The 72,089-nt window shown below is 37.7% G+C and overlaps 1 long non-coding RNA gene across 1 annotated transcript; it reads right to left on the bottom strand.

Moving 5' to 3' along the window:
* Positions 1-23,746: 23,746 nt before the first annotated feature.
* Positions 23,747-64,487, bottom strand: LOC114478352 (uncharacterized). Its single transcript, XR_003675841.1, has 3 exons — positions 64,285-64,487; positions 64,086-64,201; positions 23,747-25,348 (listed from the first exon to the last, which is right to left on the bottom strand). It is a non-coding gene; the product is annotated as an uncharacterized LOC114478352 (long non-coding RNA).
* Positions 64,488-72,089: the final 7,602 nt, after the last annotated feature.

Raw genomic sequence — 72,089 nt, 5'->3', positions numbered from 1 at the left:
CATGTCTCTTCTAACCCTCTGTGACCCAATTACCCCCGGGTTTCCAAGTGTCTGCCAAAGTTTTGCACAACTATCAGAATTCAATGGGATTTCTGCACATTGGGAATCTTCTACAATAAACCAGGTTGTCGGTATCCATTTTGCTTATGGTTGCAGGACTGAGGGAACGTTCTGATGAGGATGAGTCAAGGTCAGCACCTCAGTGCAAACAATGACAGATGCGGTAGCACTATAAAAATGCTCCATGGCATTCAGCTTCAACTGTCAGCAACATCAGAGGGCATCAGGGGAGCCCGCTGCAGAAATGAGGAGGGAAACGAGCAGAGGAGTAGTGGAGTTTGTAAGAGTGTCTATTTCGCTGCCAAAGAATTTGCCTGGGAGCTCGAATTGACAGATTAGCCCGGTGCTCGGATGAGGCAGTGCATTGGTGAAACAAGAGCTACTTTTATGAGGTACGTAACACAAGCCTGGGGTAGCCACGGCAAGGCCAGGTAAGCGATCTCTTGATGAAAGTGAGGGCAGTGCTCCACCTTTCATGTTTCCATAGGTTTTATTTGGAGCATGCACAGACGGGACTGCAGACAGAAATGACAGACAATTAAGATTGCACAAAGGCAAGGGAAATTCAGTATCAGGCTACATGACCCCTGCTTGCCGGCAGTATTTCAATGCATATGGCTGCCTTTTGTGAAGAAATTCTTAGGGAAAACCTGCGTGTGTGTCAGCAGAGAGACTGAGAGAAAGAAACAGGGTCGGAGGGGAGCAAAGAAGGCCTGAAGCTCAAGCGATGGGTAAAACATGCAGTTATATATACCTGGCAGATTCCAGTTCCTAAACCCACCTTCATGCATCAAAGAGCCAAAGCAATAGACGGGTGTGGGGATTAATGTGGAAATAAACCTTGGGCTTTCTACATATCAAAGACCCGATAAGCTTATGAAGTTTAATTCATATGTTTTATTCCGGTGAAAAACGTCCATTTATGATGATGGCTGGGCTGTCCCAGTGGAATGATAGCGTACCGATAACAATCCATGCGCCAACACTTCAAGTGAATTCATTTCTAAGGAGAAAGAAATGGGTCTGAGAAATATAAATTAACCTCAGCTCGCTGAGAGCGAAAAAGGGGAGGGGGATTCTCTCACGAAGGCCCACTGACAGGGATTTCTTCATCCAATAACTAAGACATCTAGTTGGAGCCAATAAGGAATGATGGTGCAGACAGGGGGTCTGTGACTCCATACAGAAAAAGGACATTTTTTTTTTTTTTTTTTGGTGGTGAGCGATGTCTAAATCTGGGAATGGATTTTTATATTTCGAGCCTAATATCAAGGGCAAGTAGGTGAGCTTTCCTGGTTTTCATTCTCCAGACTCCTAATCCTGATCTCCCTGCACATGTGGATGAAGGAATGAAGTCAGATGTTACTGAAAAGGAAAAAAAAAAAAAACCAAGGAACTTGAAACATGTGTTTAGTTAAGACATCATTGTAAAAGCAAGGGCTCTTGTCCATGCACTATCCCAGTTCACAAGTTCTTTTGTATCAATTATCATTTTTTAATTTATTTTTTATTTTTATTTCAATAATCGTTGTCAGTGTTTACAGTGATATGTAATACAAGAGAAAGCATGTTATGCTATGCCTTAGGAATATACACAACCACTTATTAGTTAATAAAAAAGTGGGGGGTTTGCGACTTAGTGTTTGTCTTTTCACTAATGCTACATTTTTTTTCTTGTAAAACAATATTCAATTAAAGCCAACTGAACATACTAACAAAATACGGCTGGAGCTGACCATGGGATTAGTTACATTTGAGGATTATCACTGGGTATTGGCTTTGTTTTCGGAAGCCTGAGAATACGAAACAACTTCATCATGTTTGAACACTGAGGTTAAGCAAGTTCTGAGACAATACAAATATGGACTATACAGATGTTTAATATCAGGTACAAAGAGGCCACCGCAGCTGATGATAACATGTTTCCTTTTGAGAATACAAACAACTACAAAACATTCTTCTGCAGTCACTTTTTAACTGCCTGTCGTCTATAAAACTCCTTCATGGTAGAGTTTTATCCAGGAGGTTTTACAGGATTCTTCCTTTTAATGAAGCCATGGAAAAGCTTATTTTCCCATCTGTGGCTGTTCTCGTTCCCATTCAGCTAATCAAATTACACGGCATCTTTAATCTTGCCTTATGAGCCAGTTTATTAACTTAAATTCTTCACACCCTGCAGCAATGAGTGGGTGAGATTGAAATGGGATCTAGATGCAGTGCAGAAGAATTGTTGAGTTTTATCGGGATAGGTACCGAGCATAGTGACGACACGTCTGATGACTTTCTCAACCCGACTTTAATCAGTTGATATTTTCTTTCAAATGTAGGAGCAAACACATTTAAAAAATGATGACAATCCACAAATCATTGGATTTGTTTTAATAGCTTTGTGACCTAAAAAAAAAAAAAAATGTTTTGCATGTTTTATTACAACAAGCACACAGGGACTGCTCCTGTCCTTTAAAGGTGCAGTCTGTAACTCTTATAAAAGTGACTTTTTGTCATCTTTGCTAAAGCAGTCACTATGTAAGGACAGCTTTACATCAAACTAGTAGTTTGTGTGAAAAAAACAGGCTCATTGATTCCCCCCTGCTGCTCCTGCAGCCTTTGGCAGTTTGCCAGAATGCACAGCGACCGAGCAAAAAGAACCACTCAGGGCCAGGATTGTGTTTGATGGGCTGCCTGACAGCTGTTCCTCACAAGCTCCGCCCCTTTCCCGGAGCTAGAGCGTCGTCTTTTTTACAGTGTATGGTCTGGAGTTGTAGAAGATGGAATTGGTGACTTTTCTGCTTGAAAGGTAATTAATGCTGCTTGATTTACATTATGTTTGATTTGTAATTGTTACACTAGGACTCTGTAGTGCATGTGTTCATGTGCACGCAGCAGCCTCCGTGTGGGCTGCTGTAAGTGAAACTGTGTTGTTGCTGCTGCTGAGGTGTGTGCTCATAGAGTGAGATAAGTGCTGCAGTAATATGCTTTTAACAGACCATGTTATATTGCTGTGATGTTGCTGTTGGACTAATGTTAGCTTGTTAGCTCCTCTGAGGGAGGGACTTTGGAAAGTTTGGAGGCAGGGCAAGAGAGCAGCAGGGAGGGAGGGGGAAAGAGGGATCTAAGAGTTGCGGACTGCACCTTTAAGGTCTCGTTATTATTGAAGGCAACTCCTCTGCCAATTTGTAAATCACAAGCACAGTTACATCATATATCACACAACCTCACTCAGACTGCTTGTCTGTCGACCGATCAGTCAGCGAGGCAGGAAGCCAACTAGAGAAAAAACAACGAATCGTACAGTAAAGGAAGTTACTTTAAAGGCCAGTTATATGTCTGTTCAGTTTGCCAGGCTGCAGGACACAAAGTAAACCAAACAAAGCTAGAGCCGGGCCTATCACTACCTCCGTCAGACAGCCGCCTGCCTGCCAGCCAGGACACCCTTGTGATCCGTACACTATGAAAACGATGTGACACTTGGTTTGAGTACGATTTATTGCACACATGCTTAGCTGTTCGGCTAATACACTCTGCCATGTACGGAAGTAGTGGCTTTCAGTGATGTCATACCACTGCCCTTTTACTATTATCATCTTTCCAATTCCATTCCAGAGAAAGTTTACAAATATCTTGAGTGGTGAAGCTGTTTTGGGGATTATAGCTAAAGAGCATGGCATCTGAACCCCTCTCGTGAAAGCCAAACTCAATCTCTCTTTAACACAACTCTTAAGCTCAGTGAACAGGTTGACGCTCCGTGCAGCCAAAAAAGTGTATCATATCATATTCCCTGTTGTTGTGGAGCATCAGAATATTTTATACTTGACAAAACATTGTAATTGTATTTCACTAAGGTGAACCTAAAACACTTCCATCTTCCAGATATATGGAGTAAATGGCCTATTCTGGTAATATGTATTAGCACCAGGGTTGGGGTCAGTTACATTTCTCAGTTACAATTACATTTTCAATTACCCATGTTCAATTACAATTCAATTATGATTACAGTGACCAGCATTTTTTCCATTTACAATTAAATTACAATTATTTTTTATCCTCAGCAAGTCCATTACAACTAATCACAATTACTAAGCCTGAAATAAATAACCTAATAAAACTTAACCTTCCTCTTATGTTAGCGGTCTGTTAGCATCTCTTATGGTAACGGGTCTAAAATCAGCTGTAAAATACACTAAAAACAAATATCTATCATCTGTCTTTCCTATCTATTGGTTATCTTGTTAGGCAATGAGAATATTGGTATTCATATTTTTGGTGTGGGCATCTGAGTCTTTTTTGTGTCAGTATACGCCTATATTAATTTTGTTTTTAAATGTGGGTAAACTTGATATGAAACATATTTTAATAATTCACAACTACATATGTGTAGAACCGTACATAAAAGTGTAAATATGATTTCCTAGTTTTGCGTTACATTATAATTGATAATTTTTATATATGGCAATTACAATTACAAAGTAAATTATTTAAACTGAATTGCAATTTAATTATGATTACAACAGCAACAGATTAAAAAAAAAATACAATTATAATTGTAATTACGCCACAATTACGCCACAATTGTAAATAATTACCAATTACACAATTACATTGGGAGTCATTTATAATTTATAATTGACTCCCACCCTTTGAGACGTTCTTGCCTCAAAGCAAGAACGTCCTTGGATCAAACCCCATTGTTGGACACTTGGGTCCTTTCTATGTGGAGTTTGCATGTTCTCCCCATGCTTGAATGGGTTTTCTCTCTATACTCTTATTTCCTCCCACCCTCCAAAAACATGTATGTTATGTGTTTTGAATGTCTATGTTGCCAATAAGAGTGAATGTGAGTGGTTATCAATCTATTTGTTTATACTTGCACATAATTGTGTCCCACGACCCTAAAAACGAAAAGTGAATAAATTAATGAGTGAATGAACAATCAGATATTATTTACGGTAATGCCCATTATGTTGATTGCAATCTATTAGATTGTGTTTGTTTTTCTGTCAGTCCTTTATTTCACTGCGCCTTAAGTTATGTGCCTTGATGCATTCTGCAAGTGTCTATTGCAGTCAAACAAACAGCAGAACAGTTATCCAGTTAATGTGTCAATCAATAATGCGTCAGCACTAAGAGCTGATGCTTTTATAGTAAACAAGAAGAGCCAACTTTCCGCTCATTCCCACTGCAGAGCTCGCTCACACAGGAGTCCAGGATATATGGCTGTGAAAGATTCTACAAAAAAAAAAAAAGAATAAAACAAAAATACGTAAAAGTAGGGAATGGAATAAAAACTACACTGTAAGGATCACCACCGGGCAACAAAGTTCCATGCCTGTCATCACCTACAAAAGGACTGTATGCTATCTTTTTTTAAATTTGATAATTATTAGGGATACATAAAGAAATGCATCATTGATGCATCCTAATCTGAGTAATAAACCAAATTGTTTAAAATACGTACCATTTATTTAAGGTAGTGGCTATCCGCACGGTTGCCGTATCAATATACAGACTTTCTATCAGTACACAGCACCCCTATTTGGCCAGTTTAGGTCATGTGCTAGGTCAGTCATTGGCCAGTTTAGGTCACATGACTAAGACTAAACCTTACCATAAACCCAATCCTAACCCTAACTCTAAAAAATGTTACGATATTGGGTAAGAACCTAACGCTAACTCTAACCCGCTACGTACGTGTACTTCAGTAACCATACCAATAGCACCGGGGGTTGCCCGTACGGCAACCGTACAAATAGACACTTTCTTTATTTAAAGAATATCAATAGTAATGAGCGTACGCGATTAGATTTTCTGACAGTCACCACAAAAATAGCCCCAGCACTGACCTTGCTATTGTGCTGCACAGCAATTTTTCAGCATGTCCAATAATCCATCCAAGTTTTGAAGACCCTTTTATTGCTCATGAATATTATTAAATGTTATTCTGTGTTTGAACAAGAAACTGGACAAAATGACTTTCAAACTCTTGCTTTATTCTTCATTGTGTTGGCGGACGTTTATTCTTCTGGCCTGGAGGTTTACTGTATCACACAGGTGGTGACAAGTGCCTTGTTATTGCAGTGGAAACAGACATTTACATGTTAGTGTAGAAATGTTCAACACAGTTTTAAAAGATGTCGGGATTTTCTTCCTCAATGTAATGTATGCTGTAACTGACACTTCCTATAGTGCTGTTTTATGTGAAAAGTAACTTTGTTTTTTCATGACAGAGGAGTATAATTCAGGATAGGCTGTCTCCTAAATACATGCAAAATTCATTATGATTCTACAAAGATGTTAAAACTATTTTTTATTGAAAACTACAGTATGTGTTGTGCAGTGACGCGCCATGAGCACTAGAGTTGGGTAGGCAGGGCGTAGCAAATCGAGACCACCAATCTCGACACCAATGACAGTTTCATATGTTTTGGCTGGCAAGTGTTAATCTAACAAAATCAACATTGTAAAACACCCTTAAAGAAACAAACAAATATTCAATATAGCCTCCATACTCTCCCAACAAGATATATCTTGTGACATGGCAGTGCATCCATTGTTCGGGTTGGAAACACAGAAACACGGACAAAATGACTGCAACGACAATTCAGAACAGCCTCAATGAAAGCCAATCCTTCCTTTTGTACCATTCACTGTGAAAAGTACGAAACATTTTTCTGACCTTACCTTTGCTGAAGGTCTGGTAGCTCAGGTGTTGGTCTCCCATCTTTTAAAAGCTGTCTTTTTTCCTCAAAAAAAAGTGTCTTCATCGTCGCTAGCGCTGTCATCCTGCCTGTAGTGTTATCCCGCCCACTAGCTAGTGAACGTAGCAGCAGCGGCCACGTTGTATCAATTCACTGAGGCACTCTGAACGAGTGTATAGCATTTAGCATAGCACAGATACGTCCAAAATCAGCAAAGAGAGCTGCCTTTTTATGTAAATGGTCTTTATATTGGGGAACTGATTGCACATGCGCAAACACATAAAAAACGCTATAGAAACAGAGGCAGAACAACAATGTGCTTTTGGGAGAGGGTGTGGCCTCCTCCTGGCTTACAGCAGAGTGAGACTGTGCAGCGTTTCTGCCGTACCAGGAAATAGGAAATGTCTAGTAATTTGGGCTATGAAAAGCACAAAATACTGACACTTTCAAACTTATAGGTACTGTAGGCTATCGGAAATTGAAAAATAAACAATGTATGATTATATTATAATTAAAACAAATAATCAAAATATCAATTCACCCTTGGGTGGGCACTGCCTACCTTGCCTACCCTGACTGCACATCACTGGTGTTGTGGTTATGAAATAGAATGTAGCTCACTCATCTAGTCTTTCACACATAGAAACTGATAAACCCAGCTCTGAACAAAACAGTTGTAAAGCAGGTCTATGTCATATAGTTGAGAAACAGACTGTGAACACATGTTTGGACAGTCTGCGTTGAAGAATTTGTCCCGCATGGAAATTCAAGCAATATATATATTGCCTTTCCACTATACGGATGGATTTCATTTCAAATGCTAAATCCCTTTCATTTTGTTATTTGCATATCCCTTCTTCCCTTGATCTATGATCGCTGCATGCTTTGGTCTGAATAATATCAGTGTCCTGTGGGGACTTGGTATTTTTGAAAGTGTCAGATGGTTGAAGAAAACTATAAAACTATGGAAGGGAGGAGAGGAAAGCAGCTGCGTTTGTTTCCTAAACTGAACTGGGACCATAAAACTCATCTGTGGGAATCACATTTCAAGAAATACATTTCCCAATCGCAAACGATCGGATCATAACAGGCTTGCCTTGGGTGTTAGCACAGCTATCCAACTAATCTATTTGATCATAGATGAATAGACAGATAGATAATGTAATAAGATTAAATGTGAATATATAACATTATGTTTGATCTACTCAATAACTTACAGGACTTTATGAATAAAATAAAACACTAGAGATTCCTAAAAAACAAATCCTTAAATCAAATCTAATTCTATGGCAAAACCAACTATCAATCAGTCAGTGATTCTGTGTCCAAAAGAATATCGTCACTCCTGTGTTTATCCAACATTTGTTTCCTGCGGTGTCATTTGAGAGCAGCTTGGAAAGAGTATCACTCCGCTGTTGATATGACAAATATAGAGTTGAATCTTGAGAACGTAGCACAAAGGTCAGCCAGAAATCACCCGATAAGGCTTCCTGACCATCAAAGTGCTCTCGCAAAGGCTTGAATTATGGCGACACTTCACAAAAAGCTGATGCTTATGAGAGTGAAGATTTCTTTTATGGCGCGAACTGAATAAATAAGAAAGAAAGAAAGAAAGAAAGAAAGAAAGAAAGAAAGAAAGAAAGAAAGAAAGAAAGAAAGAAAGAAAGAAAGAAAGAAAGAAAGAAAGAAAGAAAGAGGACATGGAAAAGCAAAGCTAGTAAATACTGTAAATGTATATTCAGGTATGAAACCACACAGGTAATAATCCTCTGAATGTAGAACAATGCAGACTCCCGTCTCATTTGTTCTTCATACAATATGTTTGTACAAATGTTGAGCTGGTCACCTGCCCCAGAGGATTAGAATGTTAACCAGTTTACATTCTGCCCACAGCTTTTGAAATGATTCAATTTTCTTAATCTTGTTTAGCTTTAGTAAGTCGCTTTGAGGCAGTACGGCATCCTTTTTCAATTGTGCATCCTTTGAGTGCATTTGCATATCTAAATTTTGCACTGAAATGCAGGACAGGCTCAGCTTTGCAGCCCTAAAAAAAAAAAAAAAAAGGAAAACTGAGAAGCATTGCTGGGTCTGGCTGGAGGCTGAGTAAATGTTTGATAGGTAGAGATAACCTCCTCTTTTTCTATCTAACTCCAGTTTCTGATGTTCCCTTTAACTGATGGTAATAGAATAAACAATCTCTCTCTTTAATCACATCCTCTTAAATGAATAACAGCAGCAACTCTCTGACACGTGTAATATACAGTCCTAATATGCCGCTGGCGTTATATTTAGTCAACTTTTTTTCTTGCTTGCTTCATTTTCCAGTTATTCATGGTTATTTCACAGGTTCAGTCGTCACACAACAGCTGAACTCGTCAACGTTGAAAAGAAAGAAGGCAACCTCATTGGTTTCCTCTTCCAGAGCCAATGCTTGCTGCAATTACCTGCAAGAATATTGTGCACTGATCTGTAAAATAATCGTGAAGTGCTGAGAGGTTTTCCATTCCAAGTGGTCCCCAATGAATTGAGTGTTAAGTCCTCATGGCACGATAATACATGAGATTTAGGCAGCAGAGAATGAGGAGGCTTAGAGTAAGAGTTACTCTTCCCGTCTAAGCAGTTGTCTGGTTTGCTAAGGTAATATACAGTACTGCAGTGGTTCCCAAAGAGAGGTACGTGTACCCCTGCGGGTACAGGAGCACATTGCAGCGGGTACTCGGAAAGATTTAACAATGAATTTAAAAATAATCAGGAAATGTTCCTAGTTCCTTTTTAGGCTTTTTTTTTTTTTTTTTTTACAAATTAATTACAAACTTACAGTACTGTTGCTCAATAAAATACAATATTTTCTTTTAATTCATTGAAATAGGATTATATTACGCTGTAGAGGCCAGTTTTATCACACTTCTGACAATAGGAGACAATAGTTAGCTATGTTTTACAAACAAGACTAGATTTACTCAGTATTGAAATAATCACATAAAAATAGTAGTTTAGCTAATTTCCACTTTAAATTCCACCCATTGTTTTGAATTTGTAGATTAAACCTTAGGGAACCAATGTTTGAGCCAAAGTTAGGATGTTAGGAGAGCCCGCTGTTCACATATGAAAACACATACAAAATTATGGAGAGGGTACTAATGATATGAAGAGGGGGTCCACATGATTTGACAAAAATATAAGGGGATACACAAGACAAAAAAGATTGGGAACCACTGGTGTAGTGTAAACAGTAGCAATATATGGAAGATGAGGTTAATGTTAACATGGTAACATTTTTGGGCTAAACTTGTTTTACAAGTGACTTTAAATCAAAAAATCACTTGAAAAGTAGAAGATATTGCAATGGTATGTTGTGCTGGAATATTAACCTGGGATTTTCTTTAGACAGATAAAATCAAAAGTGGTACTTCAATACATTTTTTTTTTTTTACAGATAGATAGTCGCAGGTCTATCAAAATTCTAAGATTTCACTTGTTCGCTCAGCACAAACAAGTTTTTATCAGTCCAATTGTAGTGTTTCCTCTTCTGAAACAGATGCACACAGCAGAATATGAATATTGTTTCAGAGGCTTTAAAAAGATGACACAGAGAAAAAAAGATAAATCTTTCTAATCCCAAAAGACCATCTTGATCGCAAAGCTTGAATGCTTGCTGTGGGTTGAGTAAGAAGAAAAAAAAATATTAAAAAGGGACAAATATCGCTTTTCCATTCGCTGCTAGATGTATGTGATAGAGCGAAATGTCAGCAAAAATACTAAAGCGGCATGTCAGCAGAGCCAGCTGACAGACGGGAGGGAAGAGGTAAAAATGTTCTATCATGTCCGACAAGGTGTTCTTTTTGAGATTTAAAGATCACTGCACAACTTTAAACATGTTTGTCACTTTTTACTCTGACGCAGGGAACTATCATGGGCTTCACAAGAACTTTATCTGCTCAGGCTCAAGGTGTGGGTGGGAGAGGGGGGAGTCTATTCCCATTTATCTTAGCCAGGTTCCCTTCAAAGGCAACAAATAAATTACAGTGTACATTTGATACAAATTGATTTCTTAACTCAAATAACAATGTTGTCCCCCCGGTCAGGGCCATGTGTCACTCAGTCGCTAGACTGAGTGAAAGCCTCAATCTGTCTCTGTGATAGAAATAGGGCTGACACATCTCCACCAAGGAATGCTAATCACGCGGGCCTGGCCTGGCCCTTTGTGGGCAGGCCATGATAAGGAAAATCAGTTTCTCTTCCTGTCAGACAGTGGGGCCTGCGCCCTGATCGCTGTCTGGAAGGAAACAAGCCATGGGCCTGGAAGTTACTGTCCTAGTTGTTTTGTTGTGGTGTAGCTACATGACGGAGGATAGAGCTAGAGAGTGAGTAAGGTTTAAGGTGGGATGTAGCAAAGACGGAAGGAGAACGATATAGAAAGGGGAGCAGTGGATGAGCTGATGAGGAAAAGAAACTGAAAGAAGAGATTTTAACCAATCCCAAAAAAAAAAAAAAAAGACAGAAAGAGTGGGAACAATCAAGACAGAAGGCTTGGTTTTAAAGACCCGGTGGCAGCTGTAGCATCAGAAATGAAGCTGAAGTGAACCCCGCTGAATATCTTGAGCCGATCTTATCAACGACTGGGAGGAATGAGATATTGGCAGGAGCTGTTGAGTGCTCTCACAGCTGAGCAGGTTAATAGGGTTGGAAGGCAGGCCACAGGCTAATTGGATTTGCCGTGGCTTGATAAACAGTGGCAAGCCTTTCTTGCCAGCCAAACATACAGGTTGACTTCACTCCCCCTCCCAACCACTCTTCTATGGACCATTTTCTCATCCAAACCTCCTTCAAACCACAACAAGAGGAGGGGAGAGCAGCAGAATGAAAGCTATTTTCTTCTCCTTATTCCCAACTGGCCAACCATGGTGGGTCTTCTGTGTATCAACGTGTGTATGTGTACCGATGTGAAAAGGAAAAAAAAAAAGAAAGAGACGGAGAGAGAAAGAGAGTTGGCCATCTACTGATTTTAATCAAATAGCATTTAACCTGTCTGACCTCCAAGAGTCATCACACATGACCAGATCAAGCTGCCTTGTACTTCCTCCTTGCTTGACATTAGAGCAGTGTGTGTGAACAGGGCGTCTGTGCAGAGGTTTTACAACACCTTTCCTTTCAGTGAAGTAAAGCTTTTCTTGCGTCATCTTTTTACCTTCAAATACCAGCTGCTTTTTTAAATCACCCGTCACAAGGAAGCAAGAGGCTTTTGACAAATTTCAAACTACATGTTTGCTTTTTCAATCTCAATCAACAACACTAATATTTTTAGATTACATGAACATTTCTGATGAATTAAAAAAAAAAAAAATGTAATAAGGAATTCATTTGCGATCCAGCATACATTTACTTTGAGTTGATTCTTTCTCAATACCTTTCTATTTGCTAGAGAATTAAAGAAAAACCCTACAAATGATCTTATCAAATCATTTATGTCCACAACCCACTCCCAGCAGGGAGCTCTGCATCAAATACTACACTTCCCACTCTCAACAGTTAAAAGTCATCCAATCAGCAATACAAAATCTATACCTGATCTCTGATTGAGCAAATAATGCATGTTACGTCTAATCAACTGTGTTCCCACACTGGTTTTAATCCTCTTCACGTAGGTGGCTGATGTTTGATTGGGATTGTCAGTGTAGGTTTTTGACTGTGTGTTTTGTACATTAGTGGGAAGCGGGTCCTTTGTGGTAGAGCTGTTTGTACTTGAAATGTGAGGGCAAGGAAAAAAAATGTATCCATCAAAATCTATTTACAAGCAGGGGACTTTAAGGAGAAAGCGACTCACTTTTTTCTTCTTTTTTTTTTTTTTAAAGGAATAGCAACCACTGTAAAACACCCTGGGGTGTCACACTGTCCTCATTTATATAAAAAGCCCAGACCGGTGGATAACTCCTCTGCAAGCTTGGGTGTAGCCAGATTGGCTTAGTTAGTGAAGCACCCCACACATTAAAACCCAAAGAAAAAGATGTTTGGAAACAGAGGGGGAGAAAAAGGGGACTTTGGTTGCCTCTGGATTTGCATTTGCAAATAGAAAAAAAAAAAAACATCAAGGCCTTAGATAGTTTTAAAAGGAAAGTGAATTCATGTGGAAAAGGATGTTGCTGAACTTAGTAAGTTCCCAAATTTGTTGATAAGACCCAGTATAGTTAAAACTAGTCAAAAGAATGATAATGGACAGACAGGCTACTATCTATTTATATAGAATTTTATTTGTGTTAGGGTTGTGACAACAAAGGAACAAGGTTGATGTGCCCATATAGAGATAGAACAGGAAAAATGCTATCAGCACCCGAAGGGAGGATATACATGAAATGGCCAGTCTTTACAATTCAGTAAAAACGAGTTGAAAGAAAATGTATGCTTGGTTTAAGATGAAACTAAAGGAAGCTGAAAAATGGTTAAATCAAAGAAAAATATCCTGTGTGTACTTTTATCTTAGTCGTTGGGGTGATGGCCAGGTTGAAGGAAGAGCACGTTTGGCAGGACCAGTCTCACAGACTGAATTCATCAGCCCTTAAACTTCCACTTGCCCATAAAGAATTTATGAATCCTCGGATAGCAATCAGGTCGTCCATTTCCTAAAGAAAAGAGGAATGATATCTGTTTAATAGCCTCAAGGGAAGGGCCATCTACTATATGCAGATACACCGAGCTCAGATAGTTCGCAGACTGCATACCACATATACATTAACATACACTATCTCTGTTCTTTTTGGTCTGTATAAGTATATTATGGAAGCATGTAAAGGTACAGTAATATCAAAGCTCCTGGGGACGATAACTAACAATTTTAACAACACAAATAAAGACATAGTGTAGGCCTCATAGATCAATAAATCAAAATGGAGAATTTACTCACAAATAAAAGTTGAAGGATGAAATTGCCACTTGCAAGATTGTTATTGATGCCATCACAAACAATGGGTTCGTTGGCAAACAGAAATGTGACCTGAACTTCTGAAAAGTTTGGCGTATTTGCATGGTGGGATTGGGAATCCTGTAGAATAATGCAAAAACTAAGAAAAGTTTCTTCAAGAAGTGTTTTTACTGCATTCCGACCATGATTTCTGGTGTTTCTTCTTGTTCGTTTAGGGTAGTCCCCGTCATATGACGTCACTCTGCGACACAATACATTTAGGCCATATTCCAGTGTTTCAGTGGAAGCCACAATATCAAGATCCACTGTTGTTTTTGCACAACTTTTAAATTTTAAAAACTCCAGAAATGTCTCTTAGGTGTTTATGCCAGGCACACTGGCATCACTAGCGAATGAGAAGAAACTTTGGATGAAATACAGGTAAAGTTTAAAAAAGGTTAGTTATCATCTTAAAGTATATCTATAATTTAAAAATTTACATTCTCATTTGATGGGTAACAAATATATACTGCTGTTGCTGCTACTACTATGACTAGTAGCATTGCACAATTTTAGTGTATTAGTTATCTTGTTCCTTTAATAAATTAATTTACATAGACTGGACAGAAATGTTTCAACACTAAACATTACAAAAATTAAATCTCAATAGCTAAGCTACAGCTACATTCATATCTTGAAAACTGCTTATGTCACTCATCTCATGCTCCATTTTCAAAAGAGCTAGATTAAAGAAATAACATTTTCATTTGTATGTATAAATACAGTTCAGGTAATCACATTACCATTTTGCTGTTAATTGTTATAGTATGTACATTATGGCATCAAAGAGCTTTTTTTAAAATTCATGTGTTAAATATAGGCCTTGAATAGTATCGGTATCAGTTTTTCTGACAATGTATTGTGTACATTTTTTCCCACCATACTTGCATTTGTAGTCTTATGTTTTCTGTTTTTAAATCGTGATTTAAGATGGAAGGTTTTTGTTAAATTGAACCTTGTGAACTGAAACTGAAACACTAGATGTAGTACAATATTATCTTGTTGAAAATGCGCATGTTTTTCTTGCAAAAAATTAAATCAATTGATCATGTTGCATAACGCTCCTCAAGAAAAGGTATGGAAAACCTTTTTAGATGAAAAAGAGAGGGCATACTTTTTCCACTAATTGTTTTCAATTCATTTCAACTTTATGTATATAATGCAAATAATGAGACCTGGTTGGAGGTTTGGGTCGATCAAAAATTGAAAATTAAGTGTTGCTAAAAGCTAATATTGACCATCGCTACTTTATACTGTTATTTAAACTCTCTAATATTCATAGAACTGCAATAGAAGTGCTAATATTCATAGCACAGTGCTAACCCAACCCCAAATATTGCAGAGTACTCTTATGGTGATGGTTATGCTTTAACTTTAATAAACTATTATAAACCAATACCAAATATCAAAATTTGATAATATAATTCCCTTTTTTTCCTAGAAATAAGCTTTTATTTTAACTTTCTTGTTAATTTGCTCCACCACCATAGGCCATGTGAGTGGCAAATAAAGACTGTCTTAAATCATTTTTTTGAGATATGAACTCCTCCAGGTTTATGATCTGACTCTGTTATAAGTGGCTAAAGCACAAGTGCTTTATCTGGTGTTCACCGTGTTTTTACAGCTGACCATTCCCTATTCCCTTCTTTTTCCCTGACTATCGTCTTTCAGGCTGTGCTCAGATTCCATTCCTTACACATCAGAATAGAGACATTCATCTTAAGGATGACATCTGTGGTGAATTTCTCAATAACCCAATAGTCATTCAGTACAGGAGGGGCAGGGTAGGGGGGGTTTTGAAAGTAGGGAATGGGGATTATGACACATAAAATGCTGAAACCAAGCAAGGTGGGTGTGGGGCGGTTGCGCATAAAGTTCAAATTTGGTAATTTAAGTTAATGTGGTTTGTGGGCCTCCAGAGGCAAGACTAATCCGTGGCTTGATGCGTTCAAGCCCAGATATGTTATAAATTTACCAAGACCATAGGTTTTATACAATATCATTACCTTGCAGTTAAAACAAGAAATTGTGGGAGAGGCGCATGTTTGTTTTCTTTCTTCTTATGAGTTTCAGCCAAAAGCAACAGAACATCTTGGGTTCTAGGAGCACATGTGATTCACTAAAATGCTTGTGTTGGTCTTATTGCCATGGTTACAGAGTGGATTGAATGTCTGTAGACTCTGTGATTACATACATCATATTTTTTAGTTGTTGTGAATCAAACGCTGCCAAGTTGTATAAACAAACAACATAATTTGTGCATAGGTCCTAATACTGTAAACGGCTGCACGCTCACACACTGTCAGACATTAGTGCTTTATGAGAACTATCTTCTGCCCTCACACCTATGCGTGATTTGTATCTGCCATGATCCATACGGTGTGGGTGATGGGGTTTCGAGAGGCCCATCAGTCAGTTAATCTAAAAGAAAATAGTAGCAGCAGATATCTCCCTCTCTTCAAGACAAACTAAAGAGAGGGAGAGCGAGGGTGGGTGGAGGGGATTCAAAGCAAAGCAAAATCAGCTCTTCTCAGAGATGGAGAGGGTGGTTTAGAAGGAGGTGGGGGATTAAGGCGCTCTTTCACTGTGGAGCCAGCTCTTATAAGGTACATCATTTTACTGCAGCTTCACACTTTCATTGATAAATCATCATCTGCTTCCCACTAAAGCTTTGGCTGTTATGCCTGCGTATTCTGTCTCAAACAAGATTAATACTTACCCAGTTGGTGTGTAAGAAAACACAGTGACAGTAAGCTGACAGTACCTTCTGTATGTTAGGCTTACTCTCAATTCAATATCTTGTCTAATGTTTAACCCTGTGGAGATCACAGCCTAATGCATCTTAGTTCTTGATAGCCTCTCATAAAATCCACTTGTAAACATGTAACAACAGTACTTATATATAGATTAGAGTCATCTAATTGGCATAACTAAGAGAATAATGTTGACAAAGAAATAAAAATAAGAGTTATGTGAAGCAGAGCAAAAATGTTTGTGTTCTTTGTTAAATGTTGAATATAAAATAAAGTACATGTCTGTCTCTCTCTCGCTCTCATATATATATATATATATATTGTATTTAGATATAGATCGGGCAATGACAGGTGATATGGTCACACACATATATATACAGTATTTATATTTATTTTTTGCATTATTTGAAAAAAGGCACTTGTTGAGTGCTTGTATTTATTTAGTGTCTATTAATGAGAAAGGTAACTTAAATGTTATTATTTATGTTGGGCATATAAGCATTTTTGCTTCTGCCTGTTTCAGTCTAATGTACAGATACAGTCGGGCAAAAAGTACTTAGTTAGCCACCAATTGTGCAAGTTCTCCCACTTAAAAAGATGAGAGAGGCCTGCAATTTTCATCACAAGTATACCTCAACTATGAGAGACAAAACGATGAAAAAAAAATCCAGAAAAATCACATTGTAGGATTTTTAATAAATTTATTTTCAAATTATGGTGGAAAATATGTATTTGGTCATTAACAAAAGTTCATCTCAATACTTTTTAATGTACCCTTTGTTGGCAATGACAGAAGTCAAATGTTTTCTGTAAGTCTTCACACACTGTTGCTGGTATTTTGGCTCATTCCTAGATGCAGATCTCCTCTAGAGCAGTGATGTTTAGGGCTGTTGCTGGGCAACACGGACTTTCAACTCCCTCCAAAGATTTCCTGTGGGGTTGAGATCTGGAGTCTGGCTAGGCCACTTCAGGACCTTGAAATGCTTCTTACGAAGCCACTTCTTTCTTGCCCGGGCGGTGTGTTTGGGATCATTGTTGTGCCGAAAGACCCAGCCACGGTTCATCTTCAATGCCCATGCTGATGGAAGGAGGTTTTCACTCAAAATCTCACAATACATGGCCTGTTACGTGCATGTAAACTTTGCACTGTTGTAATTCTCCTCTTTTGTTTTAGCAGGCTATCAGTTGGCTGCTGCTGTGCTCACCTGGCCTCATTAGCAGCCCTGCAGAGTATGTAAGGGCTCAATGAGCAGTCTGGAGAGAGCTGTGCTACGTGGTGGCCTTGACTTTTGTTTTGGTCTCGGTGTGGTGGTAAGGTGTAGGGTTAGGTAAGACGAGGTACCGCTTACATTTTACACACCTAGGAATTTGTATGTCTAGAAACACTAGGTAAGTGGTTAATGCCACCCCATGTACGTTTTGGCCTCTTCTTTAGTTAGTTAGTCAGGATTTTGGTTTGTTCCTTTTCATATTGCAGCAGTAGAGTTTGATAGGGCCTGGTTTGTTTTGTTTGTTTCATTTTTTTGGCACAAACCTCCCAGCCCTCACCTTCCCCACTCGGGAAGTGTTCGTCCTGGTGTTTAGACGAATAAATTGTTGAAAACTGAAATGTCTTTGTGCTATTTGACCGTCTGTTGCTGTCCGGGTGCCTTTTGAGCACTCGGAGCGTAGCAGCCCCCAATCATTCTTTCCTTTACACGGATCAGTCGTCCTGGTCCCTTTGCAGGAGAATCAGCCCCAAAGCATTATGTTACCACCCCCATGCTTTACAGTAGATATGGTGTTCTTTCTCCTCCAAACACGACAAGTTGAGTTTTTACCAAAAAATCCTATTTTGGTTTCATCTGACCATATGACGTTCGCCCAATCCTTTTCTTGATCATCCAAATGCTCTCTAGCAAACTTCAGATGGGCCCAGACATGTACTGGCTTAAACAGGGGGACACGTCTGGCACTGCAGGATTTGAGTCCCTTGCGGCGTAGTGTGTTACTGCTGGTAGCCTTTGTTACTTGAGCCCCGGCTCTCTGCAGGTCATTTACTAGGTCCCCCCATGTGATTCTGGGATTTTTGCTCACCGTTATTTTGATCATTTTGACCCCACGGGGTGAGATCTTGCATGGAGCCTCAGATCGAGAGAGATTATCAGTGGTCTTGTATGTCTTCTGTTTTCTAATAATTGCTCCCACAGTTGATTTCTTCACACCAAGCTGCTTACCTCTTGCAGATTCAGTCTTCCCAGCCAGGTGCAGGTCTACAATTTTGTTTCTGGTGTCCTTTGACAGCTCTTTGGTCTTGGCCATAGTGGAGTTTGGAGTGTGACTGTTTGAGGTTGTGGACAGGTGTGTTTTATACTGATAACAGGTTCAAACAGGTGCCATTAATACAGGTAATGAGTGGAGGACAGAGGAGCCTCTTAAAGAAGAAGTTACTGGTCTGTGAGAGCCAGAAATTTTGTTTGTAGGTGACCAAATACTTATTTTACCAAGGGATGTACCAATTATTCAGTAAAAATACCACAATGTGGTTTTCTGGATTTTTTTTTTCTCATTTTGTCTCTCATAGTTGAAGTATACCTATGGTTACAGGCCTCTTTCATCTTTTTAAGTTGGAGTACTTGCATAGTTGGTGGCTGACTAAATACTTTTTTGCCCCACTTTGTATATTTTTGAATTGTGATATTTTTTAAGACTGAAACAAACAAATAAACTGAACTGAACTGAAGTAGAATATTTTAATTCTCCATGCACACAACATTTACTGGATTGACTTGGACCAGTATAGGATTTTCTCAGGTGAAAAGTTTTAAACTCTCCAAATTTAACAGCTGAGAGAACATAGAAGGTCTCTGGTCCTGACTCAGATTATCTCCCAAATTCTTCCCAAAGAATGCATTTATTTTTAACAAGTGCTAAACCCCTCCCAAAGCTGACAGGTTTTATGTTAGAAGTTATGTCTGAATATAAGCATTCATGTCAAGTCAGTGTCTCAGATTCAGATTAGGGCTGCTGCGAACATGTTTGCCCAGTCAGTTCACTGCCTGGAGACTCTCCCCAGGCTAAATTCATACTCTGAGTGCATGGATTCCTTTAGAAGCAAGCTACAGAAATGATTAGCACAGCTCAACTGAAGGCACAGTGGGGGCTATTGGACAGCTCGGAAAGTCTCATTGGAAACAGTACACCTTGTGTCTGTGTTAATTGATCACAGACCGCATTATCCTGGCTGTTTAAGGCTTAATTTGCCCTTTGAATCAACACCTTTTGTCTTCTGATGCAGTCATTTGTTAAATGAGGGGATAGAAAAACTACATAGTTAGTCTCCGTTAAATCTGTGCTCACTTTTATCTATTTGTCTGCATGTGGAATTAGTTTATTTTTAAAGGAATACATGTTTGTTTTTCCTGAGAGTTTCATTCATTAAACCATATTATTATTATTATTATTATTATTATTATTATTATTATTATTATTATTATTATTATTATTATTATTATTATTATTATTATTATTATTATTATTATTTTAAGCAAAGGTTACTTATTAATTACTTATTGATGAAAACTGCATCAATACTATACAGGTCCATAAAAAGAAATAGCTAAAAAGGGAATTATAATCTTTTATTATTCTTACTAAAACTGTATTCACCATCAATCCGTCAACAACTGTGCATGGGATCTGTACAGCAGGTTTCATCCAAAACATAATTATATATCAGTGGAACTAAAGTAATATTTTTTCTGGAACATTGATGAGTTTAAAATATATTTGGTATACATTTAAATGTGAATCAGAAACTTGGATGATACAAAAGGCATTTAGTATGAAAAAAATCGTGACAATTACACCAACCACTAAAGTTGAACCAGGTGACAGACCTGTCACAAAATTGATTTATTATGTTTTTTCTATATTATTATTTTAATGATTCAGAGCACATTACGTGGTCTCACTGAGAAACAATTACTGAGGTAAAAACCACAACTGAAATATTTTTTTCACTTTCTAACTGTGAAACACCTTTAGTGTTAAATAATAAAGTGGCTAAAATAAACCAGTTTGAAAAATTCTTGTGGCGCAAGCAGCTCATATTTTCCAGTAAATATATCAAAACTCTTCTTATCTCCTGACATGTATCTCTTTTTCACTTAATTTCCATTTCCTCGGTGCATTTTCCTTATAATGGAGAAGAGGGCCTTCTAAATGAATCACATGTTATTACCTACATTTGTGTTTCTCCTAACACTTGGTAAGCCTTTGACAAGTTGTGAAATGTTGCAGGAAAAAACTGACTCATAGTCAGATTCTACGTAAAAGACATGGTTGGCCTACTCCTGTCGACAGCTCGCCATGTATTTGCTTTGAGATAAGAATGTTATCAACACAGCAGTGTCTGTGCAATGAGGGTGATTAGAAGACATATAGTACAAACACTTCAATTTGGACTTCAGAAACCTTACCTCTATCCATTTGTCTGAGCACAAATCTATCATAGAAGGGGATCAGCTAAGGGAAATGTGTATTTCATTTCACTTGCTGTCCCCATTCTTAATAGGTAGCCATCCAGAGAGAATGAAATGATTGATTTTTGTCATCCTGAATAAGGATAAATGAATGGAAGCTAAATCTTCCATGAGGAGGAGTTGGAAGAGGAGTCAGGGATGAGCTCGTGCGTGTGCGTGCGTGTGCGTGTGCGCGTGTGTGTGTGTGTGTGTGTGTGTGTGTGTGTGTGTGTGTGTGTGTGTGTGTGTGTGTGTGTGTGTGTGTGTGTGTGTGTGTGTTGGAGGGTGAGTTAAAGCTGTCTTTGCACGTCTGGCTAGACAAAAACTCAGCAAACCTGTGCGGCTGAAACAGAAAAAAACAAAAACAAGAAAGTGTATGTGTTTGGCTGAGGATTATAGTCTGTGTGTGCGTGTGCGTTTTCACTTACACTTCGCTTCTATGGTTACCTAATGAAATATTGATGGGAGATGTGGGAAGTGCGGGGGCTGGGTTGGCTGGTGGGGGGGTTGGTGGTGTCGGAACTGTAACTGCTGCTTCCTGTGGCTTGGGACATCTCTGTCACTCTGGATATCAGCAGGACAGCCCTGGCCTAATTTGATCTGACTTTGAATGAGTCAATCACAGGAGGTATAAAAAGAATAGAGAAGTGCACGATGCACTGCACCGAGTCATAGGGAGAGGATAGAGACAAGTTTGACAGAGAGAGAAAGACAGTAAAAAGCAGAGGTGAAAGTAACAGATTGCAAGTAAAGAAGGAAAGTAAATTGTTACATCTCTACACCCAACCGTTACTGAGTAAATCATTCATTTTTTGTTTTAAAATCATAAACGGACATTCTGAAACAACAAAAAAAACAACACATTCTCTCACTCCCAACTCATCACATATCGACGTTTGGGAGGGAACCTTTGGCGTCACTATGACGCTAAAGGTCGGCCTTCGGAAACAATTGTTTTTATGATGTTTCTAGTGAGAAATCTACCCATAACTTATGGGTAGGGTTAGGTTAGGTTAGGTTAGGGTTATGGCTCTTAGTCTTATTTTGAAAAGTTGCGGAGAATAAAAGCTTACGGACCCTTAGCATCACATAGTGATGCCGAAGGGGTACCCTTGGCGTCGATATGTGACGAGATGGGAGTGAGTCTGGGTTGCAAAATATGAAATGATCAGACAACAATCAAATGCATCACGTCATAGCTGAACCAATCAGATTAAACATAATGCAATGGTTGTGGTTTCTACCTGTTGTTACCCATTAGGCACATTTGGTATGGCACAGTTTTAGAGTTCATAAATATAGCTATGCTTAGAGCCTGAGAATATCTTTTATTTTGAATTGAATTAATTGGTATTACTGTATTTTCAAAAGAATTGTACATTTTGACAAACCTTTTATTTTATACAGATGCCTTTGTGGGAAATAAATTAAGTTCCAGTTGTGCAAGATTTGGTTTCTTCCTTTTTAAGTTTATACATGAGATGTTTACTGTATGCAAGAGAACCGTGGCAATATTTATTACCAAATATAAACGTGAAGGGTGAAAGTTACTATTACCTTTTACTTTGAGTACTGTTTAATTGAGCCACATTTTACTTGTACTTGAGTATTTTATGTATTACTTACTTGTACTTGTACTTGAGTACAATTTCAATCAAGTAACAGTACTTCTACTTGAGTAGCATATATCAGTACTCTTTACACCTCTGTTAAAAAGCAGTGGGTGCACAGTGTAGCTGTTCAACGCTCTTGAAGCCAAAATACGGCGCTTATGGGCACTTCAATCTTGCAAATTTGACGCCATTTGGAGCCAGACTCTGCGCAGTAGGGTCCGGCGGGAGGAGCCCGACCTGGTAGCACGTCCCGCCCATTTAGCGTACTGCCCTGATGACTTACGCAGCCCAGCTACGCCAAGAACATAAGTACTTTTCCTACTTTTCTACCAACGGCTTGTTCAGATCATAGAGGTTTGTACAAAACCACGATATATTTCAACTCAACTATCTAGTTAAATGGCGTCTCGGCTTTTGTTCACGATGTAACTGCTATTCACAAAAAGAGCTACGCAAGAGCCGTGGCTGTCAAATATGATGTAAAATCACATTTTTCAACCTCAAATAACTTATTTAAAACAAAACTTCACAGAAAAATCAGCACTTGAACACAATATAGGCTGATAATAACTGATGATCACAGCAGAGTTTAGGTTTTAAAAAAAATAATGTGACGAATATTTTAACTTTACAGTTTGACCCACATCCCATCCGTTATCATTGAGGAGGCGGGGTTTATGACCTATACTGCAGCCAGTCAGCAGGGGGAGCTCTAAAATTAAAAGCTTCACTCCACCGGGGAGGTTGTTCCGTCCATTCTTTTTACAGTCTATGGTAAAATTTTTCAGATGCATCCCGATTGACAATGTCAAACACGTCTTGAAATTTATTTCATGATTATACGTAGCAAACTATGTGCTGTGTGACAGTAAAGCACGGCTTTGTTTTTTTTTTGTTGTTTTTTTTTGTCTGCAGCTACTGCTTTGTAATTGTTTGCCTCTGACTTTATTGAGTTTGTATTTCTCACTGCAAATCCTGTATCAGAGGTGAAAAATATTCACTTTGTTTGCTTTATATTTCCTAGTCAGCTTTGCTTTTAAACGCAAGACGTTTGAAGCAGCACATTCTATTGAAATCTTTTTGCACATAGTCTACAGAGGTATACTGTATGACAGGAAAAATAGAGGCATGGCAATTTTATTTTTATTCAGCCTTTGTAAATGGTCAAGTATTTTTTTTATTTTTTTGAAGGCAAGCCATGAGCATCAAAACTTTTTTTTTTTTCAACTACACCTGCTGGTTATACATTTGTTTTGAAGGAACTTGTATTGAACTGAGTCAGTTTGAATATAGCAAAACAACGTTGGAACTGATTGAGTATATTGGGATGCACAAATACAATTATGTACAAAGCGTAGTGAAACATCATCACTTCATTCAAATATTAGTGAAAGGCATGATGCTAAATGCCAAACTAAAGGATACCCACGGCTGCAAAAAAGGACTTACAAAAGTCTACTGTTAGCGTTCATATTAGTGGGAGGCGCGTGACATGTCACATGCCAACTTGAAGAAAATGAAGTCTATGGGGAACAGGAGTATTTTTACAGTATATCACCTACTTTCTTTATTTTTTTACGTGTTGCGAAAAAAGAATCCACCCAAAAAGGTGCGCACACAGATGTTCAATTGACTATTTCTTTCTCAAGAGCTTTTTGTTGAAACAGCCTCTTATAAAGCCTCAAGAACTTCTCTTCACTAAATATATATCCAAGTTATCCCTTTCACATACACACTTTTAAGAGTTTTTCATGATTCAGTGCACACAAAAATAGAATTAATAGGTAATATCTTTATCAAGCTTCTTATCAGGGCAGAGAAATGTAGTCGACAAGAGTAAACACTATGTTTTCTAACACTATCTCTGCTAACATGATGATGGCTAGCCTGCACTAATCTTGTAAAGTCAACCTTTTAAAAAAGGAATAGATGACGGATGGGAACGGGAGAAAAAAGGGCGAGATGGACAGCCATGTACAGGATTGTATCCACGCTAGGAGCTGCCCCTGTCCATATCCAATGTAAGGTTATAGGAATATCATAATCCCTCCTCTGAGCTCCTTTTCACAGAAGATGATGACTAAATTTCCAGTGTCTTATCACACACTCCCAGACTGGAACTAGTACAAGGGGTTCTGAGGGAGGAACCCAGCATGAAAAGTGCTGGGGATGAGATGATCAGATTAACGTTGGCTATTGGATTTGTTTGTGGTGGTTGCAATCGGAGCGAAGCAGGCGTCGTTCAAAATGCCCATGGAGATGCAAAGCCTCCACCAATCCTTTCACCCATAGAAAAATAAATAAATACTCTTCTCGGGGGGTGTTTCAGGAGTGTTATGTGGGGCGCTCCTGCAGGGGTAGGTGGGGGTTGAGTTGGGGGGAAACAAATTTAACACTTCAGGGGCTTGAAGAAGGAGGAGGGAGTTGTGTATTTTATCAGGTGGGTAGATGCTGGACTGCTTCATGTGGTGAGACAAGTGGGATTGACTGGCGGTATTCAGCAGAATGCAGGCTGGGGGAGTGTTGATGACTGCCTGCAAGGGGGAGGCTGCGATGGTTGGCTCTTCTGAAACCTCACCTGAGGCACAGCAAGACATTGTGGAAAAAGAAACCTCTCCTATAGCATACGTGCCATGTGCGAGGCTGGATTGGGGAGGAGACAACAGGCAGCTCTGCAAATGCCTCAGAGGGAGGCAGGAAAATAGGGAGGGTAAGGAAGTAGGGGCTTGAAGGAAGAACAGAAGAGTTGGCTGATGTACATATGAGTTTCCTAAACGAAAAGAAAAAAAAAAAAAAAAAACAGGATAACAGAGTCAAATAAAGTGTTTAAACATTCAATTACAGAAAAGACATCAAAATGAAGGGATGTTATGAGTACAGTTGTTCCTCACTATAACGCAGTTCACCTTTCGTGGCCTCAGTGTTTTGCAGGTTTTTTTGCCTGACGTCATCGTTAACAAAGACTCTAAATGCATTCGGCATCACTTTCTGATCGTTAGCAGTGTGACTGAAGTGCTGTATGTTTGAAAACAGGTTTATGGTTTAAAAAATCTACGAAGGTTTGAACTTTGAGAGTGTTTAAACAAGAGAGAAATGTTAAATCCTGTCTGAGAAAAGTGTATAAAGTGTGTGGTGAGGGCTTTTACACCCTTAAAACATGTCTAATAATTGTAAAAATAAAGCTGACTACTTTGCGGATTTTGCCTATTGCAGGTTATTTTTAGAACGTAACCCCCGCGATAAACGACGGACTACTGTATTTCAATAGCAGTATGATAACTGTAAAAACTGGTATCTAGATTCCCAAAGCAAACAAGAGCACTCAGAGAGCGCAAACTTCCCCCAAGCTCCAAATATTGTTATCTAGCTCAGTAATCCTGAACTTGGTACCATGATCGTTCACATTTTAAAGGCTTGTGAGACTTGTGAGAATTACAAACCAAGATAATAATATTTTTTTAAATTTCACCAATGACAAGATATAGGGATTTTTAGATTTTTGAAACTGATCCAGAATTAGGATATTAATCCAGATGCATGATGAAATTTAATGTAGTCTTCCATGGCGTAAGGTTTGGTTAATTTGAAAATCGATTAAGTACTTTTGACGTAATCCAGGTGAAAACTCATTGGCGAAGGTAATAACTGACAGCTTGATTCTTCATTATCTTTCTTTCATATAGATGATTCTCTGTAACATTTTGATTAAAAAATGTCTAGCTTCAATATTTGATGTTGTTGTAAATACTTGGCCTTGCTGCTTTCTAGTGTAGCGATAAAAGACTTTACGGGTGGCCCACACTTCACCATTTCTGAGTGTAAACTATGTGTGTAAGGTTTATATATATATATTCAAACAAAAGGTGGACAGTTTGAGGGACAAATACTCTTTTGAAATGCTTAAAAACATCAAATATTGTACAGTATATAAATATATACTAACCCCAAATTCTACAATTTCAGTCATTGACAGTGTTAAAAGTGTCATTTCACCTGTGCGTCATTATATATAATCTTTAGACATTTAAAACCCTTATGGTATGAAAGTGATTATTATACAAGAACAAATTTCGAATACCATAGAATGCAACCGTGGCCTGAAACACGGGTCAAATGACATGCTTTCTAAGATAGACTTTAAAGCATCATTCCCACAAGAATTCCAGTCTTGCTAGCTGTTTTCCCACATGTTTAATTTTGTTAAGTGATGCAAAAGGATGTCAATACTGATCTGTACCACTTACCTTGAATACTTCGTGCAGACAGCAGACAAAGACGTGGCTTTGCTTATATGACATAATACAGTGGTGCACTTTGTACCTCTAAGCTAGGCTATTTTAATAGAATAAAAAGCCACTGAGTCAGCTCGGCGAGACAATGTCGATAAGGTAATGGCACAGATCAATATCAAAGATTTGGGCCAGATCTTAATTAAAGAAACAGCTGCTGATACAAATGATGTTTTCAATGTATTGATACCGCAAGGGGCAAAGGGTGGGTTGGCAGTAGCGGAGCAACTGATCAATGTACTTAACATTAGCATTCCTTTTCATCATGTACCAAGATCACTTAATTCTCCCTCTCTTCTTCTTGTTCTATCACTCTTTCATTCTATCTACCTCTTTTCAAGTGCCTATTCAGAGCCATCTGAAGGGAAACCAAGCCCTCCTCCCCCGCACTACAAGGTGAACTTGAAGGTCTACAAGGTTGTGCTTTTATGTACCTCAAACTTCCTGTGGTCTCTGTGTGTTAAAGCAGAGTGGAACTAAATTCAATGTTGGAACTGAAAAAATCCCACAATCAAGTTCATGAAAATCAATTGCCCTATTCCCACATGTGTATCTAAACTGAAATTTCTACATCACTGATATTGGATTTATCTTTTTCTTTGGTAGGTTCCCTTGTGTGTTGTTTTTTGTTGAAAACAAGTATCTTGTCATGACTTGGTAAAATTAGATCACCCAACATTGCAAATTTCGTATGTAAAAAAACTCGACACGATCTTCTGTCATCTTTAAGAAAAAAACAACCAATACATATTTGGATACAGCCTGAGTAGTAAAACAATATTATTTTTTAAAGAGAAGCTGAATTGATGGATCCCATTAAAGCAAACACCAAGTCTCTGGAGGCTTTGCAGCACAACAGCCCAAAGTCAATAGTACGAGTAATAGTTCCCCAGGTATTCCGGACCAGGACCCAGTTTAAAGAGACATCAATCTGACATGTCAGATCCCAGCTAATGAAGCTACAACCAATCAATATTCAAGATACTACTACGACTTAAAATGAAGTAGTAATGCTTGTAGAGACTACACTCCCCCAGGTTCACACGCTGAGGAGATTTTGATCAAAGAGATTGTGATAAACAAATGTGAAATAATGAAATACATTTCACATTAACATAAAAAAAGTAGTAGTAGATGTATTTGATTTAAGGAGCAACCAAAACCTGTCTGGTGTGTATTAACATGTTACCATTATGCTATCATTTGTACTTCAAAATTGCGGTAGTGTGAGCTAACCGAAACTTTATTATGTTAAATAAAATAAAAGCAAAAGAATTCAACTTTTCCTTTATAACAATAACTGTGCAACATGTATGTATATCTTTACATAATACAATTACTTTTGTTGTTTTTGCTTGTCTTATTAAATTAAAAAGTGAATGAATTGATTTCTACCTTTTCATGTTTGAGATATACGGTAAAAAATACTGTACACCAGAGAGCCAAATGAATAATATATAATATACATTTTTTGTCATCTTTACAGAAAAAAAGATTTCTCATTTTTTTATGCATCATATCTTAATGCTACAAAAGGTTTCATTATTCATGTCCATTATCTTAATGCATGTGATAGGTGAAAGTGCTTTAAATCATGTATTAGGGTCTTGTTTTATGTAAAACAGATGAAAATTTTAACTGTATTGAGGAATAACGCTTTTATTTGGGATTTTAGCTTCACTTGTCAAGCCTGCTACAGTGGCATGTGTCTGACAGCAGACGACGGGAAAACACCAATGTTTCATATTCTTGCCCAACTGAATAATGTGAATCAAGTAACAGAAAATAGATTAAAGAATCCACAACCTTTTTGGAAATCAAATGTACTGCACACCCAAGCAATGAAGGCACAGTGTAGTGGATGTAGTAACTCAATCATTACCAGTTAATAAGGGGGGGGGGGGGGGGGGTGGGATTGACTGACATCCTAATACTGAAATAATTTCCACTTTCTCACCACCTCTCTCTCACAGGCGGGGCATTTTTATTATCACATCAAAGACTTTCTCTAAGCCGGGCTTTAAAAAATCATTTTAACAGAGAACGGCAGTGATTATTCAAACTAGGTTGGTTATTTGCCAAGGAGCGCGTGTGTAACGTGGCATCGTCGTCAAGACAACTTCATTTCCCGCTAAATTGCTATCTGTCACCAGAATAAGTAAATTTGCCACTGTTTTATCAGCATCATTGTGTCAAGTTAGGGAAATACATCAAACAGTCCATCTGATCAACAGGAAATGAACACACAGTGAATAATGCAATGACTGAAAGGAGAGCGCTTTGGTCTACTGATGTTCTGAATGTAAATCCTGCCCAATGAGTTTCATTGGTTTTTCCTTCTTTTTTTTTTGTTTTAATCTACAATATTTTTTTTTATCTATTTCTTTTTTAAATGTTGGCTTATCAAATCCCCTATCTGACTGCTTTTATTACCTTTTACTTTAGTCGGATGACATATAAATTAAATGTATAATAACAGTAGAAACCAATAGTCAGTTTCTAAGAATATCAATAAAGAAGTGTTATACATCTATTGTCTTGTCAGTCTTTGCAAGACACTCCTGCAATTCCAAACTAAAACTTTGCATTAGTGTATTAAACTGACATGAGTCGGATCACATATCCACAGGACTTCAAGGCAAGAGAATTCTTACTAGAACTCAAGAAAGAATTACGATACTTTCTAAAAGGCAGGACGGGGGGGGGAAAAGGAAAGAATAGAGTGGTAGAGAAAGAGAGGTGCAAAAACATAATGGAGTTTGGAGGTCTTTTGTGGAGCTGATATTGTCTCTTAGTTTGATGTTTGCCTTCAGGATAAAAAGAGCTCCTTTGGAGTAACAATATACACCAAAATAAAGAATTGAGTTTGAAAGAAAAAGGGACAACAGCAATAACGGAACAATGGTGCACAATGGCAGGTATTTAACTGCCTCAGGTGAAGAGGGATGGGTTTACGATCCTGTCTCCCAGAATAACTCTTCACAAGTGAGGTCAGAAGAAATGTTTCCTGGCTTTTCAAAACCTGCCCAGATTCATTATATTTTGAGGGGATCAGGCCAAAGATTCATGAACAGTGGTTTAACTCCCCCCAATTAGTCAAAGTCCCTCTGAGGCATTCTCTATCCTGTGTTGATACATGAGGCTACGGTGACAAATCTGCCCTAGGGTGGAGTGATTCAACTGCAAAGTGAGTTCAAAGCACTCTTGTTAAACTTGGAACACAATACAGGCTGACGAAGGAATGGGTACACCCCGAACAGGCAGCGAGACATTAACGCTGCATCAGAACACAGGGAGACTGTTGAAAGACATGAATAATGGCATTATGCCATTACTCTGTTCCATTTTTTAATTGAAAATGAAAATTCAATGACAATACCCAACTAAGACATTTCATAGTCATTCTGAAGAAGTTTATGCAAAATATTTATTTTTTTTGCGGAAAACTTGTGTGGACTAATTGTTGTTATTCCAATAATTTTTTTTTAATAATGAATTCAACAAAATAGAAATAGACATTGCTATTTAGCGATGGGCATTTCAGGCTTTTATTGCAAATGGAAATATTTTGTATGCGATGCTTTACCGCTAAACAATTCAAAAAACACTGTATCCTTATTGTGTTATGGCCACCCAATAACTAGAGTTGTATTACACCAGGTGGGGACTTAACTAGCATTTTCAATTTCAAAATTAAATAAATGATTTATCTATCGGAGTTATGTTTAGTTCAATGTAATGCATTGCATATATGTTTTGTGTTTTATTTAGTTTTGTAATACCTGGTTAGTATCGTTTCCTGTATTTAAGATTATTTTTTAAATTATATATTTGTTTTCACATTTGCCCAGCTTCTCAGCATAAATTAGAGACTTACACCATAAATAAAATGAAATACTAATACTTCTACAGAAAAAAAAGTAACTTGGGTTTTAGGTTAAGTATTGTTAACATAATAGATTATATTCAGAACTGCAGACAGGTGTCATTTACTAATAACATTTAGTCTTTCTACTGAGACCAGGTAGATCATAAACTACACCCCAATGTTTTACGAGGCAAATAATCCAATCATCCAGGTGTTAAATTGTGAAATGTTGATGCCTTAGCTGCATGAGCTAATATATGATGATTTACCTCCTACCTTCTTTTTAGTAGATAAATTAAATGGTTATTCAATGCCAAAAGAAAACAGTCCAGGTCCAATCACTCGTTCCCTCTTCTTCCACATGATTCAGTAATAGTGTGGAGGAGAAGGTCCATTTTTGCTATTCAAAAGTGTTTTATTTTTTTTATTTTTGGTTATCTAAATCTCCAAAGCTTTCTACTCATCAGTGAGTCATTTCAAACTGTTCCAAGAGGCTAGGTGTGGGAATAAGAAACATTGCCTGCAGCAAATAAGGAAAGTGGTTTAAAGAGAAAATAGAAAAAAAAAAAAAAAAAAGTATAGAAATATATTTACACATAAGAGAGCGTGGTGAAAAATGCAAGGAAGATAAATAAGACAGATACTTTGTTTCATTGTCAGTGGCACTCCGGGGTTATTTGAAGCACTTATTTATGCACTGTAAGCAGAACAATACCGGCGAGCAGAAATGATTAAATACAGACTCTTCAAGCAATAGACATCTCATTGTGGAGGGGCCCGGCTTGCCACTGGGCCAGCTTGATAAAAGCAGTATGAGCTGATAGCTGATACAATTTGCCGGCGATTTGAATGGGAGAGGCAGGGAGGAAGGGGGCTACAGCTCAGTTGGTCTGTCGCTGACAGCCTGTATAAGCTATAATAAAATCATTAGAATGTAAATGCTTTATTGCAAAATAAGAGCCTCAAGCTAGGGTGACATTATCTGCCGCCACCCGAATGAAAGCGCCGATTAGCATTCCCCGATTCAATGATAGAGGCAACTTATCTTTATTAAAATTTCTCAAATCGAGTCTTCATTTTTCATGATTGAGTTTTAAGCAAATGTAATATCCAGTTTGGTTTGTGTATGAAATGGGTGAGGGGAGGGAGCAAGATGCCCCAGAAATAATTAGTGTACACATTTCTTCCCTACATGTGTTTCATAACCAACAAATTGGATTTCATATTTGACGTGTCACTATCTAACACATTTGCATGAAAATACAAGGCTGAGTTTACAGAGTAATTACTGAAAGTGTACACCTCTTTAACATGTGTCTCATAAGAATAAAATTTGATTTGCTTCAATGCGACTGTTGTGGCGTCGCCAAAAAAATTTGCTGTGGAATAGGATGGTTAGTCTTGGGCTTGATTTAGACGTTCATATTCATCACAAACACACACACACACACACACACACACACACGCACACACACACATAGACAGAGATACACACACACACACACACAGTTTGAGCTGAGTCTTTAAGAAGGCCGTTGCTTAGTAGGCAGACAGTCAATTTTTATGCAAATAAGCCGGTACTGAGTATGGGATATAATATGCTGTAGATCAAATGTCACACTGGGAGTAAGAGCCTGTGTGATATAAAAATGGCTGACTTACACATTGTTCTGTAATATATTCTTCCTAATTTGATATTCCTGTTTTTTTTTTTATCTTTTTGATGTAATTCTCCCAAACGTACATCTGCACAGGGAAGCTGGTGGCACAGAAGATATCCTCAGAGCTGCTTGTGACACATCTGAATACTTAATAGTTGATAAAAGTGACCGCATGTCAGCAATTCAAACAATTTATGGATGTGTATTGTGTCCTTTTCATCAATTGCTCTTGACACGGATTCGTCTAGTTTTTGCATTTTCCACATCTCGTGTCGTATCAAACAATATAACATCACATGTGGGAAAATACACAATGGGTTAAATGTATGTTTAGACATATTTTTCTATTGACTTGCCTTGAATTGATAGAATATTAAATGAATCAAAATATTTTTGAGATTTACACTTTGATTATCAATATAAAAGCACATTGTCACTATCATTTTGTATGGAGAAATGTACTGTAAAAAGTAAATAATTTAAGATATAAATGTGTAAAAAAAAATGTATCTAGTATAAGCAGCAGTGACTTAACATTTCATTAATTTCCATTTATTAATTTATTAGGACAGCATACAAATACATTAAGTTATAAAACCAGAGATATTTGTACAAGACACTAGCTTGAAAGCTAATTCCATTTTTCCAAAAAAAAAAAGAAAGAAAGCTAATTCCATCTGGGAAGATGAAAAGGATGGAAAGATTGGGGGGGGGGGTCAAGGTGCAATGTATACAGTGCGAGTTATGTACTTTCTATCGGTTAAAAAAAAAATAACTAAATTACAACCATGATAAATATCATTTTAAGATCACTAACAGATACAATAAAACTTTCAGTTGGAATTCAAGTCAGTCATACAAGTCAATCATACAGCAAAAATACAAAATACAAAAACATACAACAGGAACAAGCGATGAATAAATAAAAAAATCATCATCTTTAGTAATCTTCTTTATTAAATCATTTTTACTCATGAATCCTAAAATTTGAATCCAAACATCATTAATGGCTATGAACTAATAAACTTTAAAAAAAAAAAAGTGAAATGGTCTGTACATTTTCAAGTTTTTCTTCCTTTGTTATTGCTGTGAAGAACACCAACGCCGACTGACGCTAACTGAGCCGACTTCACGTCTTTTACGCTGACAAGACAACGCATTTCATTCAGTTGCGGTCAGTGTCAAGGTTTTTTTTTTTTTTTTTCACGCTGAACGTTAAATGTGTGCTCAGGAGCCGCATTGTTGAGAGATCAGGGTAGTGCTACACAACACAGTTGTTATAGTGCACCCAGAGGATTTGCAGTCGTGTTCATATGTGCCCTCTTATAGCTATCACCAGGTCATACATCTTGTGGAGTAAATTCAAAATCCCAGACCTCTGCGCCATTCATTGAAAACAACAAAAAAAAAAAAAGAAAAGAATGGGTGGGGGGTGTTGAGGGGGGCACAAATTGGTTAGAAAACACAGTGTAAAAAGAAAAGCTTACATTAAGCTCAAGGGGACTCACGGGACCGGAGCCGATCGTTGTGTGCGAAGAAGAATGGCGCTGGAGTTAGGGAGCGGGCACGAGTAGATAAATCACTGCCATCATGCAGATTTACTGTGTTGGAGTGAAAAGATAAATGTACAAAAGGGGTGTGTGTCAGAACCTGCGGTGCAAGGCCACACGGTAATGCTGTGTCAGTAATTGAACTTTGCTATAATTATCCCGAGGAGATAATATTAACTTCTCGTCTTTGCGTGAGAACAGGGCTGGTCCCTAATTTATTTGCTGGATATGGGTGATGGTGCTGGATGGCACTCTCTCAATGTTCCCCTTTCTCTCTCTCTCGCTCTCTTTCTCTTTCTCTCTCTCGCCCCCTTTGCTTGCATTGTGTTACTGAAATATGACGGCTCCATTTTTATCCTGTCACGATGACAACTGATGGGCTTATTTTCCTGTGGCCCCAGGGAATGATGAAATAGTAAGCAAACCTTCTTTCTCAAGAGAAGATGGGTGCTTCATCATAAAGGCTGGGGCCGCCATCGCCGCTTGTGTTGTGTGGCAATAACAGTAGGTTAAGGGATACAATACACTTGGCCTCCTCCTCTGAACACAGAGGGCCCTCACCCCGCCATTTCTTTACTGTCGCTTGTTGCAGTTAACGCCACCGTCAGTGTCACAAAGTGTTCTCTTTTTGGGTAAGTTTGTGATCTTTTCTTCTCTGTTTGTAGTTTGGATTTATGAAAATGTCTGACACTCAACAACTGGCCGATTGGCTTTTAATTCTGATGAACACGTATATAAAACAAGGCATGCTACATACAGGAGGTATATTCACTCTACCTAAAGCAAAGACAAAATACAATGAAAAGTACTGTAATGTACAGGGTCATGGTGACATGGAATACTCTTCCAAGACAAATAATTCAAGAAAATAACAAATTTAGATTAAAAAAAAAAAAAAAAAAAACTACTGAAAGAAAATGTATTACCAAATCAGCTCTAGATGCCTAATGATATAATAGCTACTGAATACAATTAATTAGAGTAAGTTTGATGAGTTTTATGTGATCTATAAAGGTACGTGTGTATTGTTTTATAACTATAAATGTATATTGATATATTGTAAATGTATATTGAATTATAACTATACATGTATATTGATATATTGTAAATGTATATTGATTTATAACTATAAATGTATATTGATATATTGTAAGTGTATATTGATTTATAACAACAAATGTATATTGATTTATAACTATACATGTATATTGATATATTGTAAGTGTATATTGCTGAATAACCAATCATCTGATGTTAAAATTCACATGTTGGAGAAATTGTTAATTCAGGTTCCAACTGTATGAATAATGTTTTTGTTTTGTAAATTGTTTTAGTTGTTGTTTGTTTGCTTTGTTATGTGATGTGTTATATGTAATTGTGTACTGCACTAATAAGTCAATATAGTACTGGGTGTGGACTCCAGGAATAAAAGCAATGGCTCTCGCCAAAGCTAATGGAGATCCAAATAAAAGTCAATGTAATAACTGAAAATTAGTCTGGCAGTGGCCTTGTTGCTTGACAAGAAAGACATTCACTGCGTTAGTTTTCGCTCTCATGACACACGTCTTTTATCACTTTTCTTTTTCATAAAAAAAAAAAAAAAAAAAAAAACTCTACGCAAAATTGCCAGGTGTCAATTCTCCAGACTTAAATTGATGGTTTAGTCAAGCCGGGCTGATTTATAGATTCTCGTCTTGTAAAAGCCTGACACCCCAAGGGCCCATTATTTACACCAGGCAACACTCCTTCAGTCTAAGCAGCTATAAGCGAAGGTACCAGGAAAAGGTTGCGACATCTACCATAGGTCAAAATAACATGCCACTTGGCTCTAGCTGCATGACAATGTCCCATTCATCTCATTTGAATAATGAGGGAAATTGATGGACATTAGCTGAGTGTATGAGGCGGCAGGCACACAAGGGGGTTGAACACTGTCACCTCTTATTTCCCCCGTCCAGTTTGTTAACCAAGTGTGTGAAGCAGTGGCAATAAAAAGCGATAAGAGCATTCCTCGAGCTGCGCTGCCGCTATTCCAGAGTAAACACCAGCAGACACCAGTTTATCACCATGCTAACTGGATTTAGACAAAGAGCTACAGTGACAGCTCGGGCAGATATCTAGTGACAACAATCAAACATTATAACAGTTCTCATTGTGCGCGCGTCATTTCCATTACTGATATTTCGGATGAATTATTTTGAATTATAAATACACAGCTCTAATCCTCATTACTCCGTCTTTCTGTCAGTGGAGTATAACCGCCTGGAACACCCACCTCTGTGTCTTGTCAAGTCACAGCCAGCGGGGGCTTTTGTCTCCTCGGCATAAAGAGAAACGACAGTGTAATGTGATTTACAGACGATCGCTTCAGCTCAATTAAATTAAGTCGCCAATAATCCATGATGAATGCACACCTACGCCAGTCATTAGGATTCAAAACAAAATATGGGCTTATCGTATCAAAGCACCATGAAGGGAACACACCCTTTAATAGATGTGCTGATTCATTTACTCATTTATGTCACAGTGTGTAATGCATTCACTGTCTGTGTTGCCTGCTAATGACTAGTAAGCCTCTCAAAAAAAAAAAAAGCCTCTTTCTCCCAAATCCAGGAAAAAAACTGACTGGGAGGCAAACCACCAACGCACAAAGGAAGCCGTGCACGAATGTGTTCTGGAATAGAAAGAAATTAGATTAAAAAACGAATAAAAAATAACTTCGAATAAGACGGTATGTGAGCGACAGCTTTACTGCTTTATTCTAAATGAATGCGGATGACCTCATCTTACAGGGAAAGAGATATTGAGGGCAGAAAACACTTTGCCACTACATTTGGATTGACAGTGTCATATTTTTAAGAGGGTTATGAACCACAAAACAAGGGTTAAAGGGAAATTGACCCAGCAGTTGACGGGTGACTGATACACTCAACTGGAGGTCTTTAATCTTGTGGCTGAGCTTACAGAAGACTTATATAACAAATTACAATGTCTACTGGGTAATATATCAAGTAATGGCATTCGTTGGCTTCACTGGCTTCTCTCTTCTTCCTGCTCTTTTCTATAAATACCTGTTAGGATCACAGTAATAAAAGAACAAATATATCAATATTCTATCAAGACCTGATTTTAAAACCATATCCATACAATACCAAGAGGAATATTAAGAGGAAGTAAACTACGGTATACACAAATGGAAAACTGGTATATTGATTCTAACAATAAAGTTTTTGATACGGTACACTCATTAATAATCAATTCTTGCTCTTCGTATATTACAGAGTTGTACTGTATATCTGACACCTATTTTCTTTAACCTTGCCAAGCTACTTATAATTTTCTTGGATACTAATGCCTTTATTTACTTGCATACAAACTTATTTGCCGTATAATGATTCTACAAGAAATAACACTTATTTTTCATACATCTGTGAACTGTTGTCTGTTTTGTGGAAGCTCCAAATCATGTCAATACATCATGTTTATATTATTTTATTCTATTTTTTTTAAACTTTTTTTTGTTTGTTTGTGTGTACTTTTAACATCATGTTGTGGACTGTATGTGTAAACCGTGCAACTTTCCCCATTGGGGATTAATAAAGTTTCTCTAATCTCTACTCTAATCTAAATGCTTATTTTTCATACATTTAAATCATTTTACAATCTTATTGAGGTAGGATCTTGAAAGGGGTCAAAAGGAAAAGTAGGATATTTAGTTTAATATTTCAATTAGTCAATTTTCAGTGAGATTATTAAAACCATACATCTACTTTATTTAAGCATATGGTGGTCATTAGTAAAGTGCATATCGATGTCTGTGTTAACTTACAGTAAGAGCACTCTATATAAAAACCATTGGTGTAAAGAGTACTTGTACTCAAGTACAAGTACGTCATACATAGAAATTTTTGGGTCATGACCCCATTTTGTTGTTACAAATTGTTGGCGACCCCAGATATTTTTTATACTTTTTATAATGTTTGTTTTTGGCAGGATTAGTGCACAAAGTGACAAGATCTGTCATCTCAAATATTTTAATACTGTATTTGATTTTTAACTCAATTTATATTTGGGGAAGTGAAAGTACAGCAGCTGTTTAAGATTGTGTGTGGTGTTATAATTTGAAAAGGATTAACTAAAATATTTTAAAAATATATATTTTTAATCAGTAATTCTTTTTTTATTATCAATTACTAGTCAGGCGACCCCATTTGAATTCAAGGCGAACCCACATGGGGTCACGACCCCAAGGTTGAATGCTGTTTTGGTTGGTCAAATATGATGTTATGCATTTGATTGTTGTCTGGTCATTTCATTTTTTGTAGTTTCACAATGTTCATTAATCATTTTAAAACAAAAAAAATAATTTACTCAGTAATGGTTGGGTGTGGAAATGTAAAAAATTACTTTTAAAATGTACTTAAGTACAAGTAATTACTAAAAATACACTAAAAAAAAGTACAAGTAACCATGAAAGCAACTCAAGTACACAAACGTGAGTACTTGTAATCTGTTACTTTCACCTCTTATTATAATGGTTATTTAATAATGTACAAGTGTTGAGACATGGGTACATCACATTTTCAAGTATGCTCAGTTAATTGTTTGTACATTTTGTTGTGCCTTACTGCCAAGCTTTTTGCACATATGGACTTGGTTCTCCACCAACACAACAGACAGCACATTACTCATAACCTCCATCCAAATGCCGTCATTTTCCTTCTGAATCCCTGGCATCAGACAGTGAGAGTGAGATATATACACTAGATAAGAGAGACTCTGTCAGCCTTAAACCATGTCGTGGCTGCACCTGGTGAATGATAAAATGTAAGACTTCTCCGATAAGCTCACAAGTTGAACAACACTGTCCAGGTGCAGATTAATGGTAAAGTATAACTTCCATCCTGGTATGCAGAAGGAGGCAGATTCTTCCGATAGCTCTGAAAAAGGGATTCAACTTCAGCACAGCAGCTTTAGATATATTCTGCTGTTCTGATCTCTACAGACTAGCGTTAGGTCATAGGTCACAAGAGGTGCTCACTGCAGTATGGTTAGAGAGACAATGTCTAGATGTTAGGGTTTGATCCCTGCTAATGCAAGTTTTCTCACATAAATCTCTGTAATTACACACCAAAATAACCCTCTGCACATCCAAATCCCACCAAGCTTCAACACATGTCCAACCCCAGAAAATGCTGTCTCATAACACACTTTAAAAGCCTAATGTCTACAAAGGCTCAGGCCTTAACAAAAGTAAGAAAGTTGCTATTGGATGTGGAGATATAACTGCCAAATTTTCCCTAAGCATTTGTAAAACCAAGCTACTGATCTCAGATCGTAACCTCTCTTACGGTAATTGGCTCTTATGGTGCAGTCAGCATTTCTAGCAGCAAATAAAGCTGTATGAAGCTGGCCCAGCAAGATGTCTAATCAGGCATTACCCTCAGCCAATTTCAGTGCATCATGCAGTGGATGACGGGGCATCTTATGTTTCTGTAACCTGGGGAAGGGACTCATCAATTTAACCTCTATAGCCATATGTAAGATATAAAGAAATCCTACATTTCTGGGTTAATCTGCACCATTAAATAAGGAAATTAGCATGCGCTGGTAATGCATTAATATCTTATTCAATGGTCTTCCCGAGCTTCATATGACTGCTTTTAAAGCTGTAATAAAATGTGTGTTCATCTGCTGTATCCACTGTAAGTGCAATGTCATTTTATGCAGGTATATACTGTATATTAAAAAGTCCAGTGAATTATATGGGGAACATTAGAAACGCATGGAGATTAATAAAGATGGTAAAGGATTAACATTTGTTTTTCAAGATTTACTGTATCTCTCAAGCAATTAAGACAGTATATCTCCTTTGTTATGAGGTGAAACTTGAGTCTTTAGTATTAAGTTCCTGGTTGGGGAATGCCGTGACAATGTGTGCTAATAAAGACATGCCTGGTAAGGCTCAAGCATTTAGAGTGGATTGTAGTTAAGTTCTGATAAAAACTGTAATTCATGTGTATCATAATAAGATTGAATTACTAAATCATGATTTAGCAATGAATAAAGCAATCAGATAAATGTTTAAAGCAAATACTTGTACACTTATTTACCAGTTTTGTCTTCTTTTTGGGATTTGGTAATAGATTTGTACCTGTCTTCTTTTTTATTTCTTGAATAAAAAGGGAAGGTTTTTTTTTTTTTTAAAAGGTTATGTTAAAGGTTTATTGACCCCAAAACAAAACAACAGGTGTTGAAATGATTTGAATATGGCCACAAACTGTGCAAGAATATTATTTGGGTCTGCAGACAAAGCCCCTCATCTCCTGAAACCAAATCTCCCTCCCACCCAAGCACACAGATGCCCCCTGACTATCTCTCTTACCCCCATCTCTCAACAGCTTTTGAGAGGTCTAAGTATAAAATAGCGTGGTGCTCTAACAGTATCTGTCCATTGCAGGATACATACAGAGGGTACGTGCAGTGCTCAGGTAAGAACGTGCATCAATCTGTCACCCGCTTCCCTCCAGGTGATAAGAGAAATTCCAACAGAAAGATAACGCTGGACATTCAACTTAATTCCGAAGGAAGAACTTTTCATCAGTGGGTCAAATATTAGCTTCAGGAGGAAAAGGGAATATGACCTTTTTCTTTCTTTTCTTTTCTTTTCTTTTCTTTTCTCTTATCCAAGTCAAACACACAGGTCTGAAAACCTTTTCACTTTTTTTTTTTTTTTTTAATAATAATTTCATTGTAAATTTTGATAAATGGGATTTCTATTATTTCTTACTTTGCTCTATACTGCACAGATCTTGTTCTATATTAGTGGTTTTCTAAGTGTGGTACATTAGAGCAACCAAAAGGTGTTTTTTTGGATATGGATATTTGAAAGTTGCATTATCGCAAAACCTCTCGTCAATTGGTTAATTAGAAAAAATAGTTGTGAACTATACACATCTTGTCTCGAACAAACTTTCTAATTCAATTTGATGGCAATGTTTTAAGGTTTTGGGGGTTTTTTTTGCTCGCTATGGTAATAAATACAAGCTATTTCTTTATATTCCCAATTCAAAATTCTACTGTTTTTACAAATGTGGCCTAAAACCTTTGAAATGTCCTTATTAGAAGATCTATGCGTAACAAAACACATTATTTTGCACCATATTTGTTTTATTAACTTTTAAAAATGGGACTACTTTACACTGTGTGCCGCCGTGTTGAAATGACGTCACTGATGACACGAATCTCCCCTTTTAGTCATTTAGCAGCTTTTTCAGTCAAAATGACAACTTGTGCTGCTTTGTGTTGCTCAAAAAACCAGTAAAAGTTAAAAAAAAAAGTCAATGTGAACCTCTGGTTTACTGAAATGTGATAAACAAAATCCCTGAGCTGAAAAAATCTGTGACAGGTCCAACTCTGCTGTTTTGTAGACGGCATGAAAAAGAGAAGAAAAGCCCCGGTTACATGTATATACTTTCTTTTTACACTGTATGGGAAATAGAGGCAACCGGGATCAAACTGCTGCGCTTTGTTTATCACATTTCGGTAAACAAAAGAGGTTTACATCAACTTTTTTTAACTTTTACTGATTTTTAGAGCAACCCAAAGCAGCACAAGTTGTCATTTTGACTGACAAAGCTGCTAAATGATCCAGAATGATTCACCTCCTACAGAACTCAATGGACTAAAAGGGGCTAATCACGTCACCAATGATGTCATTTCAACATGGCGGCGCACAGGCTTGGAAACGGTAAAGTTGTCCCATTTTTAAAAGATGGTGCAAAATAATGCATTTTGTTAGGCATAGATCTACTAATAAGGACATTTCAAAGGTTTAAGGCCACATTTGTAAAGACAGTTGTGGATCCTTTTCAGGAAATGGAAGAGCATTGAACTAGTAATTTGAACATACAGAGCTTTGGTTAAAGTTCAAATTTTCAACCAAATTGATTTCATGAGGCTCAGATTGTAGCAAATGAACTGCTAATCATTCATAAATGAACCTCAGTCACACACACAGTCATTGTGGTTGAATGTAGTTGTATTTTTTCAAAAAAGAGACTGGAATAATTATAATAATAAAAGTTTTTTTTTTTTTCTTTCTTTTTTTTCTTTACATGAATGTTGTGATGAGAGGAATGAGTCGACCCATGTGGATACCATTGATTCTCTCAGTAGTGCTGCAGTAGCCCTTACTCAGCTGGGGTGATGTGGAGATGCTAGTCTGGCTCCTTTTTTTTTTTTTTTTTTTTTTTTTTCAAAGAATGATGTGGATCAATACAACATGGCACATCTTGGAGACCCCTACACCATACCCTGGGACATTAGGTCTACCTTATTGTACCACTGCCTTCACCATTTTTCGGGCTGGGGGTTGGGCTGGTATCCATAATAACTACCACAGGAAGTCCAATCTCTTGTTCAAGTGCACAACAAACAAATATATGTATTTATTTATTTGTAAATGTTTTGTCTCTTTTTTTTTTTTTTTTAGGTTTACAAAAATGCAATAAAAATATACATTATTTTAATTGCACCAGAAAATAAACAAAAATATTGAATAGATCTATTGGGAGCTCAGCATTTCTGCATTACTGACAATAATCTAACATTAATTATTAGTACAGGTTAGATCAGCAGCAAAAAAAAAAAAAAAAAAAACTGCTGATAAAATTATTTGTAAATAGTTCCTTAGTTCAGTATTAAGTACTTATTATTATCATCAGGCAAAGAAAATCAAATCTACATTTCACATTCATAAAATAATAATAATACAATTTAATAGCCATGTATTTACCTTAAACACAAAAAAATGAGTTGTTTAAAATGTTGATGATTTGTTTGGTTATTTTTTTGTGTTTTTTGCATTACTAATGTCCGAGCATGTTCACTCAACACACTACTTTGTCAGTTAAAAAGGATGAATGAATAACATGAGCACCAAACAGGAATGGGGCTCCACTATTAAAAACCCATAGCAGCAGTTAAAGCTGTTGGGCGTTAGAAATAGAGGTGATACAAGGGTAATGCATTTTCATTGGGGTCATCGCAGCTACATAGGCCCCACTAATGTATTACGCTTTCTCTTCAACGTTGGTAAAAACAGCTGTTCAGGGCTGTAGTAGATAACTCAAGCCAGCGTTTGTTTTTCAGTCTATGTGGCCCAGCAAGGAGACAATGGACGTCCATCGATTGGAGGCCAACTCGACATCCTAGCTTCTTGTCAGCTGAATAAAAAGACCATTACCCCTTCAGCTCCGGTTTGAAATACACCACAAGGACACAAGAATTAGGACTTCTACTCCACTCCCATCAACTCGTATCTTCCTTTTCACCCTTTCTTTCCTTTTTGTCTCTTTCTTTCTCTTCAGTTTGCCTGATAATAATTGCAATCTTTTCATCATTACTGCTGCTGAGTTTGTGAAACAATAGTGGAAGGATAATAACTTTTCTGGAGAGGCTGGGTTTTTTCTTTTTTTTTTTTTTTTTTTCCAAGGGGAAGAAAGGAGAAAGGACTGAGATGATAAAAGGACGGTGGCTGTGGTCAAAGGTCAGCTGCTGGGATCCCTTTGTGGTTGCTTTTGGCTCCTGAAAAAGGGATTTCTGGATTTTGTTACTCAAGCTAATTTCCAGAAAGTTCCGAAAACCACTGTCATGAGCTGAGAAGGCTAAGGTGTTAGATTCAGAAATGTAATTAATGATTTACATTTGTTAATGTTTTTTTTTTTATTCTGTAGGAACACTTAGTAGTAAAGAAACTAGCAGAGATTTAAGAATACTCACATATCTTACTCAATATTGCACAATTGGAACTTTATTTTCCGCAAAGGCACCTGTATGAAAGAAAAGGTACAGTTTTTTTTTAAAATAAAACAACACCAATGAATTCAATTCAAAATAAATAAAAAAGTTCCCAGGTATAGATAGATTAATGAATTATAAACCTGAGAAAGTAACCAGTGTCCAATGCTGTTTTTGTGCGGTGCATTACTTTTAATCAGATTGGTCGTCTATGATGTGATGCATTGTATTGTTGTCTGGTCATTTTTATAACAAAACGTAATAATTTACTCAGTAACGGTTGGGTGTAGAAATGTAATGAATTACTTTACTTCTTTTAAAATGCACTTAATGGTTTGGAGGATGACTTTCCCGAAGTTTAGAAAAGAAACGCCCTCTGCACATGCCCGACACTCTACCTGCTTTTTGAGAGGGAACGCCTACGTGTGCGAGAGAGTGTGCATGAGCCTAGGTTTCCTCGTGCACAGCTCTGTTTACAAGTAGGAGTCGACATCGCTCATACAAGCTGCTGGTTCAGCTTACCTTGCACTTTTCTCACTATGTCAGACTCGCCATCGGTAAGTAAAAATCCATTTTCAAAGCACCCGATGCGCACTGGGCACAAACACAAGCACATACGACGGCCTTACGTAGACATGTCGTCAGAATGATTGACGATTAGGAGGACCAATAGTTAAGATGATCCACCCGGAAGTTGAAGCCAAAATAACATTGTCCACAATACATTTAAGTACAAGTCAAATTACTGATTTAGAAATACTGTACATAAGTACACATTCACTTTGATTGACGGTCTCAAAAACAGGAAGTCGAAGCCTATTGGCTGGGCACACTCGGCGATCGTTTCCATTTGTATAGGGGTTTATAGGTCGAAGGAGGGACTTATATACAGTACATTAATGTATATGAATGACCACCAGCAGTAGACCATAGTAAAAGACTAGTTTTTTTGCGTTTCAAAAGAATTATACATGAACATAGATTTCTCAGAAACTCAGGATATCAGCTTTAATGTCTAAATTAAAAACTATTTATATTTAGAAGAAAAGTAAATTTTTCACTGTGAAATCTTGACTGTTTCTTTATTCATTCATCCTTTTCAGCATAATAATAAATACTTCTGTGACATGGCTTGGAAAAAAAAAATAAGCTGAAAAATGTATGCAATTCAATGGCATACAATCACTCAATCAATGGCATACAATGTTTTCGGTTCAAGAGACATACCCCTGTGCATCGTAGCAGTATTTGAGGACTCATTTGCGAATCAAACACAGCAAGAAGCCCATGCTCAGATACGGATCACAGCTCCGATATACACCGATATGCTATCCCTCACACTCCACACCAATTTGATTAATACACTCCAATTTTCTGAGAGATAGTTTTCTTACAAAGGGAAGATCCATTTCGCCCGAAAGATCGAAAGTTAGAAGCCACAGCATAATTGATGACCTCCTGAGACAAATGCTCTCATATTTATCACCACCTGACCTTTCCTCCAATCTCATCCATCATAAATTAAAGTTGTACAGCGGTGGCGTGGCCCTCTCTCCTCTCTCAGCACAACCTTTTGTCCAGAGGTCCCCTCCTCTGCTTCATTTGGAGCTGTTGGAAGGAGCAGCTTTAAAACCTGCAGTTCAGCACCTCTGCTGTTCAGGGCAGATGGTCATCACTGAAAGCATCTGTCAAACTCAGGCCCCCTCACCAGCGGCCAAACAGCATCCTTTTTGCTTCCATCTCTTCCCTTCACACCCTGTGAGTAATTCCAGTCGCCCTTTCTATCAGACGGAGAATTTATGACCCCAAGATATGTCAATTTTTATTTTTGTTTTCATGCAAATGCCCTCTGCTTGGATGTTTTTAGGTTTTATTTTCTTCTAGTATTGTACTGTGACAACCTACAATTAAGAAATAACTGCTGATTTTCAAACATCAAGGTTGGGGTCAATTACAATTTCAATTATTAATATTCAATTACACTTTAGCTACAATTCCGGTGAACATATTTTTTTCCAACTACAATTAAATTCCAATTATTATTTTTCCCCTGAAAGTCATTTACAATTATGTTCTCAATTCCTAAAGTTCAAATACAATTTCAAGTTTTATTTATTGTATATAGCGCTAAAAACAGCCTACATGGGACCAAAGTGCTTAAAGGGCCCATGTTACGATAAATGTACTTTTCTGTGCTTTAAACATCATAAAAGTGCTATTAAGGCTTCATACACATGCCCAAAGTGTTTTTTTCATTGATTCCCTCAATCTTTAGTTAGACGGTGATTTGCTCCTTTCTTTTTGCAGGGCGAGCCCAAACACCTCGCTCCAATTTGATGACTCGTTCTCACTTTGATGATGAATTTGACAGAGCACTGAGCTGGAGAAGCCGCGCCTCCAGGAAGCTCTCTGCCGTGATTGACATGTAAACAGACACGCCCACGAATGTGCGCAATGAGCATGAGCTCGGCTACGGAGTGGGTGGGAGGAGGGTAGGCTGTCCTCTGGCGCCACGTCACTGTGCTGAGAGGAGGAAGACAGTGTCCCGTCTATAGACACGCCCACTCAAGAATATGCATAAGTAGGCTGCAAAAAAGCCTGTTTGTGGAGAGTTGCTCATAAAGTGACTTTTCAGAGGCTAAAACTCTGGAAAACAAGCACGTTAAGGAAAATAAACCCAAAATACTATGTTTTTGGGGTTCTTAGAACTAATGGAGGTGGGTGAAAAATAGCATGATCTCATGTAGTATGTATTTTGGTGTACCATGTGCTCATCATTTATAGGCCTTTTGTGATGATTGTAAGTGATTTTGTGTTTGTATGCTATAGTTTTAGCATCTTTACATTTGCATTTTAGTGCATTGATTATAATGTCTTATGTAAAAGCCCAAATAAGGACAAGAGCTGAAATTTGGCAATAGCTATAAACTCATTGTGCAAAACATCAGTTCCATTCACAGTACTGTAACTCTTTGTATTGTCTCCACTTAAATAAATTCTATTATATCCTAACTCTAACCGAGTAACCCCTAACCCTTACAACCTGTATGGGTATGAAGATTCACTCACAGGTAGTAGGAACACTTGATATGAAACTAATAACGACATATGTGTAAGTCATAGAACTATAACATGGCTCCCCAGTTTTATGGCAATTAAAACTACAAAATCACTTATAGAAACTCAATTACAACGGCAAAAGAAATTTGCAATAACGATTACAATTATAATTATGCCAAAATTGTAATTATTTATTAATTATGCGATTACAATTACAATTGACCCCAACCCTGTCAAACATATATTAAAAACTAAGTTGAACAGCACAGACCTGGCAAAATATGATAAACAAGAGCACTCATTGAGCTCAAACCTCTGCCAATCGCCAAATATCCTCTTCACCAGATAATAGCAATTATCTGGATCATTGATCCTAATTATGGTACCATGATCATTCACACTTTAAAAGCTTGTAACAATGTTCTATCCCCATTAATAGCGATGCAGTGGTTCAAAATATATGGACACCCCCAATCCATGGGTTGATTGAGGTAAAAACCCAACATAAATTAATTGATTTCATAAAGATCAATCAAGATGCGGATTGTTGAAATTGCGTTAATGATCAGAGATAGGGATTTTTTCCATTTTTGAAACTGATCCAGAATCAGTACATTGATTCATTTCCCCTTTAAAATTTGATGGAATCTTCCTTGCCAAAAGGTCTGTCTTTGGTTAAAATTTTGTAAAGTACTTTTGACATATTCCTGCTAACAGACAAACAAATAAACAAATAAATAAATAAACTCATTGGCGGAGGTAAAAATTCCAAAAAACAAAAAGAAAACATTTATGTACGTAACTTTCTAACTCTCATATATCTATTCCTCCTGCCCATCTCTCGCCCCCACCCACATACACACACACACGCACGCACACGCACACACACACACACGCACGCACACACACACACACACACACACACACACACACACACACACACACACACACACACACACACACACACACACACACACACACACACACACACACACACACACACACACACACACACACACACACACCCATCCACACCATCTCCTACTAAAGGCTCCTTTTAATATTGATGAGAGGTAAGGCATTAATGTTAAACACTGAGCTGTGGGGCCAAGCCCTTATGACTCCTCTGTAGTGATTAACACCAAGCAATGGAATAATTTATCATTCGTGCCATATTAAGTGGCTGAATTTTTTAAATCTACATTGAGTAGAGGTCAGTAATTATAGGGTAATGACGTTTTTGTCTTACCTAATCATGGGTTAAATTGCTGTTGTGTTGATATAAAAACAACATGCACTCTACCCATCAATAATTAGTCTTGCAATTGATTTAGTCTCTTGATATTCCAACGCAGTTTGAAAATTGAGAAGACAATCTTTAAAATAATATGATTTGACTTCATTCTCACGACATAGAATAGAATAGCAAAGAATAAGAGTACTCAAATAAAACTGTGAAGCTGTGTCTTTTTTACCAAGGCATTTCTCTTATTTCAACAAATTAGGGTATAACGTGTCAACTTACACAGCCGCTCTTCAGTGCCTGTAGAAAGAGCAGTTGATTCATATGTTTATACTTTGTCATTCAGTGCATGACTACCCAGCACTCCCACCAGAGGCAGCCTACAAGTGACCCCTGAAAAGAGAGGGTCAGAGAGTAGGTCGTGCGGAATGGCCCGGCTGTTGGCTCTGACACTTTCTGACAGCTTTAAGTAGATCTCTTTTTAGCCATTTATTTGGAGTGTCTTGAGGGAGAGAGAGAGAACAGGACGAACAAGAGCAGAGCATGACTTCCTCTTTGAAAGAAAGTGGAGAGTGCGATGTTAGACCGAGCACTCCCTGACAGAACAGATTTCTCGATCAAAGCCATTTGTTTGTTTCATCAAGAGTTTCTGCAAGTTTCTTCAGTTTCTTATGATCAAACAATTTAAACTGCATTGACGTATTGTGTTAAATTGAAGAAAGTTCAAGGTAAGCAGAGAATGAACACATTTTCAATGTTGTTAAAAAAAATAACAACAAGGCTGTTTATGCACATAGAAAAAAGTTTCCAACACACTTGTTTTATCAAATGCATTTTTAACTCGTCCTCATTAAGATCATCATTCTTAGGCCTTATAAGGATGTGGATAGCTGTTAAAATGAATTCAATTTTTTAAAAAAATTAGGTTTATTTTTAAAGCTTAACATATTGTATGCATCTACATTTTCTCAAAATATGTCTCTAATCCAACATAAATGCTAACATAAAAACTTGTGTCTGAAATGATTTAGTTTTAATGAAAATGAAATCAAAACTTTTAGAAAGCTACATTTCTCTAACCTGACAAGAGCCAGATTGATGTGTAGAACTCCTTCTAACTCGAGTTCTTCACATCGATCTGGGTCTGTGTCTAGCGAATCCTTACGAAACCAGGGAGGGACATAAACAGAATGCTTGAAGCTGATTGGGTGAAGCCATTCACACGATAACAAATGATGATGTCACCATCGGCAGAGACGCTGCTACAATAGCAACAAGGCTCCGCTGGAAAAAACTTTCTTTTGGGATAGTAATGCTGCGGTCATTATGTCGTTGAGTGACTTTTGCTGTTTTTGCAACACGAGTATGTGAGTTAAGGCCATGTTAACCTTCCTCCTGCGTCTACATCTTTCTATTTTGATTAAGAGCTATGCAAATAGCGGTTGCCCAGCTAGGTCCTCTCCCCACTACTGCACATGCGCCAGTTTTGCTCCAGTGCTTCTGCCTTCCTCACACCCGGATATCCCGCCCTAAACCACAACACTGCCTCATGATTGGTTCAAACCGTTTTGGTTCGAATTCGAAAGGCAAAGGCGGGAACAGCACAAGATGGATTCTGGTGTTTGTAAACACCAGGAGAATCCATCTTGCAGGCAAGGTGAACATTTCTCCACTAAACAGATCCAATATGCCAACCTGTCCCAATGACCTCTTTTGCATAAGGCCATTTACTGTTTGAACAAGGTTAAATAACATTAAACACATTTACTTAATCAGTGCTGTAGGAGAATGGGCCCAAAAAAATGGCTCACTCTTTATGGTATCAACACTTGCAAATGTGAAAATTCATTGTGGAGGGATGCTTGCATGGTCCATACTTAGTCACAGTATTTTGTGCATTGCATACCTGTTAGGCCGTGCCTGTAAAGCACAGTTGACTCACAATAGTCAAATAATTCAGATTTTAGGTGTCAAACAAATTACCTATGTGAGTGCATCCTAAGAAATCTGACCAATTGTATTCACTTAGTACATTAAGTAGTTCCTGTCAAGACCCATCTTGTTAGTAAGCGCTGGCATTAGCATCACAATGCTAAAAAGGCTAACAGGGTTGTGTAAAATTGTTGCCATTTTCCTCTTTAATTATTTTAATTCGGGACACATTGTATATACCTGCAGGTCAAAAATGCAGTGCTGACATCATCCAGATGAGGCGTTGATAATGTAGCGTAAACCTCTTGTGTCAAAAAACATGATAAATCCATGCAGAATAATAACCTGCAAAAGCAAACCATCAATTCAGGTTTATTTTAAAAAAGCTTCTTATACCAAAAGCAGCTATTTGATCCCTCCCTGTGGATCAGTTGCTGAAGAATGAGGTCCAAACTCTCTGCTTGCTGTGTAGAATGGACTTTTATCTTCACTGAGCCAACAGGCCATAGATTAGCATTATAGATTCTAATTTGAAGTCTTGTCGCTTTTTCCCTTGTCTATAAATGTAAGTGCAACGGCTGCCATCTGCTTGCAATAATGAGCCTGACAACCCTAGTAAATGTGCTTTTTACAATCATAATGGCTGGCGTATTGATCTTAATGGACATAGCGTTGGCTTGTTCTATCAGTCAGGAGGAAACAGTGAGACACAGTGAAGCAACACCACTCCTCATCGAATAGATTAGTTGTTCCTTGGCATCCCTCATGGCCAATTCATGGATATAATTTAGTCGCCATATGTTTTTCTAATTCAGGACAGTTTTGAGATGTCGTGCAGAATAATAGAACACGCTGCCTTCAACACTGTGACGTGTTGTAAAATATTCTTATTCTTTTCTCCTTCCTCTCTTTATTTGTGTGAGAATGCACTAACGTGTGAGGTGTGATTATTTGTCACAGTTGTAATAAAAGTAACTTTCAAATAATGAATATTAGCATATTGTTTTTTTTTTTTTGTCTTTGTGATACTGTGAAACAATAGCAAACTGGTTATTTGAACCATTTCTGGCATATCGTGAGGGATTTATCACGTTTTTAAAAAAGTCAAATCCCATGTTGTTGAATAGCACCATCTAATTTGACGACTAGATTGTTTCACTTTGTGCCATTTGTAACCCTCAGTTTGTTTGAAGTGGTGGGAAAAGATTCATCACAAAGTCTCATTTGTAACATCATTGACACGGTCATAATGATCCTTTGGCAGTATAGAGTAATGGGTGGCTCTGCCCTTTAACCCCAACCAATGGACACATTTAGTTTAGGCCGACGCTCAGTGATTTATTCCTGACAATATTACAGCGTCTGAAGTCAAGAAGCTGAACGCATAGCACACTGAATAGGCCAATCATTAACAAGGCAGGGCATGGGTCACTTTTCTTCCCATTCCACTTGGTGAAAGTAGTTACAATTCTCTCACCTTCCGATTGCTACTGGTTTATGGAGGGAGACTAACAGGGCAAAATAGCCCACAGTCTAGGTAATGTGTTTTCTATTAGACTGGAACTAAAAGTTAATAAATGTTTAGTTTATTAACAGAAATGCTTGTTTTTAACTTTGCAGGAACTCACATTTATTTACTTTTCCTTCTGACCACTCTTTTGCAAAAACTTTACAATTACAAGGTCTATTTTAGGGTTTTATGGGCCAACTGCATTCCATAGGTGGTATTGCTATGTTGAATGGAGACCAGAGTTAAACAGTAGGAAAAGGGGGGGGGGAAACATGAAACAGAAAATAGAGCAGCAGAAAATTGATAGACCAAGTGAGGAGAAGACAGAGAGAAAGAAGAGAGAATAGCTTGGGCTTCTATAAACAAATCAACACATCTATCAACCTGGCCCTCCTGTAAGGGCCACTGGGTCACCAGTGTGTTTGCACCAATGCCATCACTCACTCAGAGTCGACAGGTCAGCCATTCCCAACCAACCACAGTCTGCTTTTCCAATCCAGTCAACAAAGCCCAGGCCCTGGCACTGTCTGTTTAGCTAGAGGGAAAAACTGTCAGGAAAAGTAAGACGAATGAGCCATCCTGATTGACCATTTCCTTAGATACTGAATCAATGGGCTTATTATCACCACCAATTACAGTACTAATACAAACAAATGCTTGGGGAAAGACATCTGCTTAGAGAGATGGGACATCTTGATTTCCAGTCAATAGAGTGAAGAAAGCTCTTTTCTCACTGACCCTCAACAGAGATATTTGTATTCATCTGAGACCCAGAAGCAAAAGAACAAATGAGAACTTTCAGTAAAGATATATTAGTACTTTATTAGTTGGAGAGAAGGAGTATATATCACCGGTGATTCGTGTCAGCCTGTTTCATACTTGGCTTCCTGTAAAATCTAGAATAGAGTTAAAAATTATCCTGTTAACCTACAAAGCTCTACATGATCAAGCTCCTGTATATCTTAAAGACCTGTTAGTGCCCTATCGTCCAGGCAGAACACAACGCTCTCAGTTTGCTGGTCTTCTTAAAGTTCCTAAAGTGTCCAAAAGTAGAACATGAGGCAGAGTGTTCAGCTACAAGGCTCCTCGCCTTTGGAACCAGATCCCAGTCTTAGTACGGGAGGCTGCTACTCTCTCCACCTTTGAAAATAAACTCAAAACCTACCTTTTTGCAAAAGCATATATCGTATAATAGCAATAACCAAAAACGGACATGGTCTCGTTGTTTTGGTCACAATCACAGACCATTACACGTAAATGGTCAACACCTCAGACCATTGCAAGAGACCGTTACATTTGTACACCAAGCGTATAATTAAAGCGGACAAGCATCCCCTCTGTAGTGATTGCTGAGATCACTACGTGTGCTCAATACAAGCCAAAACCATGTCTGTAGTGGTAGCATTTCAGTGTATGGAGGAGGCCGCAAGACGTTTAATATTAATATTAACCTAACCACTAGGAACGAGTGTATCATTGGGTATCACATTTTTTCTGCAGTCTGTGCCTTCTCCTCGCCCTCCGCTCTCTTTTCTGTTTCAGGTGTCTTGATGGTGGAAATGGCAGTTCCTGATTAATGGTGCCTTGATGCTGGAGCTGGCTGTTCCTAGTCATTGGTTCATGGCTCAACTAGTCTGGGACACTCTGATGGTCCTTCTGTTCACTAAACCCCAACCAGTCGAGGTAGATGACTGCTACCTCTGAACCTGGTTCTGCCGGAGATTTCTACAAAAACAAAATAAGGGAGTTTTTTCTTCCCACTGTTGCTAAATGCTTGTTCATGTGGATCTTGTTGGGTTCTTTCTTTCTTACTATGAATTTTATATTGTTAAGCGCTTTGAGATGACTTTGCTGTTTTCTACTTATTATAATGTTGAACTAAATTTAAATGAATACTTCATGTAATACTTAGAGAAAAAAAAAACAAATGCAAATGTCCTGCTAAATTCTGATTTTAAAGAAACATTTAAAGCTGCTAACCACAATATTTGTTATGTGATAAAAAAAAAAAAAAAAAATATATATATATATATATATATATATATATATATATATATATATATATATATATATATATATATACATATATATAATTGTGTAGGCCTCAATAAATCAATAACTCAATGATAATTTACTCCAAAAAATAAGAAAAAAGTTTTAAATTGCCACTCTAAAGTCTTTTTTTTAATCTTCATTGTAAATACTCCATTTGTTGGTGCTAGTTTTGATTTTTGTTCTAGTATGTTCCCGGTATCACCAGTGATATCGGAATGAATTAAAAACACTTATACATAATCATGACTCTACATTCCACACTGCAATTCATTGATCCAGGAGGCAAACACTATGATTTTATCAGCTTGAAAAAGTTACTGGGAGTAGCGTGTTTAAGTTAGTGCTAAATTATGTGTAGTCAGAACTACACAAATATATAGTTTAAAACTGATTACGGATTTCTATATCTTTATATTTCAGGGTTTTCTCCCTTTGTACTCCATTTGGTTCATTTTTTTCCATTTATTCACTCTGATGACCTCTTAACTTCAACATTTTTGACCAGGGGATCAAAACATGGCTGCCATGTCATGGCTTGTTGAAGGAGAATAAAAAAAGGGTTAGGGAGGACCTGCTCTGCTTCACTTCCTTATTATGATGTGATTCACTCCACAGATCTCTACACTGATCCCCAACAGAGACACAATCATTTTTAACACTTTTCTCGCTTTCCCATTATCTGTCTCCAACAATGGCTGCGACTCAACAACTCTCCTCCCACTGCTCTGACAGTGAAACCCAGTCTATGGTGTTGAGGCATATCATTGGAGCCCAGGCAATGCAAACAGCAAGAGGGCCCATTCAGAATGGGCTCTGATGGACGTGGTGCCACTTGAAGAGGACATGCTTGACTTGCCAATCCCTGACAACTGTCTGTGTTTGCCAGGTGGAGCATTGAGGGGCTGTGCAGTCATTTTTGTCACGGTCACCTCCGTTACGCTTTCCACGCTGCAGGGCCCTTGCTTTAAAATCGCTATGGCTAGCTCTGCTTGCTAGCTCCACGCCTGAGCCGGTAGTCTCAAGAAGGTAGCCGTGCATAAAAGCCCATTTCTCTTTCTACACCGTTTCTCACATTTAATTATCTAGTTTCCTTTCCTTCTCTGACTGAGAGGATACAGGGATCCCTCCTCATGCCTCCTTGCTTGTTGATTGTTCTCACAAAAGCCAACAGTGGAGTGAATGAAAGGACACCTTCTTGTTTCACATGACATATTAGAATGCTCCACGAAGACCTCAGTGTCAGTGAGCACTGGACCTGTGTTTGGAGTCAATGAGGAAAGCATTTCAGGCGTGTCACTGCAAGATCTCCAAAAGAGGCGGAAATCTTCATTTAAAATTTGTTATTCCGGAAATCTGCCTCTGTCTTTCTTTGACCCAGTTATCCATATTGGCAATCAAGTGCTATTTTTATTCTCTGCTATGTTGAGTTTCAAGGTAATTATTAATTGTCTGACATTTTAATGGTTCATAGCAGCCTTTAGAGGGTAATGGGATTGGCAATAGCTGATATTATAACTTATATAACTTACGTATAACAGCTAGCTAATTCACATTGTAGGATTCTGCTTCTTAGGCAATCTTGTTAATAACATATTTCAGTATTCTTAACCCAATACTGTAATGTACTGTAGAGCAACTGACAAATGTCCGTAAATCAGTTGAATTAAGCATGGGGAAAAGAACCCCCTACTTATGTGGCAATTCCATTTGAAAATCACCTAATTACATGATTATGTCATTAGGAATGGCAAGTTGGGGGTATTTCAAAAGCCCCTAGTGAGTCTGTCTGTGAAATAATAGACCCAAAAGGACCTTAAAGGTAATTAATCCATTTAACTCCCCTGCTCAAGCTCCACATGCCACAGCCGACAACACAGCAGTCCCACAGTACAGACCCAGAAGAGGGAAGAATGCTGGTGGATTGCTTTACAGAAGTATCCCTTTGAAATATATACATAAATGACAAACGCACCATTCTTCTCAAGCACAATGGGAAAGTCCTTTTCCCAGTCTCCCTCGCCCTGTTGTGAGAAAAGCTATGTGGCAGCAATTATAGCTCTATGTACTGTACAGGGAATCTAGCACAAGTGACTCTACATTATTGTAAAAGAAGGCAGTGTTTGCTTATAAAACTGACATTAAGTTAGTTGCTTATTAAACTCTATATACTCTTCAAGTTGCCTCTTTGGGGATATTTTACTAAAGGATTTTGAATTTAGAGTCACGGGGAAATTAATTAGAGCATTTAAGCCAGTTTTCAGGCTGACAGTTACCAGTTAAATAGTAAAAACTAGACACTTTTTGCTGCGGAAACTTCACTTTTGTCTTAAAACAGACAGTTGACTGGTATATTAAACTTTCACATGGTTGACTTATTGACCCAAGAGAGTTGGAGATGATTTAAATAAAAAAGATGCATAGAAAATAACTTTCAGCATAATAATTCAAGAAACACACACAGATAGACACAATGGTGGTCCTTCAAATGAAACCCTACATAACGAGGTGTAGTCGGCCTAATATATGACCTTTAAAAACTTGCTGTCGTTCTCCCACTTCTTTTTTAGCACAATGTTGGATCCCAATATCATGTTGAGTAGATCAGAATTGTTTACACCATGTGTATCGGTATTCAATAAATAACTGGTCGTTGTTTTGTAGTATAGTTAATGAAAGAGCGCTGTCTTCAAAGCAGGGACGGCGCTACACCGGGGCTAAGAGGTGCTATAACACTGTCAAGGATTTGTGTAGCCCCAGTTAAGCATTTTATTCAATATTTTATAATGTTTTTATTATTATCAATTTGTTAAGTTTAAAAACAATAAAAAGTTCCCGAGCAGCTGTTTTGGTCCAATCCAATCCCTGCTTGTACTCCAGTGTGTGTGTGTGTGTGTGTGTGTGTGTGTGTGTGTGTGTGAGGGGATGGGAGGGGCAGAGAAGTCTTTTTCACGCATCATTTTAGGGTTCACTCACAGTCCAATGCAATGGATAATTTTGTAAATAAGAAAAAAAGAGTTCCCGTAGAAAATGAAGACCAAGAGCCCTTCTCCAGGGAGCCTCTACAAACTTGTACGCATTTCTGCCACGCTGCCCGTCACATACGCTTCATGTGAGCGCAGTTTTTCCTGCATGCGGCACGTTAAAACATACCTGAGAAACCGAGAGGCAAACCCTCGACTCAGCAATCTTTGCGGTCTGTCCATACATGCAGAAACAACAACAAACACATTGTTCTCCGATAAAACAACTAGGGTGAGTTAGTTCTTCTCTGACGTTTTATTATTGGCAGGCGCAAGAGTGGCTGTCAGGTGCTGAATAGGTCACTTTTGCACTTTAAGTTTTTTGTTGCCATTGCCTTGTGTGTCACTTGTTTTATGCGTAACTAATTTGTCAAATACTCTTTGACAAAATTCAGATCTATCTAAAGTGCAGTGTTGCACAGCTTCTTTTATTGTAGAAAAAAATAGAAAATCCTTTTAAAATTAAAAGTATTTAAAAAAAATAAAATCTCAGCGCCCCCACATATCAATCATGCACCCCCTTAGCACTGGGAGAGAAAAAAGAGCTTAGAAACAAAATTGTACCTGTTAAGAAAATGTACGATATAAGATTGATAATAAAGTGAAGGTATGTATTGCCATCATTGATTAGGATATATACTACAAGTTGCAAACTCTGGCCAATAAATTTTAATGGTGCTTGTTAATAATAAGGCCATAAGCAGCAAGCAGAATAAATGAAATATGAATGGTGGCGAGTGTAGATTGTGAGAAACGTCAAGGTTGTTCTTGATTTTTACTGTACAACTTACTGGGAAAAAGTGTGAGCATGACACCTGTGCTTTGTTATATAATCTAAATACAAAAACAATTCGCTACACTAAGCCAATGTCACAGTCATTTTGATATGGATGTAGTACAGCAATGTGCAGCTGCACTATAACAGTGAAGCCAAGTTTCCCGTGCTGCAGTAATTCACCGGTGCTGTCCTTGTCAAACCACCTGGCCTGAAGATAAATATGTCATTCTTTATAGTCCCCATCAGAGTCCTGAACAGATTCATTTGAAAATAAAGAAAGAGGAATCCTCCATCTATTAAATCTATCATAGTGATAAACGGTCATTTAAAGTGATCGCACATCCCCAACACTTGACTTTATGCTTGGTGTCTCTATTTCAGCCGACCCTATAGAACTACTGGTCTGTTTGTAAAGAAAGTGTAGTGGGTTCAATAAAGTGTCTCTTTATGTTGGTTTTATAAAAGTGTACAGACAAGAACCGTGACATTAATTTGATTCTTACATCGGAGGACGATAAAATGTGGCATGCTGCGTGTAACTTTGAAACCCATCTGAGTGTGATGATAAAGTACTACACCGCGGTGCTCAAGATGTCCACAGGTGTCTCCATCTTAGAGCCAAACTCAAACAGATTGGCAGAACAGTGTGGTGTGGGTCATTTGGCTCTAAAATCCCTTCACTTTATTCACTGCACCACAGAGGGATGCCCTCTGACCCTCTTCCTCAAACTTTTCATATCGGAAAAAAGAAAGAAAATGTCTTTTTATTTTTATTCCATCAAAATGTTCAAAAAGGTTTCTTTTTTAAGTTTGTAATAAAAAATAAGTGTGTTCATTTTTTTTAAATTACTTTAACAAATACTTAAAAAAAAAAAAAACAATATAAAGAACACACAAAAGTACAGAAAGGTAAAGCTGTCACAGGGGGAAATATATTTTGGATCACTATATTGTACAAACATTATATTATATTGTACAAACAATATACTTGTATTGCACGAATAATGTAGTATATTGTACAAACATGATAATATATATTGTACAAACAATATCCTTATATCATGGTATTATCATGTACCAACAATGTACTTATGTTGTACAAACCATACAGTATATTGTAAAAACATGATATTATATTATTCAAACAATGTACTTATATTGTAAAAACATGATATTATGATGTACACACAATACAATATATGTACAAACAATATACTTATATTGCACAAACAATATAGTATATTGTACAATCATGATATTATGATGTACAAACAACATGCTTATATTGTACAAACTATATCCTAATATCAAGGTAAAATGATGTACCAATAATGTACTTATGTTTTACAAACCATACAGTATATTGTAAAACCATGATATTATATTGCACAAACAATATAGTATATTGTACAAACATGATATTATGATGTACAAACAATATACTTATATTGTACAAACAATATACTTATATACAATATAATATATATCCACACAATATACTTATATTGTATGAAAATGATATACAAACAATATACTTAAGAATATTGTTTGTACAATATAATGTCATGAATTTGCAGATCTCTGAAGAGAAAGATTGTGTTCTTTTTAAAAAAAAATACATTCATATACCATTGCAAATAAAAGAAAAAAACCTTGAGTTTAGACTGTTAAACAAAAGGAAAAGGCAAATGGAGAGGATCGTTGAGTACACACCTCCTGGTGTTTTCTACATTAAGTTAGAAAGAGAGATGTATGCCCTACCTGTCCCCACTGCTATTCCTCTCACCTTGCAGTCTCACTTTATCACTCAATCGTTCTCCATCTCTTCCTAGCTCTCTTTAACTCCTTTTCAGTCACGTCCACCCCGCTGTCAATTCTGCTCCTCTTTCAATCTTCTCACCCGCTCTCTCTCTAATACTCTAAAAAACTACTCATTCTGCACCTCATTCTCTCTCTGAACACTTTCACTGCACTTACCAGTCCACCACAGTGACTGCTGGGCTGTAAAATGGCTATACGAAGGGGAGAAGGGACGAGCTGAGAAAGAGCCTGGAGAGAGAGGTGTTAGATTCTTGACAGCAGGGTCTCCCATTATCTCTGTAATCTGGTGATAATTAGAATTAGTGCTTCGGCACCCCCAGGGTGAGATTTTCAATGCCTCACAAATGTTAAGGACCTAGTGGAACACACTTACCACAACACACACACACACACGCGGAACGCAGAGTTCCACGTATAATCTTTAACCTTAATTTATGTTGGGCCAAACATTTTCTGACTCGTCACATTTATCGAAAAACAATTTTTAAAAAAAAAAAAAAAAAAAAGCCTTGCATGTATTGATCACATTCAACCTCTAAATTTGTGAGGCCACACACACACACACACACACACTTTGAAACCCAAACCCCTACCTCACCCTCGTCCTAGCCTCTGGGCGGTGCACAGCTGAAGGTAACAGTGGGTCACTGGTGTCGCTGGTGTGAAGCTGAGTCCTCTCTGCCCATTAATCTGCTGCTAATTAGAATGCTCAATAGACTCCTAAAATAGATGTTAGCTGTCTAATTACGCAATCAGCAAGCTAACTCGCTATTACGTAAAGAAATTGATAAGAGTGGTTAGGAAGCAAAGAAAAACTTGAGGCGGAAAAAAAAGGCCAAACAGAGGGAGAATGCACGTTGTCTTACTACTTTGTTCTGTTAGTGAAAATAAATCTTGTTTTTAATCATTGTCAATATGCCTCCTATATGAATGGGGTTGTCAGTATACAGTAGATGTCTATATTGATAAAATAAAGGAATCACTCCCTGATTAAAATCTTTTTCTACTATTCCTTATGTTTTCCATGTGAAAATGTTGGGTTTTTCTTGTTTAGCATAACTTTTAAAGTTTGCATTGGTGTCGTAAAATGGTCACATAAAAATGTAATTAAAATGAAAACAATAGAACAACTACTTTAAAGCTAACATATCAATATTCTTATCAAGGAGATAATCTATTTCTGTTACACTTTAAAAGTGTTGTTCTTTTAAAGTAACGTTGAGTGTGTGTGCACGTGTGTGTATTTTATTTATTTGTTTATTTGAGTGGGACAGCGTATATTAATCGACAGCCAAGTTGTAAATACACCCAGATTTAGCTAAAAGCTCTTTTCCATCCGTAGTCCCATGGTGCAGGGGGTAGAAGTAGATACAGAATATAAAAAGCTAAACATACACAACTCCACAACAGTATGACAATACACAGTGACAGTGTTGTGAAAAATGCAAACACAGCAGACATAATCAGAGAGCGCACGTTGCAAATACAATCATATTTAAACACTTGATTAAAATGCCTGAGCCTGTTCAATATAACAAAATACACTCACTCACACGTGTGTCGTCTTTTAGCCGGTGAACGATGACTTTGATTCAAATGCACAGTAGTACGTATATGCAGTTTAAATATTAAACTATCTCCGTGACAAATTAACTTGAAGACAAGGGTGTTGCTGCTTTACTGCCACAGGTCAACCTTCCAAGAAATTAAGCTGACTTTCCTTTGTCGCCGTTAAAACACTGAGTTTCAAGCCTATCGCCATCCCTTCCACTTCACAAGTAGAACTTTTGATGAAGAAAAATGAAGAAAAAAAGATCATCACATCAATCACTCCATATTCGCTACTGAAGAGAAAGTTACTTGAGGTGTGGTCGGAAGGTAAAAGGCCCCGGCCATGGCCTTTAACTAGTGTCGTCTGCCATGAAATGTTGTTTTGGTGTCAGTCACAGCCACTGTGACCCCCGCCGCCTCCACACAATACCCCAGCACCCCCTCAGCCCAGTGTGCAGCTCATTCACTGAGCACCAACGTGCATTCCAAGCCATCACTTCCCCTGGAGACTTTCTTTTCCCCTGTCCCTGCCTCTCCTTCTCACCCTCGTCACTCCCTCTCTCCCATTCTTTAGTCCGGTGTCTCTCGTCCTCACACACAATGGTGCAGAATGGAGCAGCACACATGCTCGCAGCAGAGATCAGCGGCAAGAGGCAAGAAGAATGGTGGAGAGCCGAGTGTGTGGAGAGCAAAGGCTTGACACAAAGCTTGGAAATGTGCGGTAACATTGTATGTGTTTTTTTTTTTTTTACCTAATTTGTGATGGTGACTTTAAAAACTCTAAAAAATGACTTATTTTTTGCTCAATTTTGTGGTTTATACAATCAATGTACAACATTATGAAATAACCATTCAGAGTAGAATATTAAGGTTTGATAATTAGAGTAGATCAATCAAAATGTCAAAACATCAACAGGTTAATTTACTTTTGCATCTGCTTACAATAACTTTCACTAAGATCTAAACAGAAAAAAATAAAATATTATTAATTTACTACTTACATTTATTTACATGGAAAGAAAAGATTCAACACAGGTCTAATTTGATCCCAAAACAGTGTATGATTAGTTATTAGGTTATTCCCAGAAGCTCCTATAATATACAAAATAAATAAATAAGTGAATTAAGAAAGGATTTTTTTTTTTCTTCAGTGCAATTCAAAATCAAACGTAATCAATACAAACAGTGTTTGTAAAGAAGGCCATTAAAGCAATTTTCAGTGTATGCTTGACAATCAATTTACATGTATTAAGAATCAAGTGCTGACCTAAACCAAAGCATGTCCATGGAAGAGCAGGTTACTATTGATTTAGTCATAGGGGGCATGATGCTGCGTATTTTCCTCTGTATGGAGAAAGAGTATAACGTGGCCTCAAATTGACATAACATCCATTTAATCAGAGAGGACTGTGCTTTTTTATGTTGTTTGTGCAATAAACTCATGAGTGAAAAAACTAAGTGTGCCATGAAAGGAGCAGCCTTTATTTTGTGGGAACAGACGATGCAAATGTGTCAATCAATCAGAGTTTCAATTACTTTGAAGCTACTTTAAAAAAAAAAAAAAAAAAAATTAGCTTTCCAAGAAATATTATTCCAATGTTTATTAGTTACAAATGAAGTAAATGAACTCCATTGTTACTTGTTACAGCAGAAAACAACACCCTCAACCCCACTGCCTGTCCATTTAGAAACATCCATCCACAGCGTCTCGCTCCCTTCCTGTGTCTTCCTCCCTTGCTGTTGTTTGGAGATCGATAGAGTCACCTTGGTTAGCTATTTGTAGCCTCACATTTGGTGGGGTTATGTGAGTGTGTGTGTGAGAGACTGCTCCTGTGCGAGGCATGGGGCAGGTTGCACGTGTGTGTGTGTGTGTGGATGTGTGTGTGTGTATGTACAGGAGCAGGAGAGCACAGGATGTGAAGAAAGCCATGAGGATCAGCATTCGCTACAGAGCCCTTTTTTGCTCCTCTTTAAACTTGATCAAAGGCAATAGTAGTTAAAGCCCATTAGGAACGTCCCTCACAAATGCAGGAGAAGAACTTAGCATATTATAAAAATCTCTCTTTTTCTCCCCCCCCCCCCCCAAAAAAAAAAAGCAGAGCTGTTGAAATGAAAATATGAAAGCATTATTGACTATAATATTTACAACAACTAAAAAAAAAAAGGAAAATAAAGGATAAACTTTTCTCATGGAAAGGCCTGAGTTCAAAACCACACCTTTGAAATCTTGAACGGCTTCATTCACACTTGCCAACTGGTTTATCGAAATCACCACAGTTATTTGCTGTGGTTGTCGGAGCTTATAAAAATACAATTTCAACTGTAGGGAAATGGTTTTGATGGATTTCACTCACATTTCCTGCACAGGGCACCTGATACAAACAGTGTTCTTTGGAAAAGTTTGTTCGTTTTTGTTCCCCGCATCTTTTTATTTTTTGACAGTTAATAACGTTTGGTGTGATAATGTAAGGTCTTATTTACTTGTTTTTTTTTAGATTTACTACAATACTCAATAAAGAATAGGAGGGAAAAAAAATGGTTATATGAAATTAAAAAACAAACAATAAAACGTATTAAAGTTAAGATGCATAACCAGGGTCAAACGGTCTTTTCAGACTGTGATGGGAGTGGCTGGTGGATGAAACAGATACATGTATTATGACTTAAATGACAAATTACTGCACGGATGTTAAGCAAAGACCTAAACAGTGACAAAATAAGTGAGGGGACTTCCTCATGCTGCTTACAGCTGCAGGACCGGTGCCTGGTTTCCCAGTATTTTGTGTGATACTCTAGAGGAATGAATTAGAATAAACATATATAATCAGATAATTAGGCATTCAACACAGATCACCTCCCCACATGCAGTCAGTCTTCGCACACATGCGAGCGCACAGTGAGTGGCATGCCTCGGGCTTTAGGAAGCCTATGAAAGCAGATTAGCAGATGTCTAAAGACATTAGTAAGTACTCAAATCTCCATGTTGATTTTTGTTCAATGATCAATTAAAGGTTTAATATTATTCAGCAAAAACAGAGACTCATTCTCATAATAATCAAAATATATATATATACATTTTTCAACAGATATTTAAAAAGGAAACATTTTGGTTTCAGCGGAAAAGCAAGCTGACAATTTAATCTTTACTTGTCCAGTTTGAAAAGAGCTCCAATGGAGTAAGAGGACTGGGCAATGTTGCCCTTGTTCAAACCACCTTGTCAAATAATTACTCAATATTAATCTGTTATTAAAACTGTCAGTAGTTCAGCTAATCCAGCTCCACATTGATATCACATCAGTCGTGTATACCTGCAGATGAATTCTCATATCCTGTCCTATTTCTTATTCATGATATCAGTCAAACTTACCTCAGTTTTAACCCCTCTTTTCCCATGTTGAAAACAATCAGGCAGGAAAGATGTTTTGTTTAGTGGCCAGGGAGGACTGGGCTTTGTCATGTTCCATGGTGGAATGACTGCACCCCCTAAAGGTTGCAAAGGGGAATTTCAAAAATCCGGTCTACAACAGCTCCTGTCCTCAGACACCCCACCTTTTCCTCCGACTTACACCAGACAGTAGCACAGAGGGCCTTTTCGTGCCACCGACATCATCATCCGTCCTCCACCGGCCTTCTCTCATTTGCTAGGGTGCTTATGATCCATTTCCCCTAGATATGAGAAAGTTGCTCCCTCAGAGGAAGAAAGCAGTCAATCAATGCTACTGAAATAGCCCCACTCCATTAGCAGGCGGTAACAAGAGCTGTGCCCTTGCTTAGGGGACTTTAGTACAAGCGGCTCCAGTCCTAGTCTCTCTCTCTCTCTCTCTTTCTCTCTCGCTCTATCCCGTTTTTTTCACTCACCCTTCTCTCCCTAGACTGCCAAACTAAAACCAGAACCAGAGACTTTTAGAGTTTTTATGGCATATCTTCCAACAGCATTCCTCATTTCCACCAATCTATTTCCTCTTGCCTCAACACCTGCTACAACATTACATTTGTGTCATTTTAAAAGGCTCTTTGTGTTCGTCTAAACATCCTTGTCCTTGGCTTGTCAAGTCAGCCCAACAGTCGTTTGGTCAGTCATTACTCTGTTTGCCTAGTTAGCCTTGCTGCTTGCCTCTAAAGACCTCTAATTGTATTAAAAGCACACCCCTCTGCAGGCCCTTACACCCCGATCTTTGTGTCGCAGAAAGCCGATACCTCAAAGCTCCTTTTGTTTTATACAAGGAAAATCATTTGAGAGTAGACCCCGGGATCTCCACCTGGCGTGCATGCCTCTCTCAACTGCAGATTATTACAAGGAACATCTGCTCGGGGGTCACTGACAGTGTCAGTTGGCATAGGAAGATAGACGGCATGGGTCATCTTCACTTAAGGCTTGCACGCTCTCCTGTTTGAAGTGTACATGATAAATGGCTTTAGCACACAGGGACTTAAATAAAAGAACGATTAGGATTCATTTTCTAATTAAGCGTGTTTTAAAAGGTAGGAACTTTCTAAGGCACATGTCAAACTCATGGCCCGTGGTCCAATTCAGGCCCTTTGAGGCATCCAATTCGGCCAGCAGGAGAAAGTAAAAATGACAGAGAAAACACGAGTCATTGTGTGAATGAAACTGAACAATATTTGCAGGGGCACAGTTTTACTGGTGCTTTTATCGCATTATTTTAGTCATTTTAATTGTTAAACTGTTGAAAAAACTTCTTAGATAATCCTTCATTACATAATATTACCCTTAACTAAATAGAACTTGGTCACAAAATCTAAGCTGAAGATCCTGTTGGGACTGATATCTATCACTTTCGGTTTCTTGCATATTTAGTATTTTATGTATACGTAGAAGTGCAAACTAGGGTACAATAATGTTAAAATTACTCATTTACTCGCATAAAATCTGCGACCCACTTGAGATCTAGCTGCTCCATATTTGACCCCTGAACTAAAACGAGTTTGACACCTCTGTTCTAAAGTATAATAAAAAGGGAAATCTTTACTTGTATCATACTCTACTCACATGTATTACCTTTCATAACTGATAAAGAGAAGTTAAACTACACCGGTTTTACTGAAGCACGCACTCTTTGACATCTACCAGCCTTACATTTGATGCTGTCTTTTCTCCACCACATCCAGCCTGCCCCGTCTTCTCCATCCCCCCCATCCTGTCCTGTGCTAACCCAAAACCGGCTGGGCGGCACAGAGATTGTAGCTGTGTGTAACACTGTGTCAGGTGCTATTAGAGGCTGTTCGGTGGCAGCCTCCATCACTCTCCGCCTCTCCGTGTCCACTCCAAGGGTGAGGCAGTGCAATTGCCTTACACACACGTGTACCACAGTGCAGTGACAGGAAGGCCTGATTGGCAGTGACATGACAATGTTGCAGAGGGGATGATGCAAGGAGAGAGAGAGAAGGGGGCAGAGGTGGAGGGACCCAGGTGGTATCGAAGCAGCTCCACAGGGTGTTTTTCTATCCAATAGGACAACAGAAGAGAGAGAGTTAGCAAGGCCACTTTCTGGGACATATCACTGCACACTGAGACACCAAAGGACTATTCAGTAAAAGATTTCACAGTTTCACTAATATACTGGTGTGCTTTGTGAAAGTCAATGTCTTTTTGTGAAAACTTAAAAATTATTAGGTATTACCAATATTGGTTTTAGGCTGCTTTCACACCATCCATTCGGCCTGGGTTAGGGCTCTAACGATAACCCTAACCTAATCCTAATCACCTTCATTTGGCTCAGTTTGCGTTCACAGTGCATTTTTTAATCCACTCTAAACAGTGTCTGATGCAGTTGCATGAGCTTGTTGCAGGAAGGGGCCTTTACTGGAGTTGGAACAAAAATGAACGAGAAGAAGAGACTCTCATCTATTGGTCAAAGCCAGCGTGTGGAAAATTGTGCCGTCTCCACTTGTTCTTTCACAACACTCAACAATGGAGCAGCAGCGAGTTGATGTGATTTAGATATTTTGTTTTGCGTCGTAGCCAGTATCCTGCCCACCAAACTTCCTGTGTTTAGTTCAAGCCGAGAGCGTTTGTGTTCACAACACCCCTGAATCGCTCTAGATTGGAAACGCCACGAGTCAGACGAATCCTAGAATCCGTGGTTTCAAGCACTCTAGGATTATTTGGTGTTAAAGCTGAAATCCAGAGTTTCTGAGAGGACGTCTCGATGTCCCGCCCTCAACAGCCTCACTTCCTCCCACTGCCCCTGCAATCTACCAGAAGCCACGCCTCTACTTTTCTGCGCATCACGGAACATAACATGGTTGATATAGGTCTGTGGGTCAGTTGTTTCCATTTGTATAGGGGTCTATAGGACGAAGAAGGGACTTATATATATATATATATATATATATATTAATGTATATGAATGACCACCGGCAGTTGCATTTCAAAAGAATGATGCATAAACATTTCTCAGAAACTCCAGATATCAGCTTTAACGTATCCTAAGTTGGCGATCTGTAGCCTTACAAACTTTATAATTAAACCAAATGAATTATTTTCAAGCTAACACAAGGGTTAGCTTAAAGTAAATACCATATCTGGAACAATTCACATTTTAAATGCATTCAAGCTGCTGTAGAACAGTCAAATTAGAAACCCTGCTTTGTTGGAGAAGCATGCATTAGGCCTCCAGTGTGGCTGTCCTTGCCCTGGAACCATAACGCGTTAATTATGATGAATTAAAGACTAAACAATAAAGCATTAAAAAACAATAATGCCGTTAATATCTGTCGTTAATTGCAATGTTCAGTTTCCACTTCTCTGGAATGAACTGTACTAAGTGTTATTTTAGAAAGTTTACAAAAAACAAGAAAAACATGACTATAGCTTACTTGAATTTAAGCTTGTGCTTTTTGAACAATACAATCGTAATATTTGTTATTCAAATTGCACATTATGTTGGCACTCAGTGATGAAAATAATAAAAAAAAAATTTTGTCGTTTAAGCTCATGTATTGTTTTCATTGACTCAAACATCTACCAAAATTAATTTAAACTGAAAAAAGTTGGTTATCGTGTCAATATTGTTACGCGATTAATTTAGATCAATCGAGATTAATTAATTACAAAACCCCAAATAATTGAGTTTTTTTTTTTTTTTTAATTGGGTCTCACCACTAGTTGAAACAATTCAAGCAAGATGCCTTCTGCTTGTTTCAGCCTATTCAAGCCTTTCACAATACAACACATTATTTTCTCAATATTATAAAAACAACAATGTTAATCTTAACATTAGTGATTATTCACTATGTCCTAATTCATAATGTAGATGAAAGTTTGTAAAGCTGGAAATGATCATGAACATCCCACATAAATGTGCTGATCTTCTGCAGTCTTTCAAACACATCTGCACTTGACTGACATTTTTTTTTGCAAATAATGTTCTTTATTTTTTTTTATCCAATGACTGTAGCTACTCAAGCTACTAAATTCTCAATTGAAGCCATCAGAGTGACTTTTAATACAGTAGTGCTGCAGGAAAATTGACACTTGAAATTACTAAGTTTTTTGTGTGATTGTGTTTTTGGTGCACTTGTGTTTTTTTTTGCCGTTAAACATTTATTATAACAAAATTACCTCCTTTTGAATAATATCTATTGGTTTTCATGTAGTTTTCAAGGATAACTTTATTTGTGGAGCCTTAAAGTGATAACTAACCATGAATATAATAGTAAACACAACATCATAACAAGTACTCAGGCTATCCAGCTGTTTACTCTCCATTGTGAAGCAATACTTCCTGGCTTCCTAATTTTCAGACTGCTCCACCGGCTTATCCACTAGCTTCCATTGACATAGTATATTGTACTCCATGTTTCTCAGGTCACCAACAAATAGGATCCATGACACAATAATACCTACACAAGTAATTGCCTCTCTTCAGGCTATAAGGCCCCGAGGTCCTCTTGTCCACTGAAAGCTTTGCTCATAAACTCCTGATTCTAAAATTTGATATTGTGGAGGCCTTGCTATTGTTGCTGCAACTGAGGCCTGGCTGATACTGTGTAAGTGGCGAGGCTAAATCTCATGTTCTTCACATTGTGTCTCATGGCTAACACGGTTAGCTTTTTAAAACGCCAGATATTTTCACAGCCCTCGGAGGAGGATGACTAATGTAGGAAATGTGACATGAGAAAAAACTACAATTAGGCTATGACGTGAACAACTGGAATTCTGTTTACAGCCACAAGTTAATTCTTACAATACTGTACCTGTACCGCTCCAGTTATCTCTAAAGTACCAATATTAACCTCACTTGACAACAATTCCTTTCTTCTGCCTCAGATTATCGATAAAAACCAATATGCTTTGGGCCATCAACAAACATCAGCACATCTCTTTAGTGCGGGGAAAAAAAAAAAAATGACCTAACAACAAAAAAGGAACTTGAACCAACAATAGAGAGGAGTTTAACAATAATGACCAGTGTAATGTTTGGAATCAGACAGAGTGGTTTGTCATTTCTTATTTGATTGAGTCTCTGTAAACAATATTACAACCTTGCTTGTGTTGCCCCGTAGCCTTTGGCTATCTGCCCAATTTAGCCAACAAATCAGAGCTTATTCCATAAATGCATTTCATAGATTATTGCATTAGACTGAGAGATATCACGTTTGTTCAGGTGTATGTGTACCACTCACACACAACTGGTGGCCACACAATATCAGAGATTTTATAAAGCGTAAAGCTGTCAGAATACAGATTTTCATGTTTTTTTTAAGCAGAACACAGATGAAAGCATGTTGACTAAACAATTAGGGGAAAAAAATTAAAGCTTATTTATTTTCTAATATATACAGCGCAATGGCAAGTAATGGCCTATGCAGCTCGTAGGATTCTGGTGTGAAGTGTGTTTACATGCTTGGTTCTCTTTGAAAGTGACAGACCTTATTAACGTTTGTTTGTCCCGTGCCTTGAAAAGTCATGCAAATGACAAGGGAGTTCATTTCCTAACGTCTTTGAGCTTTACATGAAAGAAGCGCGTGGTAATTAGCAGATAGTGATTAATGACTGTCAGTATCATAGCCTCCTCTGCTTTCATCAAACAGACATACATGTAAAAACATAACCCCATGTGTAACCCGGGTCATATGAATGAAAAAGTCGTTCAAGGTTTAGCTGAATTTATTTAAATTCGTTTCACTATTAAATGCACAATGCATTTTCAGTGTTGTGTTTCTAAAAGTCAGTGCATGTGTAAATAATTTTAAGTAAAAAGATTATCTTAATTTTAAAAGATAACAGACATTTACTGTAATGATCGTCTAGATTCATGTCCAGTTAAAGTAGAAAATGTTTCAGCGATCAAATGTTTGGGAAAAATGAATTGAGCTAATAAAAGTAGGTAAAATGTTGGATAAAGCAGTGTTAATATAGTGTTTTATATACTACCGTACATGTATTAGTCTGATCTGTCAATATCCTCAGCATTAAAAATTACTTTGAAAACGAGTTTGTTTCATATTAAACCTCTGAAAAAGAAGACCTGAAACCCTTTAGTATCTCTGTTTGATTTGAGAGGAAAACTGTGATTTAAGATCATCATTTTGTCGAGGTCTTTTAGTTCATCCGCACACTAAATGTAGTTGTTAAGTTTTTATGTCATATTGGCTGTAGGTTTGGAGTACTTTTCTTCTTCTTGCTGAAAAATATGAGAATAAATAATAGTAAAAATGTTCTTGTATCCATATGCGTTTTGTAGCTGTTACTTTATCTTGGGTCAATACGACACACTATAAGTTGCTTGTTCCTTTTGTTTTTCTTTGGGACATGTTAAAACATGTCTGTCTTGAAATTATTATCTATACATACATACACTTAGAAGTACATATGTTTCAACACACCACATCATACACCGTTGCACATCACATGAGTCACTGATACATGATAGGATGAAGAGCGGGGATTCCACCATCAAGGCGGGACTATGAAGGAAAAGCCGGAAATATCCCAGAGGTCGGGTTTAATTGGCTTCCGGAACCCATCGCCAAGGAACGCAAATGAGCCAGTGCTGTATAGTCTCTTACTCACTTGTAATACAGTAAATAGCGTCAACGCTATTCCTTGACTTTAATTTTATTATAAGTGTAAGTCCTCCTCTAGCAATAAAGAACCGGGCGGGATTTCAGATCTGATCGGCTGAGTAGACCTTTGGGACCGGACCAGAGCCAAGGGTAAGGGAAATCCCAACAGGTATTTTATTTCCTGTGAATTGACTTTAAAATATCTTTCTTATTTCTTAATCTAACACTCATCACTCCTGTGCTTGATGTAGGGCATTGACACATGCTATGGTTGGAGTGTGTGTCCAACAAATGTTCTTAATTTGTGGACAAGTATCCATAAGAATCACTGCTGGTTTGAAGCAAAAGCAAGTTCCAAAAAAATATGAATTTGATGTCAATTGGATGATGGTTGGCAAATAGGAAAAAGTAAACAGATTTCTATGCCTGGAGAAAATGGAACAAACACTGGTGGAGACAAACAATGCATACACCTACAAACCATTGCTAATTATTTCAAGCAAAACAATGGTCAATTTATCATAATTCTGCATGTAGACTCCATGCTCAAAAGGGGATTTTGGTCATTTTTTATGTCTTTATTCCGTTTCCTTTTCTATTGGTTTTATCGATTTTTCTCTGCAGAAGTATTCGATAAAACACTTGTTGAATGTAATCTAATCAGAGACTGTGCAGTGTTGCTCTAAGTATGCTAATGTGAATGCAGCATACTGGTATATGCTCTGATATAGTGTATCGACACTTTTATACAATAAAAATAAAACAGAATCTCCTGCTTTCTTTATTGTTTTAATGAATAATTTGAGACAAGGACAAGTGGAAGTAAGAACACCTAAAGAAAACGTGCCCTACTACTACTGCACATTTATGAAACCAAGAGCTTCTCCCAGCCCCGGATTTCACGAAGGTGAAAGGTTCCAAATCCGTCTTTAGATGGGTTGATCTTCTCAGGCCCATTATGCCCCTTCACTGTGACAGACTGGAAGCCAAAAGGCAGGCTGGGGAAGATCAAAGATAAAGGAGGCATTAAAGACAAAAAATCGAACTCAACTTCAGCATTTGTATAACTTACCCTGTTTTACACCTGAGCATTAGCAGAACTCAGTTTGTATTCCTTCCTTAATGCCTTGTTTCCCATCGTCTACAAACTGCAGAGCCGAAACCCTTAACTAAAACGTCAGTAAGTCTTAAAGGAAGCATATACTCGACTTTTTCTTGAGGTGAAAAACTGAACAATTCTTATCCTTTATTCATTCATTCAAGCCTTCACTGAACAATCTTGAAATCAATTTAATCTCATAGATTAGATTCACCATCATTCGATTTATACAAAAGTAGA

Source organism: Gouania willdenowi, chromosome 16 (genome assembly GCF_900634775.1).
Source record: "Gouania willdenowi chromosome 16, fGouWil2.1, whole genome shotgun sequence".
NCBI classification, from domain to species: Eukaryota; Metazoa; Chordata; class Actinopteri; order Blenniiformes; family Gobiesocidae; genus Gouania; species Gouania willdenowi.
The sequence above is the reverse complement of the archived record's forward strand: the minus strand, read 5'-3'. Positions and strand labels throughout refer to the sequence as shown.